Here is a 72089-nt window from a genome sequence, read left to right as displayed (position 1 = left end):
GTTTAGGCTTAGGTATGCTCCAGTTTCTTGGCTGAATGCAATTGATCTAGCGATTTTAAATCAGTGCACCCCAGGGCCCATCAGTTGCCGGTCCACGCTAGAAGACTGCACCCCAGGCGTTTCCCCTGGTTTCCACTCATGTGGTGGAGCCAATTCTTAGTCTGCTACATCCCCTGCAGACTCCATGTTTCCTGGTCTTGGGTTTAGTCTCCAAACTCAATCTCTCCTCCCCGCACCCTTTGGAATTCCCAGCCAGGTGCATCTCTCCCAGTCCTTTCTGCAAACAGCCAAGTTGGAGGAGTGGGGGGAGAGTCAGGTAGGTTTTCATGACCATTAGTCCCCCGTGTAAACCTCTCTCTAAGCTTGATTTTTCACCTGCTCACTGAGGCACACTGTATGTCCTACAGTGTGGGTTTGCCAGGCCTCTACGTTGGGCCAAACTCGGGTTTGTCAGGAGTAAGCACTCCCAGTTGCCAGCCCCCATGCCACGGCTGCACAATGGTTGCTTACTCTGTCCTACACACACAGCTGGGAGAGATGTGGCTTCTTTCTGCACAAGGATATTGTGCAGCACACCTTTCAGTTTAATCAGGCAGTGTCTTTGATTTCTCAACAGTCCATATTCAGATGAGGGTTGGGCCTCCTAAAAATGTGGGCTTCTTTAGTTCCCTTCTCCCCTCACTTTGCTTGTGTAGGAGCAATCTGGCTGGTGCCTCTGGCCATAGCAGCGGGCTGTGGCACTGGGGATTTCTCCTTATTTTAGTATATCCAACCTCCTGAGTGCCTGATCTGCTTGGAAACCAGTATTAAATTCAGGTAAAGTCCCTCCTTTTTTATTGTTCACACACCTGACTGAGAAGCTGCCTCTCTTTCTTGGTTTCATGCCACAGAGCAGCCAGGAAAGGAATCTTCTCCATTCTTCCATCTTGAGAAACCATCTGGACAATTCCTTAAATTAGGTACATCTCTCTCTTCCCCTCTCTCTGTCACCACCTACACACACACACACACACACACACACACACACCCCACCAACACCAATAACACTATTTTTCTGTTTCTCTTGAGAACAATGATTAACACAGATGTTCATATCCAGAATGGTTCTAGAGGAACAGAATATTAGGGATAAGTTTTCTGATTGGATCTCGGGTGTTTGGAGTTAGTCCTCTATCCCATTAGATCTAAAGGCACTAACGACTCTATTTGCCATAGTTAAGAGACCGCCATTCCATGGCATGTTGTGACAATAGAGATACACGATACGTCACCAATGAATATTCCTAATTGTATACCTACAAAAGGCAACATCCTAGGGCACCATGATATTTTGAACGTGTCAGATTAACAATTATGATGAGATTGGTGGTTTACTTCTAATTGTGCTTGCGTAGAAATCAAGGAACAAAAGGATGAGCTCAAGGATTTAATTCCCAGATCAAGTAGCACCTAAAAGACCTCAACGTTTCTATGCATGGCTTGATAGACACCCTTTTCTCCTGTAGTCAGGAGCTGAAATTGCTGGAAACCACGTCCACAACTTCATCCTGCATGTGGTTGAATTAGAATGCAAATTGCATTCCCCAACATGCAGACTGTTAAAGCGAAGGCATTGACTGGGGGGGGGAATGGGCTCCTGAAAGTTGAAGTGGGGCAAATGTGAAGATCTTCATAAGGATGCTGGGTACCTTGAGCTTTTAAACTCTGATGAATGTTCTTCCTTAGTAGAAGCAGCTGCTCTACCTCTGCCCTCAGAGATGAACATTGCTGTGCCTGAGGTAAATGAAACGGCAGCCCCTGAGGTAGGTGCCTTGAAAGAGACTGGTGATTATCCTCAGGTCATACTCCACTACCCCTCTTTCCTTCTCCACCTGTAAGTAGACTAATATCACAATAGGCTTCTAAAGGCGAGGTGTACAGTGTGGCCTTTGACGTGCTTCGATGCACTGCAGAAGAGCATGTGACTTCTCCAGTACACACAGACAAAAATCTGAGGAGTGCGTGTGTGCGAACGGATTGGAAGGATGTGGGGCAATGGTGGAAGGAACATAAAGTTGGATCTGGCTGAATTTATCAAAATTGGACACCGAAGCAGAGATTCTGCATTTAGTGTTGTAGCTTGAGGAGTTAGAAAGGGCTCTACCTGTTTGTGTAGAGGGCTAAAACATGGACCAAAAGGTAGCCTACACTAAATAACGTTCCAGTATCAGCCCTTCCTTGGTATACCATTGAGCAAAGGATCCAAAGTCTTAGGGAGATTGGAATGTTAGAGAGGACTTATCATTTAAGACCTACTCGCTCGCCCTAGGAGGGTCTGGAGGATATCCCTTCACCATGACTATGAGAAATAAATTAGTGAGGAGCCAGGGCATCCATGAATATCTCTGTGGGTCAGAAATGACAGTGGTGACTGTTGCCTCTGAATTGGAGAACTTAAATGCATGGGGTGTGATTGGATCCAAAGGTGGCAGGGGCCAAGTGGTAGCACTCACACACCGAACACAAGGCAGGCATTGTTCCCATCGTTGAACAGAGTCAAATCAGCCATCAGAATGATGTGACTTGTAGGGACTTCCAGGATTGACCAGGTAATCATGGTATTCCTAGAAGTGATATCCATGGGAAGCCCACTGAACTCTTAGTTGAACCATGTAATTGGAATGGTTCTTGGTCAAGTGAACAAGCTAATTTGAATAATAAAACAGTCTCGGAAATCATTTCCCAGGTTTGAGCCAACTCACAGACCCAGAACCCCATAATTGAAGGGGAGACTGACTGTGGAAAGATTCAGATATATTGGCACCAAATTCATACAGTTAACCTCCCTCCCAGCCTTCCCCAAAGGGACCTAGAGCCTTTCCCCAGTGTGGCTGTGTGCTGGAAAAGGAAATGGAAGAACTTTCAGGGATTACTGGATATGCTTCTCAACTGACATTAATTCTAGGAGACCCCAAATGTCACTGTGTTCCGCCAATCCGAGTGGAAGATTATGGAGGTCAGGAACTTAATGGGGTTTTGCTCAGGTTTGACTCAAAGTGGGTCCAGTGGCTCTCCAACCCCCCTGCCTTTATGGTTATTTTGCCAGTTCCAGAATGCAAATTTGGAATAGATATACTCAATCCCTGGTAGAATCCCCTCATTGGTTCCCTGTAGGAAGGAAGAAAGGGTTATTCTGTTGGCAAAGGACAAATGGAAGGCACTAGAACTGCTTCTACCTAGGAAAATAGTCAACCAAATGCAATACTGCGTTCCTAGAGTGAGTGCAGAGATGAGTGCCACCACAGTGACTGTAAGGATGCAGAGTTGGTGATTCCTAGCATATCACCAATTGATTTGCCTATTTGTTCAGTACAGCAAAGAGACCTTGGAGATTGACAGTGGATTAACACAAGGTTAACCAGGTGATGACTCCAATCGTGTGTGGTGTGTGCCCGTGTATTCGTTACTCGGGCAGATTACCGTCCACTGGTGTGCAGTGACTGATGAGGAAAATGCTTTTTTGTCCATACCCATTAGTAAAGACCACCAGGAGTTGCTCGTTCTCCGCTGGCAAAGCTGGTCTATCAACTCTCCAGCACTCTACCCTGATTTAAATCTAAGGGACCTTGGTCAACTTTCTTTCCACAAGACATTACGCTGATCTTTTACGTTGGTGACCTTATCAGATTGGACATAGTGCACAAGGAGTAGCAACTGCTATAGACTCGCTGGTACAACAGCTGCACGTCACAGGCTATGTTTTGATTTAGGTCTGGAGTGTCCCTCAGAGGCTCATGTGTTTAAGGCTTTATTCCTCGATGCACCAATGTCCAGAGGTGGGGTATTTCGGAAATGACTGGATCACAAGGACTAAACTGATCATTAGATTAACCCATTGAGGGATCCACAGCTGGATGCCATTACTGGAGGTGGGGTAAACTGTAGGCGGTGTGACCAATTGGAGGAGGAAGGTCCCTGAGGGCATGTCCTCCAAGGATATTTCTCGTCTCTGGCCTCTTCTTCTCTACCTCTATTTCCTGGTCGCCAACAGTTGCACAGCATTCCTCTGCCACAATCTTCTGCCATACTCTTCTGCCTCGTCTCAGGCCCAAAGCAACAGAGCCAGCCCACCATGGATTAAAACCCCTGAGGCCGTGAGCCAACGTGTCTTTCCTCCTTTTGTCTGTGACAAATATATTGTCCATGTGATGAAGAGCTACCTAACAGCCCGGGAAGTCAATCTGATGAAAATTCAGTGGCTCCTACTTGAGTGAAATGTCTAGAGGTCCTGGGGTGTGGGGCATATCAAGAAAGTGCCGCTAAGGTGAAGAAATTGCCGCATGTTCCCCTCATACAACCCAAAATGAAACGTGACTCCTAGAGGGCCACTTTCAATTTGGGGGAATGACATCTCCTGCATTGTAAGGAGGTACACTGGCCTCTTTATTGAGCATCCTTCAAAGCTGCTGATTTTAAATGGCTCTGCTAATTTTAAGAGGAGTCTCTGTAACGGGTCCAGGCTGCCAAGCTACCTGCTCTCCCACTTAGGCCATATCATCTGGCAGACCAAATGGCACTGGAACTGCCAGGGTCAGAGAGATTCTCTGTTTGGAGACTTCAGCAAGATTCTGCAGGTGAGCTAGAGCACAAGCCCTTAGGATTTTGGAGCAAAGCCCTCCAATCCCCATGGATAACTGATCCCCTTTTGAGAGTCAGCTTTTGGCTTGCTACTGGGCCTTACAAAGGACTGAATATTTAAACATGGTTCCCCAAGGTACTGTGCATATGGCACCTACGAGGAACTGGTATTGTCTGAACCACCAAGCCATAATACTGGGTATGCACCACAGTATGCCATCATCAAATGGAAGTGGTATGTACGTGACTGGGTTCAACTAAGCCGAGAAAACACAAGTAAGTTACGTGAAGTGGCCCAAGTGTCTGTGGTCTCCACTCCTGCTGTACAACTCTCTCTCTCTCCCAGCCTGTGCTTAAGGGCTCATGGGGAGTTTTCTATGATCAATATGACAGAGGCAGACTCAGGTCTGGTTTATAGATGGTGCTGTGTGTTATGCAGATGGCACCTGAGGCTGGACAGCTGCAGCACCACAGACCTCTTATGGGACAGCCCTACAAGACAGTGGTGAGGGGAAATCCTCCCAGAGGTCAGAACTCTGGGAAGAACACCTTATTGTTCACTTTGCTTGGAAATTACCAGGGGCAAACATAGGCTGTGTCCAATGGTTTGGCAGAACGGTCAGAAATTTGGAAGGAATGTGATTGGAACAGTGTGATAAGGAAATCTGGGGAATGAATGTGTGGATAGATCTTTCTGAACAGGCAAAAGATATGAAGAATCGGTGGGGGCATGTCCCTGTGGCAAAGCATGTGTCTAGCATGCCCTTCACAGGCATATGCCCTTCACATGCCCTTCTATTCCCAGCACCAAAAATCTGAAGCACAAAAAGCACGAAGAGGTGTGTGTCTCACATCAGTGCCCACCAAATGGAGACCTCAGCAGAGGAGGATTTTAATACGGACTGGAACGGATGACCCCTTCCGGGCTTACCGGGTGTTCTCTTTCTCCAGGTGTTCTCTTTCTCCGGGTGTTCTCCTCATCCAACAGGCTCATGAAAAACATGGTCATGCTGGTGGGGATTGAGGTGACCCTTGAAATCCACTCCCAAAGGCTGACCTGGCCATAACCACTGCTGAGTGCTCGATTTTCCAGCAGCGGATGCTGACACTGTGCCCCAATATGCCATAATACATCAGGGCCATCGTGTAGTTACCTGGAGGCATGTGGATTATCTTGGCCCACTTCCATCTTGCAAGGGACAGTGTTTTGTTTGTACTGAATTAGACGTATACTCTGGTTTTGGATCTGCCTTCCCTGAACACAGTGCTTCTAAACAAACTGTCATCTATGGAATTATACAATGTCTTATCAACCATCACGGAGTTGCTTCTGATCCAGGAAGTCCATTCACAGCAAATGAAATGCCTGTCGGGCCCATGCCCAGGGAAGTCACTGGTCCTTCCAGACTCCCCAGTTTCCTAGAGTGGCTGACAGGGGGCAGACAGTGGTGGGAATGTGATGTTAAGTGAACACTTGTATAAAATGGCCCCACTTGCGGACCCCTGCAAGCTTTCTTTTCCAAGAATCATGTAACCTGTGGTCTTGCCTGGCTTAAGAGGACAGCATATGTCACCTTCTTCAGCAAACTGTCATCTGCCAGAGAAACGCAGGCCCACAATAATGTTGATTAGAGGAACCCGAGATACCCTGATGGGGGAGCTCTTTGTGACCCTATCCACAGACAGGATCCCAGAACTCAGGGAGATAAGAATAATTCCTCCTACCATAAAATGTGTAAGAATGTTTGGTTGAGAATCCAAGTAGAACTGATGAGCACGGGCCAAAGTGACCTAGGGTTGCCACGGCAGTGGGGACTTGAAAGTCCGATGTCATCCTGCTGTCAGTCAAAAGCCGAGCGTGGATCTGGGCAGGACTCTCTGGAAACCTTTCTGGGAGCCTCCCTAAAACTGGAGAGCAAGAGAGGCACATTGTCTCTCTCCTCTCTGAGAGGACCCAATCTCTCCCTTGAGAGTGTCCCCTTTCCTTTTCTCTATCCCAACAAACTAATGCCTGTTACTCTGAGAGACCTGTCTGAATACTTTCTGACATGACACCAAGAATTGGGATTTGAAGGGAGGGCATCGTCATGCTGCCTCAGTTTCCCAGGGGGCCTCACCCCTGTAAAACTATCAGGTCCCCTCACATCATGGGAGTTCTCTCCCTTCTCACTTACATAAGTTCTACCCCATTCACTCTTCCACTTATTTCATTATTGCCCGTGGATTTTAATCTCTGAATTTGCGAGACAAGAACCCAGAAGTGAATTGGTGAGGCCTGGGGCCTGCACAAACCCCATCTGCCAGCAGAAGCAGGGAATCTCGTCTCATTTCAAAACTCCAGTTTCACAGATGGCCTGAGAGGGTGTTAGAACGCCTTTTGAAGATGAACCTGCAGAGCCAGCCGGGTCACAGTCCTTTGAAGGGCTGGCAAATAGCCTCCAGGAGCCGTGTCTACTCTGATGTAGCGTCCAATATATATTGCTTTTTCTACCACTCCCAGGATTCCCAGGTCCTGAAATCGAGGGATGGAAATGGGAGTGGCAACACTCACTATTGACCTTAGTGATCCACTAGCAAATTTTTGCTTCTTATCCCCATGACCTCATGCTCTCTGCTGTCCCAGAGGTCTTATTTGCAAAGGGAGCAATGTGCCCTCTAGGAGACTCAGCAATGTCTCCATTGAACTGCAAGGTAAGCCTACCACCAGCTACTTTGGACTCTTCAGGCCTCTGAATTGAAGGAACAGAAGGGAGTTACTACCACATTGTGAGGAATGGTTGGTCCTGATAACCAAGGGGAAAATTGGACTGCTACTCTGCAGTGGAGTTAAGGAAGGATACATCTGGCGTAATGGGAGATCCTTTAGGTCATGCCCATGAATAAGTCAGATAAAAACCACATAGGGGGCTGGGCTTGTGGCTCGGTGGAAGAGTGCTTGCCTAGCACGTGTGAGGCACTGGGTTTGATCCTCAGCACTGCATAAAAATAAATAAATCAAACAAAGTTATTGTGTCCATCTACAACTAAAAATAGTTAAACAAACAAACAAACAAACACACAGGAACCACTGTTGAGTAATGAGCGTTTTGGTCACACAAGTAAAATGTCACCTGGGATCACTGCCACAGATGAAGTGCTTACCAAGTGTAAAGGGAACATCAATGGGTGGTAGAAGGTAGTTATAAATACCAGTTATGTTCATGTGACCAGTTACAGAATTGAGGATTATAATCATTGTGACTATACTTCCTTCTTTGTTATGGATGTTTGTATGTATATAAATATAAAATATATAATTGTAAGTAGAGTGTGATGGTTAATTTCTCCTGTCACCTTGACTGGGCCCGATGTGCCCAGATACTTAGTCAAATATTATCGTGGGTGGTTCTGTGAGGGCATTTGGGGATGAGGCTGACATTTAAATTGGTAGACTGAGTAAAGCAGATTGCTCTCCTAAAAGGTGAGTGGGCTTCATCCAGTCAGTGAAGGCCTGAATTGAACAACATGCCTGACCCTCCCCTGAATAGGAGAGGATTCTTCTTGTCTGACTGCCTCTGAATTGCAATATGGGAGATTTTCCTGCCTTTGGGCTTCAACTGAAATATCAGCTCTAATTGGGTCTTGAGTCTTTCGAACTTGGGATGAGGACTATACCATTGGCTCTCCTTGGACCTCAGGCCTTCCATCTCGGATTGGGATTAAACCTTCATCTCTGCAGGTTTCCAGCTTGCCACAACCCTCTACACATTTTGGGGCTTGCCTGCCTTTGTAATTGCATGAGCCCATCCCATAAAACAAATAAATAAATGGAAACACACATCCTATTGGTCCCATTTCTTGGAGAGCCCTCACTAATACATACGCGTGCACATAGCTCCCGCGTATGAGAGAAAACATTGGACCCTTGACTTTCTGAGTCTGACTTATTTCACTTAGCAGAATTTTGTCCAGGCCCATCCATTTATCAGCAAATGACACAAGTTTACATCCCGTATGGCAGAGTAGAGCTCCTTTGTTTACCCACACCACAATTTCTTTATGTGTTTGTCTCCGGACATCACCCAGACTGGTCCATACTTTGGCTATCGTGCATTGTACTGATACACACTAGGCTCTGTTAATACTTTTCAACAACGGTCTCGTGACTGCATAAACCAAGTTGCAAAACAGGCATGGATTTGGATACACATTTGTAAATTTGAAAGCCCGAAACAGTCCTCGGATTCCTGTGAGAACACATAAAGTTATAAGTAAAAGAAGGTGCCCAGGGGCCAGAAAGTACACACAAGAAAGCCCTACCAGTCGTGGAGGGGGGCCAATGTTCCGTCATATGTTCCTTGAGACTACGGTTCCCAGCTTCTCCATACTGTGCAGTCTTTAACCTGGGAGCAGTCCCTTCCTTTGTTCCTGTGAGATTTTGGTTGCTAGAATTTCCCTTGCTTCCTGCACAACTCCTACTGCAGCAGCCCTCAATTAATTTCACAACTGCCAGCCCCAGATTCCCTCTCATACTCACACATCTTTCCTTGCCTCTCCCTCATATCTCTCACAATGACTGCCCTCCAATAGAGGCCTGGGATCTCCACTTGGCCAGCGGAAGACAAAAAGCCTGATGTTTCTGGATCTGCACCTGTGAGGCCTGCCCTGCTGGTGAAGATTACACAGCAGGGTAGATCATGTCCAATACACATCCGCAGTCACCCGTATCCAGCCACATCCACACAATCACCGCTGCGTCTTTAACGCCGCCAGTCCTGCTCCTCAATATGACTTTAGAAGACATGCTGGACTATTTCAGGCATGCCAACAGGGATAACAAAGTCTCTCAAAAAATGTTCTTGCTCCAATGCCCATCTTAGAAACATCACCGTCCATCCAGGAGATGCCTGCCATGTCCCTCTCCTAATTTCCACTGACTTCCTCCTTCCCTGTCCCATACAGATTCCTAAAACGTTCACAACCTTCTCCACTCTCTGTATCGCTGTGACTCTCCTACATCCTCTTCCACTTCTTCCTTACTTCCTTACTGGTGGCACAAATCCTTGGTGAACCCAGCCCCACCCCCTCCAGGAACATATGTTGGATTGGACTTAATTTCTTAAGCTGGGGTGGAGGCCAGTTTCATTCTTTCCACAAACCTTCCCAAGCAGGACAGCATTTACTGTACAGACCACTGGCCCAAGGTGGAACTTTTGGCTGTGATTGTCAAGTGTTATCACTCACAACCATCTGCTCGGGGACAGGAGGTAGGACCAGGGTTGATCCAGGCACCCAGTCACCTAATTGTGATCCTGACAGCATCTCCAGGGCCTTACAAGCCCCACTCCAAAAGGGGCCCCCATAGTGCCACTAGGGTTGAGGTCACCTCAGACTCTGGTTCCATCATCCTTAAAATGTCTGGCTGTCTCCTTCCCCCCAGGATACGGTTACCAGAGGAAATGGCATTCAGTGTCATTAGGGCGAGACTTAGGCATGGGAAGAGTAGACTGTTACCACCTCATATCTGGGCCCTGCCTCCCTCAGTGTCATCGAATTCTTCGATCTGTGGGGCTGGTCTGAGAGCCTCCCTACGCCCGCTTTCGTGCCAGGTCCCATCGTGGCGCGGGTGGAGGTAATGAGCCTAGGCCTTCCCCTTCACTCTCCTTCCCTTCCCCTTCACTCTCCTTCCCCCATCCAGGGAGCAGGCAGAGGAGAGCAGCCACTCGACCTGGGGCCCCCTCACCAAAACACTCCCGATGGCCCCTGGCGAATGGTGTGTGCTCTGAGCCCTGCCGTGGAGCAGAGCCCCGCGGGTCAGCTGACTGCCCTCACATCTTCTATTTGCTGTGGCATGGGTGCATCCCTCAGCGCTTTTATTCCCTCCTCTGCCAAGGCGAATGCTTCCCTTTTGCTGCCTGAGGGCCACCACTTTCTCAAGGATTCTCAGGGTCACCCTGGCAGTGAATCTCCTCTAATCTCCTGGGGTCCCCACTAGGGTCTTCAATCCCATGATGTGAGGATGCGCCCCCACTCAGGAAACTTTGCTTGTCCATTCTCGTCTTTCTGCTCCCTTGATCCAGCTCAGTCAATATCCAGCCCCACGGCTATTCCCTGTCTTCTGCTGGTTCAGGCTCAATCTTTCTTGCAACTTGCTGTGTGTAAAACTCTTTCGTTACTCATCAGCCAGTGCAAAGGGAACACTAGGAATTGAGATGGGTGCAGCTCCTGAGGGAGTTGCCTGGGACTTTGTGGGGAGAGGATGTGACCATCTACCAGAACGGGGCTGGTGCTAGCTCTTGCCAGACAAGGAAGGTCCAGTCTGCAAGCACTGAGGCTTCGGGATGTGCAGGTTCTGCATCTCTTGCTGAGAAGTCATCGTGGCTAGAGGCTCCTCAGTGGGGTACACTCATCTTCTGTAGGATCGAAGGGCCTCCTTGTGAGCCACCCATGCTTATTTCTGGATCTTCCTCTCAACCCTCAACTGGTTGGGCAATGTCCCTTTGTTCCTCATCATGTCTCCACAGGGCTACAAGACAACACTGGCACTGCAATCCCTGGGAGTTTGTCCCTGCATACGATGCAGTTCTTCACCGCCTCACCCACGAGGGTGACAACCTCCACTGGGATGCTTGCCAGGTTACCAAGGGTTAAAAACGTGGAGCAATCGAACGTGACCTCACGCTAGAGATAATGCATGGCCCAAGTAGCCTTGTGGATGGCATGCCCTTTGTCATTCCCGAGGTGAGTGAGGCCACCTACACACCCAAGATTATTGCCTTTCCTTGGACCACTCCTGGAGCACTGGTTGCTAGTTCAGATGTTCCAGAAGTATAGAGGTCAATGCGTGACTGGACGTGAAAGGTGGCTGTGGAGCAAGAGGGATGGCGGGGAAGGAGCCGGGGAGGCAGCGAGAGTCTTTGGGGCTGCATGCAGGCCCCGGTGCCAGTAAGAGACAAGGAGGGAGAGAGCAGGGTGGGATAGGAATTCAGATGTAGTTTAACCCCAACAGAGAATCAGTCAGGCTGCTGTGAAGTCCCCAGCCCGGAGCTGTCAATTTGAGGTGGCCCCGTCCCTCAGCAATGGACCCTAGCCATGCTCTGTCACTGGCTGGGAGGTGGTCAGAGAAGCCTCAGCTTGGTGTAAAAAGACTGAGAAAAGGACACTTGCGTACACCTTAGGAAGGAAGAGTTCCCACCTCTTGACCTCAGCTGGGCACACACTTGGCCTTTGAGTGACTCTGATTTTCCCCATCTTCCACATGCCTGTTAATCATCCTGAAGTACCTCCCATACTGATGGTGGGCTACAAATAAAGCTTAGCAAATAATCTAATTAGCAACATGGAATCCAAAGTTGCATATAATAGGGACTGACAGCATCTCCATCTGTATATCCATTCTCCTGCTGATGGGCCTGCGACATAATGCCGTCACCAGCATTCTCTGCCTTGTTTCCTGGTATACGTTTGAAAACGCTCTCCGTGGCAGAGCTCTTCACTTTTCACAGGTGCAGCCATGCACTGTCCCCTGGATTTGTTGAACCTGGCACTGAGCAGCCTTGCTGTCTGACTCCCGTGAGCCCTAGAGGCCCGATTCACTGTGCGTGCCATATTACAAAATGCCTGGGAAGCTGTGCCCACACCTACATGTGGAATCATTTACTTACACATGAGGCCCAGGTCCACCATTATTTGATCATGCTGGCTCTATTTCCAAGTGGTTGTCCCTATTCACCCTCCTAACAGGGGTTTTCACTGTTGCAGTTCATCTACATCCTCATCAACATTTGTTAATATCAAGCTACAAATGGTTGCCCACCTGGTGCACATGAAATATACCCTGTTGCTTTCAACGTGCAATCCCTTGGTGGTTAAGGAGACTGTGTATCTTGTACATGCGCTGGCCTTGGGAGTTTTCTCTCCTGTGAGGTACCTCCTCCAAAGTCTCTTCCCCCAATTTCTCCTTGAGTCGTTCGTCTGTTTATCTGTGGTCATTCTCTATGCCTTTTATATCCAAATTTTTTGACGATTCATGTGATGCAAATATCTTCTCATCTTTGCTTGCCCTGTTTCTCTAGCTGTGATGTTTACCAGTAAATAGGAACGCTTGTCTTTATTTTATCAGGTTTTGTTATGACAAGTTAACAGAAGAAGATATCTGAGGACACGGGGCACTTCCTCACGAAGGACCGCCTTCCTTCTCATCTGACGGCCTCGTTACCCGTTGCCCCGAGAACATTCAGGTGATCACAAGAGGACTTCCACCCCTGGTTGTAAATGATTTTCCTGGTTTTGAGTTTTCCTGTAACCAGAGGATCATGATATCGTTTGTCTAATTTTGAATAATCTTCTTGTGATCCCACTTTCCCATCAAGCTACCCCAGTTTACCTCCCCTTTACAAAACAGAATAGAAACCTCCTTAACTGGGTCCTGCACACCCTGTGTCTCAAATTCCTCTCTCCCACTTTTCCCTTTCATTGCATCAGTCTTTTCAGGAGCCTTCTATGTGCCAGGTACTGTGCTACGACTTGGAAATACATCACTGAGAAAGAGAGATGAGTACCCTCTCCCCGCCTCACTTCCCAAGAGCTTACATCTCTTTCATGGTTCCATCAACAGTCTTGTCCAAACCCTCAACTACTACATTTTTCTGTCCCTGGACATCAACCTTCTAGACCCTCATTCGACCTTGATTGATGTCTAAAGGTCTTGCCTTAGACTTAGAATATTCCTTTGTGAAACCCCTGGAGTTATCCCCTCTTTCCTGGAGTCCACCTGTTCTTGGTTTACTCCATTGTTTTGATGGGACCTCTCCTCCAGGAACTTGCTGAGACAAGATACTTGGGATATGATATCTCCTGAGATATTGCACAAATAGAGAGTAGCTTTAATTTTATGAACAGAAAGTACCTTTAATCTCATAGTTAACTGTAGCTTTGCATATAATTTCAGCTAGAGAATAACTTTCGCCAAGCACTGTGAAGTTTTTGTAGCTTCACTGTTTTCTACATTCGAATGACTTTTGAGAAGGCCGCTACTCTTTTGCCTATCTCGGTTGTCAGTGCGGAGACTTTTAACATATGGGTAGTGACCCATGTCGTGACCACCTTGTTGAAGAATCACAGCAGTACCACCATCACAAAAATCTCCCTCATTCTGACCCTTGGTCATCAAACCATCTCACTATTCTGATCCTCTGGCAACCAGTGATCTGTTTTCTGTCCCTGTAGCTTTGCCTTATACAGTATGTAACCATTTCACACTGGCTTCCCTCAATTAGCAAATATGCATTTGCAATTCATCCTGTTATGGCATGTATCAACAGTTCCTTACTTTGTTGTGTTTAACAGTGTCCCGTTGTATGGATAAAAGGACTAGCTTTTATTTATTCATCTTTTGATTGCTTTTAGTTTTTGTTGATTATGAATAAGATTGCTACCGACATTTATGCACGTGTCTTGGGGTGAACGTGTGTCTTGGTCGAGCCTTCAGGAATGTGACTGCAGAGTTATATGACAAATGGCATTTAGCTTTACAAGAAGTGGCAGTTATAATTTCTTGTTATTTCTAAGGATTCTTCACCTAACCTCAGGTCACGTAAAAGGTCATTCTTTTACATTTGCTTGTCAAAATGTCTATGGTTTTATGTTTTACATTTCGACCCATGATTAAGATTTCTATAAGGTGTAATACTCAGATTAAGGTTTTATTTGTTATTCCCCTTTCTTGTGTTACTCTTGCTGCCTTTGCTTTACTTGTGTGTACGTGTGTGTGTGTGCTTTGATGCCAAATGTTGCAATGCCATCTGTGAAAGAGTTTGCTTTCTGTGTTGAATTTATTTCTCAACTTTTAAAGAACTCGGCTGGCATGAGCAAGTCAGCAAACATGGTGAATTTAGCAGGTAGCTCTGAGGGCCTCCTGAAAAACACTAAAAAGAAAAAAAAAAACAATGAATAATGATCAAAATCCCGTTTCTCAGAATTCTGGGAAGTAGTCTGAGTTTACCACAACCAAGCAAATGCTGAACCAGGGAAAAGGCACATTTAAGAGAGTAGGAAATAATGTGTCCTTCTTACTCATCCTTGCCCTGTGCCCATATCTAGCTCGGTGGCAGTCCTGCATACTGGCGTCCACCTTCTGGTCTCTGGTTACCAAGAGAGCTGACTAGACCTCCTGAGGAATTGTATTTGTCCATTCTGGTCTGTCTGAGGACTAGCTGAAGGACCGATCCAAGTTACTCAGAACTCAGCCAGGACAGAATAGCAGGCAAATAATCCTTTAAAAACATTGTAAGGCAAATAATCTGTAGCCACTTCTGGGAAAAGATTATGTTTGACGCATACAAAGAGTGCTGAGAATTTAGCAGGAAAAACTGGAGACTGAGGGCAATTAGGGCATTCATTACCTCCCACATTATGGGGAAATAAATATGGCATAGTTGAGGAAGGGTGTGTTTTCCAACTGCCCCATGACTTGGGACCCTAGCACTGGGAGTAGTGATTCCTAGCAATGTGGGTGATGGGAAGTTCACCAAGTTTCAGTACCAGAATGGCAGAGAGAGAAATTCGGTCATACCGGTGATGTTGGTTCACCACAGAGGGGAGGGTGACACAGGCTAAAAGAGAAAATCTACAAAATATTTGGCACGGGGAAACCTAAGGAACAGAGAGGCAGTCTGATCTTAAGTGATCCAGAGGCAGCACAGTGAGCTGGTGTGTGAAAAGTGCTTCACTGGCAAGTGAAGCATACAGGTAGGGAGCCATCTCGAAATGGCCACCCAGTGACTCTCTGCTGTGGGAGCCCCCGAGGTTCATTTTAAGCATCATCGGACTGTTCCTGCACGTACCTGTGGTGAGATCTAGACTGCTTCCGGAGGCATGGGGCATGACTGAAACAGGCATGGAAATATTGCACCCAGGTAGACTCAGGCCTGGGATAAGAGCAGAGTGTGGCTTGCTTTTTCTTTGGGTCTTGCGGTTGGTGGGACTAGCCTGAGAGAACCCAGAAACTGGACCAGTGGGCACATTCGCACTCAACCTCTGATCCTCGTTTGAGAGATAAGAAGTTCAGTGGACCATTTTCAAAATATACTATTTAGCCTTAATTGGAACATAAGATCCATTCCTAGCCAACTGTACCCATTTTAACTGTAGCCCTTCCTGCTGCCCACCCCAATTTAAAATTAGCCACTCGCAGAGTGTAACCCCAAGCTCCACCTATCAGAGCAAGGGTCAGTACTGTATTAGGTGTAAACACAGGTGATTGGTACCACCCAACTATGCCTGCTTGCCAGCCGTTCCTTGTTTTCGTGAACTTCTGCAGAAGTAAAGTTTGAGCACATTTGAGTCCTTGTGACACCAGGGTATTTCTAATTCTGGGAAGCCCACATTTGTGGGTCATGGAGCGGGCAAGGCCTGTTGGAGAGCGATTCCTGGGAGGCCCGGGAGATCTAGACGCACAGCAGATATCGGCATCTACCAGGCAATAGGGTAGGTGGAGTTATTCTCTCTTGAGCAGACACCACCTGACAAAATGCTAGAGGCCCATGAGAGCTAAACACCAACCAGAAGAATTTCACATTTAGAGCTCTGTATCAGCCCTGCCCTGGGCGCACATCTACCTAGTATGCCCGGACAAATCTCCAATGATCACTACTTCCCATTCTGTCCTGCCTTACACCAGTTAGAAGGAAAGCTGAGAACTACTATTACAACAAGCTTCCATCCCAAGCAACTGCCGTGTTCATGGGCATGCAGAATTAATATTGTCAAAATGGCCATGTGACCAAAAGCAATCTACAGATTCAATGCAATCCCCTCAAAATACCAATGACATTCTTCACAGAACTAAGAAAAACAGTCCTGAAATATATATGGAGGAGTAAAAGATTCAGAATACCAAAGTAATCCCGAGCAGCGAGAGTGAGCCTGGGGGTATAGCAAAACCTGATCTTAAATTATACTACAGAGCTATAGGAAAAACAGTATAGTCTTGGCATAAAAACAGAAAGGAAGACTGGTGGATATGGAGCAGACGAGACAGAGACAATGCCAGGTGAATACAGCCATCTGATCCTTGACAAAGGTGCCGAAAACATATGTTGGGAAATAGAGAGCCTTTTGAACAAATGGTGCTGGGAAAACTGGATGTCTATATGTTTTAGTCAGCGCTTTTTAAAATTTTTTAAAATTTTAAAAATTTTTTTTTATTTATTTATTTATTTATTTATTTTTTTTTTGCTGCTGTGACGAAAAGACCTGACAAGAACAATTTTAAGGAGGAAAACTTTATTTTCGGGCTCACAGTTTCAGAGGACTCAGTCCAATGACACCTGGCTCCATTCCTCAGAGCTCAAGATGAGGCAGAACATCATGGCAGAAGAGGGTAGTGGAGAAAAGCAGCTCAGGACGTGATCGGCAAGCAGAGAGCGCTCTACTAAGCTCAGCTCACAAAATATACACCGAAGGTATGGCAACCCCAGTGACCCATCTCCAGCCACACCCTGCCTGCCTATGGTCACCACTCAGTTAATCCCTATCAGGGGGGATTAAACACTGATTGGGTTAAGGCTCTCCTAACCCAAACATTTCACCTCTAATGCTTCTTGCATTGTTTCACACGTGAGCTTTTGGGGGATGCCTTATATCTAAACTGCAACCCCACAGGTAGAAGAATGAAACTAGATCCCTACTTACCACCCTACGCAAAGTGGATCAAAGTCCTAGGAGTTGGACCAGAAACAGCAAACCTGCCAGAAGAAAACAAAGGGGCAGCTCTCCAACATACTGGTTGCAGGCACCGACTTCCTTAGTAAGACTGCTAATATTCAAGAAATAAAAACAAGACTCAGTAGGTGAGATGACATTAAATCATAAAAGCTTCTGCACAGCAGAACTGAAAGAGTCTGGAGATTGGGAGAAAGTCTTTGCCAACTACTCTTCTGACAGGCCGTTGATTAAAAGAATATATGAAGAACAAACGAAAAATACCAACAGCAAAATAGCTAATAACACGATAAATGGGCAAAACATCTAAGTAGACATTTCTCAAAAGAAGAATACAATTGGCCAATCAACTTATGAAACAATGCTCAATATCCTTAGCAATCAGGGAGATGCAAATCAAGGTGACAGATTCATCTCACCCCGATTAGAATGGCAATCATTGCGAATACAAATAATGATGATCGATGGTGAGGATGTAGGGGAAAGGGTATGTCCGTACACTGTTGGTGAGCATGGATTCCCTCAAAAGACTAGGAATAGAGCCACCATATGACCCAGCTATCCCACTCATGGGTAAGGATTTCCAAAAGAACTAAAATCAGCATACTATAGTCATACTTCCTCATTTTCATCTACTGGATGCACAGGTCACAATGCATTCCTGCATCCTCTGACCAACGGGAATTCAGAGCATTCCCAGATTGTTCCCTTCACCAACTTCCTTGTGCACCACACATAACCAGCTTTTCTCCAGATGATGTGCCCAGCCCCTGCTGAACTTCCCTGTTTCCTTTCCTTAGTAAGGTGGCAGTTGTGGTTACCTAAACGTAGGACTGTCCAGTGAGGATGAGTTAATATTTATCTACGGTGCTAAGAAGAGTGCCGGCACGGACTGGAAGTTCTAGAATATAAACCCTGCTCGTTCTGCCCGATTAGCCTCCCCAGTGGGCATCCCCTCCCTACCCCTCCCCACCTGCTCCACAGAGCCTACACCCCAGTGGATGTCAAAACACCAGTTTGTTCATAACCTCTTCCACCCATGCTTTACAAGTTCTTCATTGTTGTAAACCTGGTATATGAAAATTGATTCGTGATTTTAGTTTTGTATCTTCAGGATCAGTGATGGTGAACATCCCTTGGAGTGTCCTTTGGCCATAGGGATTCCTGCTACTTACGCATTAACTCGTGGTGGGTGTAGGATAGGGTCTGATAGAGGTGGGCAAACAATATGCCGCTAATAAAGTACCCTGGGCACACATCCGTGTGCCACTTTGATTGCCCGTGGAAATCCAGCAATAGGGGGAGAATCCCACACTCTGCCAATCACAAAATACCTTCTCTCTGCCCTTTATGAAAAAAGTACCAGGACCACTGACCACTGACTGTGGACCTCCTTGCCCACTTCCCTATTGAACCGGAGTTCTTGCTGGGGAACAGGAACTTGCAGTCTTCCTGTGCTGGTGCGCCGCATCCATCATTACATCGACTCCTCAGAGGCCCCTGATCCAGGTGATGTTATTTTCCCCCGCTGTACAGATGGGAAACTGAGGCTATGAGGTGAGGCCCTCATCGGAAAGGAGGCCTGCCGGCCAGAGCGGGCAGGTCAGGAAGGTGGGAAAGAACGCTCCCACAGGCCGACTCCACAGCTGGAACTGGCTTGGAAACAGCCAGTAGAACCGGGGGCTTCCCAGAATTCCAGGCGCCCTGGGATGACCCAACAAGGGGCGGGCTGGTTGGCGGGGACGGACCAATGAGAAGGCCGAGATGCCGGTATCGAAGACCGCGTGAAACCACAAACCACGCGGTGTTTGAGGTATCTCGTGTGGCTTCTGTGGTGACTGCGTTCGCGAAGGCCTAACGGTTTCTCGCTCGGACACGGGCGATCCTCTGTCTTCAAACTTGGCCGCAGGGCCTGGCGAAATGAGCTCGACCGATGAGGCTTCCGGTCAGGAAGACGGTTTTGGCCTGGATGGTGCGAAGCACACCATCGTCCCCAGTGCAGGCCCCAGAGCCCCACGGGTACCGGGCGTGGGCCTTGAGCTGGGGCCGCCGCGGAGTGGGGAGGGTGAGGGCGGCCTCCCAGACCCTGAGGGCTATGAGTTCGAGTTGGAGGCCCAGGGGGAAGAGATAGAGGCAGGAGGGGGCGGTTCTGCGGGGCGGCGAAGGCAGGCCTAGCTCCACCGCTGATAAGAAGGAGGACGCCCTGGACTTCGTGCCCCACCTCCCTGTGGAGTCTGTGGCCACCGTACAGCAGCAGACGGGCCAGGAGACCCCCAGTGCCCGCAGATACCGGTCCCCGGAAAGCTGGGTCGCCGAACTGTCCCGCCATTTGGGCTAACGCAGAGGCTGGCCCCAGCTGGAGAGGCCCGCTGGCCCCAGGTTCCTTGGAAACGCCACAGGCCCCATCTGCTGCCCCTCTACGTCACCCCAGTGGGCCTGAGGTGGGACGGCCTGGGGGAACCCCGAGAGAGGCACCAAAACTAGGATGATGGGCAGCGGGGAAGGCCAGCCACCCCCTTCCCACCCCGAGTTTTCGGATGAGCTCAGTGAGATTCAGCTGGTGAGGGTGAGCCTCTGCCCCAAAGAAGGCCAGGGCCAGTTCCAGCAGCCCCAGGGAACCAGGAGACACAGCCAGCCGCTCCAGTGTTGGTACCAGGGGGAATTCCTTCAAATACCAGCCTCTCTGCCGACCTCTGCTCCTGGCAGACTCACCTCTGCCATGGAAAGGCAGGCCTTGGCAGAGCTGGAAGCCTGTTCCTCCCAAGAAAAGGCAAAGCATGATCTGGGGCAAGGGAGAGAGCAGGCCCAGCTACCCAGGAGCAGCAGCAGCTGTTGCTGCTGCTGCTGCTGCTGCTGCTGCTGCTGCTGTTGCTGCTGCTGCTGCTGCTCCTCCTCCTCCTCCTCCTCTTCCTCCTCCTGCTCCTGTTCCTGCTTCTGCTCCTCCTTCTGCTGCAGGGGCCTGCCCAGGGCCACTCCTAGGAAGAAGGCCATCCAGGAGAAAAAATTCCTGGGGGTGGCTCAAAATTTAGCCTGGGCAGGGCCTTCCCTCCTTGGGGGCAGATTCTCAAAGCGGCTCCTCTGGAACCGGCCATTCTTCCCCCGATCCCGGGTGTTCCCCTGTTTGGGAGGTCCAAGAGGTATTCCTTGCTGCCCTTGGAACCCATGCAACCCAAGCACAGTGGTGCTGGAAAGAGATCTATGGTGAAGAAAACTCAGGAGTCCCAGCCTGTGGCCAGTGATGATCATGGCCCAAATAGAGATACAGTCCCAACAACCCAAGTGAGTAGGCCTTGGCTGTCCTCCCCCCTCCTCCACTCACTCTGCCCTTCTCCTCCCCCATCCCACACTTCTTTGCCCTTACTCCCTCTGCGTCTTGTTCAGGGGTTTGGTCTGGGTGCCAGCTGTCATTGGGATTCCAAATTGGGGGTCTCTGTAGTCAGGGCAGGCATCAACAAAGTACCTAGTATGTGCTGGTCCCTGTTGGCCACACTTTGTGCATTTCCTGCCTCCTCCCCAGACAGGGGCTGGGGTGAGAAGCAGGTCTGACGGTTAACATGAACAGGAGTGCCCTTACATTTTGGGCCAGGGTGTTTATTCCCATCGGCTCCAGATTCCTCCCTCCCTGTACTTCTCCCAGGAGGCCTGAGCTTTCCTCCGTGACCCCTGTGCTTCTCCCTGACCCAGGTCTACCTCCTGGCCTGGGGCTGAGTGAGGGAGACAGTGCTGTCAAGATGAGCCTTGGAGTTCTCCCTTCATTACCCACCTCACCCCAGCCCCTGTACACACCTAATAATACTCAACAGGCACAACCCATAACCTGACTCAGTGAGAATTTGTGTTAGTATTCAGCACACAGGCCGGGGACACCTTACCTGTGCATGCATCCTGGAGAATTCAGCAGTGGTGACCCCAACACCAGAGTCCCCCAGCCTCTGGGAAGCTCCCAGCCCTTGGACCTGAACCAGGAGGCCTCACTTCCAGAGGCCCTGCCCACTCTGGTGAGTGTTGTGAGTTGGATAGGAGGGGAGAAGGGCAGGACCCTCTGACTCTGTCACTTCTGGGGGCCCTGGCCTTGGTCCCAGGCTTCCCTGCCTACCCAGGAAGTGCTCCGCGCAGGAAACTAGGTGTGGGCAAGTCTGGCTTCAGGCCACTTGGTCCGCTGTGCGGAGTTTTATGGGAAGGGGTGCTTTGTAGCAGTGCCCCAAACGCCAGTCAACTCCAGAAGGAGACTTCAGCAGAACACGGCCTTTTCTGTTGGGGCCTGTTCAGCCCCACATGACTCCTCCCAGGGGCTGGCTGTGTCTGCAGCTCTGCTAGTGTCCAGCCCAGAGCCACAGGATTAGGGGGCCACAGTGGCAGCTGGGAAGGCAGGCCCAGAGAGAGGGGTGGAGCCTTGGGGCGGGGCAGAGCAGGTGCAACTCACTGCCTGCAGAGGGGGATGCTACCTCACTTGAGACCCAGCCAGGCCCTCTCCATTTCCCAGGCAGGTTGGGGAGCTGGATTTGTGTTCTCTTTCAGGTGAGCAAGAGTCAGCTGTGCATCACCCAGTTCCCGAAAGGCAGCAGCAGCCACCTGGAGCACAGGGCTGTCCCCAGGTACCACTTCCTCTGGCTCCTAGGGGTGCCGGCCCCAACTTAGATGGTGGGCTGTGTGTGCAGGTTAAGTTGACTTAAGTGCCCTCTTGCTTCCCGCACCCCAGGGACAGAGGGCTCCTCCTTTCCCGTGAGGATTCCCTCTGCCTGGGTTGCCACCAGATTTTGGCATATGGGGGACCTGAGGAGCGGGGGCGAGTGGGAGGATGAGGAGAGTGGAGGGCAGAATATCATTCTCATTTCTCTTTCTCTGATGTCCATGGAACTAGTGTGTGGCTCTACAGAAAGAAATACAGGACCTCAAAGAGCAGCTAGGTATGAGGAGCTGGAGTGGTGGGGGCTGTGGCAGGGGTGGGGCAGAGGCAGACCTTGGTGTCTCCCTGTGCAGGTGCCCGGGGCAGGGTGGGGCTACAGGGACAGGCAGCGTCACAAGGCTGGACATTGCTGTGCCTGGCCCGGGAGCCTTCTGTGACTTGACTACTGGGGCTGCGCACAAAGAGCAGTGAATCGTCCTGAACTCCATGTACTCTGCCTTTGAGTCCCACAGGTCCTCCTTCTCTGAGGACCTTTGCGGATGCCTCCTTTATTTTCCCTTTAAGTGCTGGTTGGTGTGGCTTGTTTGATGTTTGTTGTCCGGTGTTTGTATGCTTGCTGGCTTTTGTGTGTAACACGTTTTTGGATGCTTCTGCCATAATCCCAGTGTTTGAGCCCTGCCGGTACATGTTCTCTCATAGAAGACATTTCCACACTGAGTTCCAGTGGCAGGTGTCGGAGGGTGGGTCATTCCCAGTGCTGATCGGACAGGGCCTGGAGGGGAGTCAGATTTCAGGGGCAGCTGGGAAGGAGAGGCAGGGGGACAGTCTCCTGTGGTCTTTGTCTGGAGTGCTCGGTTATGCCTCTCTCTTTCAGCAGTCATGCAGTCCCTGGATGACAAGGTCCAGGTCTTCTGAAGTGAGTGTAAAACTTTCCCCAATCCTGGCTCTCTGGGGATTGGGGTGGGGGTGGGGGTGGCTGTGAGCCTGCAGCGGTCTGGGTTGGCCCTGACTCTGCTCTGCTTGTCAGGCCAAACAAAGCTTCTTCCAGTGAGACGAGCTGCTGGTACTGTGGAGCCCAGGAGCAGCTGCCAAGCTCGTTCCCTCTGGTTCTTCTACAGCCAGGGTCCCCTGCCCACTGCAGTTCACAGCAGTTTGCAATTAAAGTCCCCCTCATGTTCTGTGGTCTGCCCTCTCTCTGAGTGATGGGGGCCTGCAGGGGACAAGAGAAGGGTGGGGAGCTGCCCCATCTCAGAGCAGGTTAAGAGCAGTACCCATGGCATTCCAGGTTGCACCTCTCCCTGAGGGGGGTCTAGACCAGCCTCTGGGGAGGGGCCCCACGCTCAGGGCTTTCCATGGTGCCCCGGGTCTGGATTCCACGTGGGCTGGGTCTGGCCACGCTAGCATGTCCTCCCTTTGCCCACCGGCCCCTCTTGGTGCTCTCTGCCAATGTCCTTCTTCTTGCCTTCTCTCTCTGCTTTCAGCAGGAATTCTTCAGGTCCGTGCAGAGCCCCAGTGCCCCTGCCTTTCTGGCTTTGTTCACTGCCCTGCTTCTCCCTCTCACCCTTCTTTTCCATCCTGAGCATCCTTGGTCTCTCCCATGTCTCCCCCAGTGGCCTGTCCTGAGTGAGTTATTTCAACAGGCATTAGAGGGAGAGTTGAGCTCGTCTCCCCCCTCTCAGACCCAGACCACTTTCTGCACTCACTGTCTCCCTCAGAGGGACAGCTCAGCTAGAAATCGCCCATCACCCTTAGTTCCTTAGTTCTGAGGCTCAGCTGGCAAATTTTGTCAGGTCCCCCTTCTTTCAGTAGTGGGCTGGGGGCAGAGGTCACATCCCAGTGGGTGACAGAACAATGTGAGGGGTACAGGGAACTCGGAGAAAAGTGCTCTGTCTCTGGTTTATCGGAGGGGGCTGTTGGTCTGTGGGCCAACCTGGAGGAAACTGCCCACGGGCACCTGGAGGTGAATGGTCAAGCATGAGAGTGTCCACATCCTCCCAAGTCCTAGCCAGTCAACCTGCCCTTCCCCATCCAGTCAGACCCATGGCTCTCATTTGAAAAGGGCCAGTTCATTTCTAGGGCAAATGTGGATGAGAGATCTGCATGTGCATGGATGGTCCGCATCCAGAGGCCGTTTGACCATCCCATGGCACAGATCCTCCTGGATATGATGATATTGTATCTCAGCACAGTCTCACAGATTGCTTCCTGAGGACACATGAGATTTTGTCTGAGCACCATGTCTGATGTCACCATCCCCCATGGATAGTTGGGCCTGCTGTGCCTGAGACTCAGGGATAGATTCATTCATTTCTGAGTGAGGTGAGGCAAGTGCAGGTTCTCCAGCTCCCACCCAAACACGCTGGTTGCATATGGGCAACTCCAACCTATGAAGATCCTGCTTTAAGGTGTGTGTGTGTGTGTGTCCATGTGTGCGCGTGCACACACGCACGTTTGCACGTGTGTCTCTGTGTGCTTTTGGCATCAGTTGAATTGGGGATGGTGTCTTTGACAGAAAAAAGTGAATGACTTGGGGAATGGAGGCTGTGGAGGCAGGGCCTAAAAGCATAGGGATCAAATGCAAAAGGCTACCTCAGAATATCTGGTTCTCCCTTGTCCTTGAAGCAGGAGAACCATGGGAGATGGTTGTACCCTGAGCTGAGACCCAAGTGGGATGTCATGTGGAGGATGGAGAGTGGGACTGCCCACTGGGGACTGGATCAGGCTTGGGGGATACCTTTCCCCCAATTCCCACTCTGTGTCTCTTCTGGGCCCCATGGGATGGGCTTAAGGAGACCAACCTTCACACACAGGGTAGACCTCAAAGCCAGAAAGGATCAGCAGCAGCAGGACTTATACCATCCACTTCAAACCTCCACCTGAGCAGGGGTGCTGGGTTCCTTAGGCTGTGGCTGAGACCCTGGCACCAGTAGCTGTTTCTTGGAGGGGTAAAGCAGAAGCAAGGCGACATCTACCTGAGGAAGTTGGGCAGAGACTCTGTGGCTGGGGTTTCTGCCACCTGAGACATCCCGGCCGGCTCCAACTGGGGCAAACTCTGGCACCGTGCATGGTCTGGGAGGCAAGGGCCATCTTCACGAGGGGAGCAGCAGTTTGACCAAGCCTTGCCAGGGCATGAGCTCGACCCTTGGTGACCGGCTTCCACCAGCCCTGCTGCTTCCCTCTGAGCACAGGTTCATACCTGTGCAGCACATATTATTGCTGTAACAAGTTCGCCACGCCCCTGGCCATCATCGGGTACAAATGATCCCGCCCTAGGGGCATAACTGGCAGATTCTGAGGTTCAAATGAGAGAATGCCATCAGGTTTCAAATGGAACCAACTTCTCACCCCTTCCCTCAGTCAGTGTGCACCCGCATCCCCTTTTCCACCAAGCCTCCTCATGCCAGGGAGAACTTAGTGCTGCCCTGGAGAGCCCCAGGTGGGGTCCAGCCTGTTGGTGCTACTCTGCTCAGGGTGAACTTTGGAGGTGGCTGGACCACAGGCCTGTGCTTGCTGCGGCTGCACCTTGGAGCCCAAGCAAATTCCACCTGGACTGGGTGTCGGGGCTCCCACTTGTCTGTTTCCAAACATGAGCTTTCACCCTGAGGGCAGAAAAGATGGTCTCCCCACCAGACTCCAGCTAGGGCAGAAGTGGTGCCAGCCAGTCAGCTGGCGAGAGGCATCCAGTGCAGCCATCTCCAGCTGCGAGGAGGCCCAGCTGGCTGCATTCTGGGTGTGAGGTGACATCCACTGCGTCAGAGTCATCACAGTGGTGGGTCACAACCGTGGATTCTAGTCCTTGCTGTCACAGTCTTCCGGGTGAACTTGGGCAACTTTGTGCCCATCTCTCCTCAGTCTCCAAGAACTCTGATCCCCATCCACAGTTCCTTGTCATCCATCTCCTTTTTAGGGTGAAGGCAGCCCCAGGTGTCTGCTGGGTTCAGCTGTGCACATTGTGGCCACCGGGGTGGCATGCGAGCCACACCCGTGGGAATCCAGGGTGCACTGTTGGCGTGATGACCGCATGAACTGGGCCCCGGCAGTTGGGCAGGACAGAAGTCCCCGGTAACCACCACCCAAAGCAAGAATCACAGCATTGGCAGCCCTGGGACCCTCCTGTGTACGCCCTCTCTAGACCTCCAGGATCACCTGACTTTTATAGTTCTCTTGGTTCTTCCAAGCATCATTTACTTCTGCTTAAAGGATGAACGATTGCCCTCAGAGAACATCCTCACCAAGATACAAACCTCAGGTCAAGCAATGTAAAGTTACAAGCGCAGGAAAACATAACCCCACAATTTGCAAGTAATTATGAAGAGTGAAGCCAGGGAGCATTCATTGTACCATCAGAAGACTCACTTGAGTCCATTCCTGTGAAGGAAGTCAAATGCAAAGGGCTCCGTACTGCATGATTCCATATGAGTCAGGAAAAGGGGGCAAAATCCAGGGACAGAAGTAATGGGTCGGGGAGTCTAGGGCATGGGTGTTGAGGGAGAGGGTTAACTACCATGTGGCTAGAAGGAATTTTGGGGTGGGGGGTGGGAGCCGTGTACATGCCGCATAGGTTGTGTTTGTGGTTCATAACAGTGTGCATGTAAACAAACCATACACCTGTGTGTCAGTTATATCTCAGCACTTCAGATTTTGGGGGAAAATATCATAAACTTTGTACCTCTAATGGATTGCAAATATATAACGACTGCCATTAATATGAGGTTTGTGTTTTCTCCTCTAATCTCTTGGTGTGCAGAGTTTCATCACTGCGTTTTCTTCAGTGAAATCTGTACTGGGATGTGTCCAATTTGGTCACGCCATAGCGTGCATTTATCTTTTCACATCCCAGAGGATTCAGTTTGATAACATTCTGTTTCTGCCTTTTGCTGCTGTGTTTGATTGACCTGGGAATGTACTCTCCCAAACTGAACTGGTCAGCATCTGGTGATGGAGGCAGCTTCAACCTCAATAACATGAGTTTGGGAGAGTCCTTCCTTTTTTGATTTTTCTGTCTAAGACAAATGCTCAGGATCTCATCAGTATTTGAAATGAAAAAAATGGTGAGAACCTAGAAGCAGAGTGGAATGGTGGGGAAAGGTGTTGGTGTTGGAAAAGGATACACTATTTCACTTAGACAGGAGGACCAAGTTAGGAAGGTCTGTCATTCATCCTGGTCACTGCAGTTAATAACAATGTATGGTTAACTTAAAATTGCCTCCTGGAAGTTGATAGTCGAATAGCTTGGAATTTATGCATCTGTCACCCCCCATGCCTACCACGTGACAGACCTTGAATAACTTGAACATTTACATATGTTAGTCAAATGAATTTAAATCATATTAAGAAGAGAAATGAATGAATAGGTCTTTGTTGTGACTAGTGTCTTTTGCTGCCTATATACATCACAGTAAGTAGTTTGGCATATGTCATTAATTTGATTTTTGTAGGTGTAAAATGGTTCGCATGAAAATAAAACTGACCGCACTGTTCAAATAGTTCTTCCTTTTTTGAATACCATGATAAAGGCTAATGTTTGATGCCTATCCTAGTTTCTATTCTTCAACCAGGGACATGTTTGATCATTTTTCTGCTTCTGATATACCAGAGAACATATCTTGGCTATTTTTTCAGTGTTCTCTCAATTTGTATGGTATATCCCTTTTATTCCACCAAATTATTGATATGGAGTTTCTTCTCCCTGGAACATTCTAATATTTAAAATTGTGAGGTCTACCCCACTGATATGGGACTCCATTTCAAAGAAAGCAAAATCCACCAACAGGAAGTGAGTTTTTTACAAAATTTAAAGAGTTCTGGTGTGCCTATGATTCTTTTTTTCAATGAGAAATTAAATTCCTTATACTTAATTTCCTTTCTAATAACTTTTTCTGCATTTTCAGAAAGTCTTCTTTTAGTTTTTTGAGGAACTCCATACTGTTTTCCATAGAGCTTATACTAATTAAATTCACACCAGTAGTGATAAAATTTCCTTTCTTCCCACAATTTTGCCAACACTATATTTATTGTCTTAACATCAGGTATTCAGATCCTTCCCACTTTATTCTCTTTGCTCAGGATTTTTTTGGTTATTTGGTGCCTTTTGGTCTTTCATTTGCATTTTAGTATTGTTTTTTCAGTTCCTCTGTGAAGAATATCAGTGGTTACATAGAGATTACATTGAATCTGTAGATTGCTTTGGTGAGTATGAACATTTTAACAATATTAATTCTTCCAGTCTATGACCATGGCAGGTCCTTCCTTTTAGTGTCTCTGATTTCTTTCCACAGTGTTTTCTAATCCCCATTGTAGAGGTCTTTCACTTTTTTAGCTAAGTTTATTCCTAAGTATTTAAAATTTTTATGACTTTTGATGGAAATTGTTTTCATGTTTTTTTTCCTCAGCAAGTTCATTATTTTTGTATAGAAAACTACTGATATTTGTACATTGATTTGTAATCCTGGTACTTAAGTTGTTCATTAGTTCTAGTAGTGTTTGTTGGCATTTCCAGGTTTTTCTACACATACAATCATATCATCTTCAAACAGAAGCCAAAACTTTGATCCTTCCAATCAATCATTTCTCAGTTTATTTTGTAATAAACCCTGGAAAGGCAATAGCTATCATTCTGAAGATAGCAGTCCCTGACAAGAGGGATCCTTTCCCACATAAATTCTCTCTCAGTGACAGTGAAACTACACATCAGTCTTGTCCCTGTGTCAATACAATGACCCCTGGAGGTTAGATGAACACTGGACCCTGAATTCTGAACCCTCCATCCCTGCCCCATAAAAACACTGCCTAATAAAACCACACCCAGTAAAAACAAGTTCCAAATGTTTGTGACCTTTTACCCACATGTTCTTAAAGTTTGCAAGGATTAAGTCACATCCCAGTGTAACCTATAAACCCATAACTCTCATGTAATCAGGGCCATTTCTAACAGAAAGTGAGCCCATCCAATGCCTGACCACTGTTGAATAAAGACAGTGCTCATCTGTGAAGTCTGCTCCCTTCCTGGTTATTTGTACTTTCATTATGGTACTGAACCATTTTGGTTATTTTTGCATACAGCTTTAGCTGAAATTTCTAGTACTATATTGAATAACAGCAGTGAGAGTGGACACACTTATTCTCTTCCTGAACTGAAATGGATTCAGTTTTTCTCCATTCAGGATGAGGCTGTCCATGAGTTTACCATAGATTTCCTTTATTATGTTGAGTTGTGATCCTTCTAAACATTGGGCTTTTATCATGAACTGATGTTGAGTTGTATCAAATGCTTTTACTACATATATTGAGATTGTAACAGTAGTCCACCTCATGCTTTGAGTAGCTCTTGCTGCTCTGCCACTGAGGCTTATTTTAAAATAGACATGTTTTCTTTTCTTCTTCTACCTCTCCCCCTCCCTATCCTTGGGGTAAACAGGATTACCTTTTCCCAGTCTTAGACCAAGTTATCTGTCTTTGAACACACACCATCACAGGAACCAAGTCATTCAGACTTCAGGGATGGCATCAGAAGATCTAAAAAATGGCTATCTTCCCAATTAACAAGTGAATCACAACCTCCACTCCCCACCCAGGGAATACCTGGAATGAATCACTTATTTAAAAAAACCTTTGTTCTCCCTAATGGGTGGAATCACAGCCTTTGGAACAGGAGTCCTCTATGTTTCTCTTTTGCTAGTAAGCAATAAAACCACTTTTTCCTTATTTCTCAAAACAATGTCCTCATTATTGTTGTGGAATCATATACAAGGACGAACTTTGGTAACAAGATGACCATGTGATTTTATCCTTCATTTTATTTGTTATATATACACTTATTGATTGTGTATGTTATACTGCCCTTGCATTTCATTCCAGGGATGGTTTATGATCTTTCTGATTGCTGCTCAATTCTATTTGCAAGTATTTGTTGAGAATTTTAAAATCTATGTTCTCAGAGATGTTATTGTGGTATTTGTATTTGTATTTGTATTTTTGTGTGTGTGTGTGTATGTGTGTCTCACAGGAAAGCAGGAGCTGAAACTCCAAACTTCAGTTTTTGTGTTCCAACAAAAGAAAATTGGCACTGGGGCCAATAGGTGGTCAGAAGTTTCTTAGTGCACCTGTGCCACTAAAGTTAGTAGTTCTAAGTTAGTAGGAGACACTTGGCACCATAATTTTTAGTTTTATCTTGTCCTTTATGGTTCCTGTGAAGAGTTTAGTCCCATAAGTCCTTCTTTCTTTAGATACCTTCCCCCCACATTATCTCTTTACTTTTGATTGTTTATTCTCAAGGTTTGTGTACTGATGTTTTCTACAGGTTATCTGCTACAAATTATTTATTCATCTGCCTTTGCAGTAACTTAAAGGAAACTTTAAAGAATAACTTAAAGTAAATCTGTGATCTACCATGCATTTCAGTGCTCATTGTTAACTATTACCTAATTCATGTAGTGTACTTGTCATATTTTTGTGTCAGTGTAAGACTGGCCTTATAGGATGCATTTGCAAGGGTACCTCCCCTTCAATTCTGTGCAATAATTTGAGAAGAAATGGTGTTAGTTCTTTAAAAGCCTGATAACATCATCAGTGAAGTCATCTGTTCCTGAGCTTTTCTTTTTTGCGAGACATTTTACTACTGATTCAACCTCATTGCTATTTATTTATGAATTCAGGGTTTATAAAATATCCTTTTTGGAGTGCTGCCACCCTGGCCCAGGCAGCCCGCCCAGTGCCCACGTGCATTTCCAGCACCACAACCTGACCCAGTGCCCAGGGTCTCTAGTGCCACCCCGGTCCCAGTGCCCCACATGGTATAGCACCCACGTGCCCCTGCTGCAGCTGATCATCTACCAACAGGTGGGCCCATGGTCTGCCACTATCATGGATTATTCCTGACCTAGAAGCCACCATCCCTAGTCAGGCAGCTCCCTTCTAGAGACACCACATTATCAAGTACCTTGCAGGCTTCAGGCTACTGAGGACTAACAGGTTTGAAACAGTACAGTATAGTTTTACTGTAGACTTTTTTTATTAGTGCTATTATTATGATTATTCCTATTATATGTACTATTATTCCTACTTTAATTTTTTTTTTCTTTTTTACTTTATTATTTTTCTCACTCTAGTTTCTTCTTATCTCTTTCCTCGGAGGCTCTTTCTTCCTTTTCTCATACTAACAACCAATTTCTTTTAATTCCACTTTCACTATTCCTATGATGTAGTACCTCTATAGATTCACTTCTTATCTCATTAACATTACATCCTACAACCCCTCCCCATCCACTTTGTCTACCATTAGAAATTGTGGTCATAAGTGCAAACCTGTTGTTTATGCTGTAGATAATAATCAAACTCATCTTTGTTTATTAAGACAATACTGTTAATAGCTTAATAGGGACTATTTGGGTTAAGGATGTATAATGTTTGTATGTGTGCTGCTAATATTGATCTCCCACTTAAGGTGAGGTACTGGAAACCTCTAGGGACACTATAAGTCTATAGGGGGGAAACTACAATACCTCAGATTCCACAAAGCTAGAGGGGAAGATACACGAACAACATGAAAAAAACAAGGGAAGAAAGTGTCCCCAAACAAACCTAGATGTTATATCAATAGAATCCAGTGATAGCATGGTAGAAGAAGTGTCAGAAAGGGAATTCAGAATGTACATAATAAAAGTGATTCAAGAAGCAAAGGATGAGATAAGGGAGCAAATGCAGGGAATGAAATGATAGCACCAATAAACACTTAAAGAACAAATGTAGGAAGCAAAGATCATTTCAACAAAGAGATTCTGAAAAAAAAAATCCTTGAAATGAAGGAAACAATAAACCAAATTAACAAACTCAATAGAAAAGCATCACCAACAGACTAGATCACTTGGAAGACAATGTCAGACAATGAAGACAAAATATTTAATCTTGAAAACAAAGTTGACCAAACAAAAAAAATGGCAAGATATCATGATCTGAACCTTCAAGAATCATGGGATAACATGAAAAGATCAAATTATTATTGGGATTGAGGAAAGCACAGATACAAATCAAAGGAAATGAATAATATATTCAATAAAATAATATCAGAAAATTTCCCAAATCTGAAGAATGAAATGGAAAATCAAGTACAAGAGGCTTACAAGAGACCAAATGTATAAAATTACATAGATTCACACCATGGCACATTATAATGAAAATACCTAACATACAAAATATAGAATTTTAAAGAATGCGAGAGAAGAAAAATCAGATTACACATAGGGGGAAAACAATACAGATATCAGCAGATTTCTCAGTCCAGACCCTAAAAGCTAGAAAGGGCCTAGAACAACATCTTTCAAGCTCTGAAAGAAAATGGATGCCAGTCAAGAATCTTATACCCAGCAAAAACTTACCTTCAGATTTGACAATGAAATAAAATCCTTCCATAATAAAGAAAAGCTAAAAGAATCCATAAAGAGAAAGCCTGCACTAAAGAACATTCTCAGCAAAATATTCCATAAGGAATAAATGAAAAACAATGTAAATCAGCAAAGGAAGGAACTACCCTAAAGGAAAAGCCAATCAAAGGAGAAACCAAGTCAAATTAAAAAAATAAGCCAAAATGACCAGGAATACAAGACATATCTCAATAATAACCCTGAATGTTAATGGCCTAAACTCATCAATCAAAAGACATAGCTTGGGCAGATTGGATTAAAAAGAAAGACCCAACATACACTGCCTTCAAGAGATTCATCTCATAGAAAAAGATAACCAAAGACTAAGGTGGAAGGATGGGAAGAAATATACCATGCACACAGACTCAGTAAAAAAGCAGTGGTTTCCATCCTCATATCAGATAAAGCAGACTTCAAGCCAGAGTTATTCAGAAGGAATAAAGGACATTTCATACTGCTTAAGGGAAGCATAAAATCAGGAAGACATAACGATAGTAAATATTTATGCCCCAAACAATGGTGCATCCATGTACGTCAAACAAATCCTTCTCAATTCCAGGAACACATAATACCAGGTGACATTAACACACCTCTATCACCATTGGACAGATCTTCCAAACAAAAGTTGAACAAAGAAATCATAGAACTCAATAACACAATAATTTAGACTTAACAGACATATATAGAATATTCCATCCATCAACAAGTGAATACACTTTCTTCTCAGCAGTACATGGATCCTTCTCTAAAATAGACCATGTATTATGCCATAGAACTACTCTTAGCAAATACAAAAAATAGAGATACTACATTGTATTCTATCAGATCATAATGGAATGAAATTAGAAATCAATGATAAAATAAAAACCAGAAACTACTCCAACACCTGGAGATGAAATAATACACTATTGAATGATGCATGAATAATAGAAGACATTGGGGGGGAGATAAAAAAATTTGTAGAGTAAATGAGAACAATAATACAACATATCAGAATATCTGGGATGCTATGAAAGCAGTACTAAGAGGAAAATTCATTGCAAGGAGTGCATTCAATAAAAGAAGAAAAAGTCAACAATAAACGACCTAATAATACAGCTCAAAACCCTAGAAAAAGAAGTACAGATCAAACACCAAAAGTAGAAAGACAGGAAATATTTAAAATCAGAGCTGAAATCAATAAATTGAAACAAAAACAATTCAAAAAAATTGACAAAAAGTTTGTTCTTTGAAAAATAAACAAAATTGTTAAACCCTTAGGTACACTAATGAAGAGAGAGAGAGGGAAACTCAAATTACTAGAATTCGTGATGAAAAAGGAAATAACGCAACAGACACCATTGAATACATAAATAATTAGAAGCTACTTTGAAAATTTATATTCTGACAAAATAGAAAATATCAAAGACATTGACAGATATTTAGAGACATATGATCCTCCAAAACTGAATCAGGAGGACATACACAATTTAAATAGATCAGTTTCAACAATGAAATAGAAGAGGTCATCAAAAGCCTACCAAACAAGTAAAGTCTGGGACCAGATGATACCAAAACTAGAGAAAGACACATTGAGGAAAGAAAACTTCAGACCAATATTCCTGCTGAACATAGATGCAAAAATTCTTAACAAAATTTTAGCAAATCACATAAAAAATATATTAAAAAGATAGTGCATCAACCAATCAAGTGGGTTTCATCCCAGGGATGCAAGGTTGGTTTCAACATCTGGAAATCATATTAATTCACCACATCAACAGACATAAAGTTAAGAATCATATGATTATTTCAATAATGCAGAAAAAGCAATTGATAAAATACAGCACCCTTTCATGCTCAAAACACTAGAAAAAATAGGGATAGTAGGAACATACCTCAACATTGTGAAGGCTACCTATGCTAAGCCCACTGCCAACATCATTCTAAATGGAGAGAAACTGAAAGCATTCCCATAAAAACTGGAACAAGACAGGGATGCCCTCTTTCACCACTTTTATTCAACATTGTCCTTGAAACTCTAGCCACAGCAATTAGTTCAAAGAAATTAAAGGGATATGAATAGGAAAAGAACTCAAAACTATCCGTATTTGCTGATGACATGATTCTATATTTAGAGAAGGGAAAAAATTCCACCAGAAAACTTCTAGTACTCATAAATGAATTCAGCAAATTAGCAGGATATAAAATCAACACTCATAAATCTAATGCATTTCTATTCATAATTGATGAATCCTCTGAAAGAGAAACTAGAAAACAACCCCATTCACAATAGCCCCCAAAAATATTTGGGAATCGATCTAACAAAAGAAGTAAAAGACCTCTACAATGAGAACTACAGAACACTAAAGAAAGAAATTAAAGAAAAACTTAGAAGATGGAAAGATCTCCCATGTTCTTCGATGGGCAGCATTAATATTGTCAAAATGGTCACACTACCAAAAGTGTTATACAGATTCAATGCAATTCCAGTTAAAATCTCAGTGACATATCTCATAGAAATAGAGAAAGCAATCATGAATTCATTTGGAAGAATAAGAGACCCAGAAAAGCCAAAGCAATCCTTAGCAGGAAGAGCAAAGCAGGTGGTATCACAATACCAGAACTTCAACTATACTACAAAGCAATATTAACAAAAATGCATGATATTGGCACCAAATAGACAGGTAGACCAATGGTACAAAATAGAGGACACAGAGACAAACCCACATAAATACAGTTATCTTATACTAGACAAAGGCACCAAAAGCTTACAATGGAGTAAAGATAGACTCTTCAACAAATGTTGCTTGGAAAACAGGAAATTCAGATTCATTTTGTGCTGGCTTTTTGTACAGGATGAGAGACAGATCAAGATTCATCATCTGCATGTGGATATCCAGTTTTCTTGGTACCATATATTGATGAAGATGTCCTTTCTCTAATGTATGTCTTTAGTGACTTTTTTGAAAGTCAATTGGTTGTAAATGCTTGGATTTATTTCTGGGAACTCTATTTGGTTTGATTGGGTTTATGTTGATATTTTGTGTATGGTGCTGGGATTTAACACAGGGACTCAAGTATGCCAGGTAAGTGTTCTGTTACCAGGCCGTGTGTGGTTGATATTGATGTCAGTAAAATACTCCATTGGTGACTACAGTCCTGTAGTAGATCCTGAGGTCAAATAGTGTGATGACTCCAGCTTTGTTCTTTTTTGTCAGTATTTCTTTGGCTATTCAGGGTCTTTTCTTCTTCCATGTGAATTTCAGTATTTTTCTGTGTCTGGAAGAGAGTCCATTGGCATTTTGATGGGGATTGCATTTAATCTCTGATTACTTGGAGAAATGGACTTTTTTGAGGCATGGTCTCACTATGATGCCCAGGGTGGCCTCAAATACACAATACTTAGGCTCATCCTTACAAGTATCAGGTACTAAAGGTACAACTCACCCTGCCAGACTTATAACAAATATTTTGGATTAATTCTTCTAAACCAGGATCATGGGAGTTCTTGAATTTTTTTTTGTCTTCTTCAATATATTTCATCAGTGTTTTAATATTTTCCTTTGCCAAGACCATTCATTTTTTGGACTAAATCCTTTCCTAGGTATTTCTTGGTAGCTATGGTGAATGTAATGACTACCACAATTTCTTTATGAAGAAGGTGGTAATTAGCATATAAAAATGCTACTGAGGCAGGCAAGAAGAACCAAGGCAACAGGTGTACAGGTGCATGTTGAGGTAAGTGACCATAGGAGGACACTGGAATTCAACAGTAATTAAAACCTCGTAAAATGCAGAGAACTGGGACAGCAATATAGCAAGAGAAACCAAATATTCCATCAGCTGCCTGCTGGCTCCAGGACTGTGGGTGGGGGATTGTCCCATTGCAAGGGTACAAGTGAAAGAGAGAGGTGCAGCAAACTCTATCATTACAAGTACTGAGGATCCCAGCTATTGGCAAGTTTCATGGCCCTGGCCCTTGCAGGCCTGCAGCCTGAAGGGATAAGAGGTCTGCACAGTAGTCTGGCTTTGGAAAAGGAATAGCATCATCTCTCAGTGAACCCCCAGGCTACTGTAGCCAGGAGCCATGTTGAAAGGGGAACTATTTTCTGGAGTTAGACTGCTTTAAGGGTCAGAGTCCCATGCATATTCCATCTCTGGGACCCATCTTCCGGTAGAAGAAGGAACTCTGAGTTTCCACTGCTCCCCTACCCACAGAGGATGCTGGAGCAGATTTGAGCAAGTGAGCTGTGGTGGACCTGGCCACAGCCCCACACCTGAGTTGCACAGCCTAAGAAAGTCCAGAGAGAAACTTTGCCCACTGGCACCATCTGCGTTCCAAACTCCCCTCCCTCCTGCAAGCCTCTGAGCAGAGGGGGAGTTTTATCCAGATCCAGCCATAACCCACACCCACTAGGTCCTCGGTGGTGCTACAGATGAAAGAAACAGAGGGGGAGAAAAAAGCCCCCAGCCATTACCTTGTCATCAGAGTACTCAACCTAAGGGAGTATGGAGGGAAACTGCCCAGCTGTGCCAGCTGCATTCTACTCTCCCTCTCTAACGCAAGCCCCTCAGCTGAGAGGAAATTTCCCCAGCTTCAGCTGTGACCCTCTCCAGATCAAAGCCTGATGGGCACTACTACTGAAAGATAAGGGACAGAAAAGCCCTTGGCTGTCATTCCATAATATCTGATGTGTGCGGGGGCGGGGGGCGAGGTCCTGTGCCTGGACAGGCATGCCCAGAAGCTACAGAGAGGAAAAACACATTTCCTGCTTTGCCAGCATCCAGCCTTAACAGGGGTTGGGGGTCCTCGGTGGATGGGAGGTATCGTCACGGTGGAGAAACAGCACACAGAGACATCAAGTGGTTCTGAGGCTGAATCTGTCTTTATTTTTTCTGCCAGCCTTTTTATAGATATTTTTCTTTAGTAATTATTATATCATTTTTGGTTAGTTTTAAAACAAGAAAAACCTTCAAAAAGTACAATCTATGCTTCTTTCCAAAGCACACATTCTCTCTGTCAGTCCAGACCAAAACAATCTTATTTCCCACTAGATTAAACAAACCTTGTCTCCCAGCTAAACTGAAACAAACTTGTCTCCCAGTTAAACTGAGGGCACCATGATCTGCCAGCCTTTAACCTTCAGAACAAACACGTTACTAGATTTTCTGAGAAACCACCCCCACCATGAACTCCAGTGTTTAAACAGTGAAAAGTTTTTACTATTATTAAAGAGCAAAGAAATCAACTTATAATTAATATTTAGTCTATTTTAGTTTCACATAATGGCAGACTACAATCTTATTCTGATTCTCAAAGAATTAGACTAAACAGGAAAAGCACAAATTATATTATGACTAACCTAAATGCTTTTACTATGCAAAGTATCTCTAGAATCAACTGTTGAAACTAAGAAGCAGCAAAGGCTAAACACCACATTCCGAGCTCAGAAGGAATACCTCTTTACCCATCTATTATTATACTAAAGCAATCACAGGCTCCTTTAAACTCAAGCACAGCCACAATTGTTTATTTTCATGTATTTTATCTATGTACTACTGCCAAATTCTTATTGTGCATTATTTGTGTCCCAATACAGTAAAACCTTCCCAATGTTTTCCCATAAGGTTTCTAAATGATATATTGAGTGCTAATATTAAAAAGGCAACTACACATGAGACATGCCATGCCTATGGCAAGAGGGAGGACAATCAACAGAACTATGTCCAGTGTTGAGTCCTTTATTCCAACAGACCATGTCAAGTGTCAGATCCTGTACTCCAACAGACCATGTCAAGTGTCGGAGTGGCAGGAAATAGACATAGCACTGCTTCTACACCTATGCAGGTCCCCTGCATCAGTCACCCCCTTCACCTTATCTGATCACACACGGCTGACAAATCTTGGTTGAATGTCATATTCCTGGACTCCGCCTCTCCCCATGAAGTACCTGGACTGGCAACAGTGTCTAACCAGAGGACTCCTCACCACAACTGGAGCAACCAGTACCAGAGTCCCATTCAAGTAACACAGTCATTATCAAGAGTGTCTGAGGAAACTCCCATCACCCAAAAGGAGCCACACTCCCACTCTAGGAGTAACCACACAGGGTACACCCTCTGCCATCTGCACCATACCTTCCTACACTGATAGATTGTCCCCACTCTTCCACAACCTGCAGAGACACTGGGTTTCTCCAACTCCAATATGGAATGAACTGTGCCCGGACTCACTCACTCACTAATCACAGCCAAAGAAGCTACAGGGGGAGTATACTACCTCAGTCAGCTGGAAATAAACTCAGTGTTGCAGAACCAATTCACACCCCAAAACCGCATCTTTAGGAGAAAGCAGCTTATTCTGAAGGTCTTCCCATAATAGTAGTAGAAATATCCATTTCACCAGCTGTGCAAATCTCAACATAGGAACAGAAGAAATATGAGGGGGTAAAAAGCCAAGGTAATATAACTCCTGAAGTTCATAACTCTCTAGTAAATGACTCCAAAGATATCAAAGTGAATGAATCCCTGACCAAGAATTATAAAGAGGCCGAGACCACATTCAGCTTCCAAGTACAATCCAGATGCCATTATACCGTTGCTGGTTCACACCTGCCACTCGGCTTGCCATGGATGATGATATCGCTGCACTTGTCATTGACAATGACTCAGCATGTGCAAGGCTGGCTTCATGGCTGATGATGCACCCAGGGCCATATTCCCCTCCATCGTGGGGTGCCCGTGTCACCAGAGCATGATGGTAGGCATAGGCCAGAAGGATTCCTATGTGGGTGATGAGGCCCAGAGCAAGAGAGGCATCCTGACCCTGAATTACCCCACTGAGCACATCATCAGCACCAACTTGGACAATGTGGAGAAGATTGGCACCACATCTTCTATGTGTGTCCCCTGAAGAACACCCTGTGCTGCTGACCAAAGCCCCCCTGAACCCCAAGGCCAATGGTGAAAAGACCCAGATGATGTTTGAGACCTTTTACACCCAAGCCACGTGTGTGGCCATCTAGGCTGTGCTGACCCTGTATCCCTCTGGCTGTACACTGGCATTGTGATGGACCTCCAGTGATGGGTCACCTGCACATTGCCCATCTATGAGGGGTATACCCTTCCCCCACCATCCTGTGTCTGATCCCGGTTGATTGGGACCTGACAGACTACCTTATGAAGATCCTGACAGTGTGGCTACAGCTTCACCACCAGAGCCAAGCGGGAAATTGTGGTGACATCAAGGAGAAGCTGTGTTATGGTGCCCTGGACCTCGAGCAGGAGAAGGCCACTGCAGCCTCTAGCTCCTCCCTGGAGAAGAGCTACGAACTGCCTGACAGTCAGGTGATCACCATTAGCAATGAGCGGTTCAGCTGCCCTGAGGTGCTCTTCCAGCCTTCTTTCCTGGGCATGGAATCCTGTGGCATCCATGAAATGACCCTGGCACCCAGCACAATGAAAATCAAGATCATTGCTCCCCCTGAGCGCAAGTACTCTTTGTGGATTGGCAGCTCCATCCTGGCCTCACTGTCCACCTTCCAGCAGATGTGAATCAGCAAGCAGGAGTACAACGTGTCTGGCCCCTCCATTGTCCACTGTAAGTGCTTCTAGGAGGATTCTTACTTAGCTGTATTACACCCTTTCTTAAACAAAACCAAACACGCAGAAAACGAGATTGGCATGACTTTATTTGTCCCTCCCCCACCTTTTTTTTTATTTTGGTGCTTTTGATTGAGGATTTAAAAGCTGGAACGGTGAAGGTGACAATAGTCAGTTGGAGTGAGCATCTCCAAAGTTTTACAATATGGCTGAGGACTTTGTACATTGTTCTTCTTTTTAATAGTCATTCCAAATATAGTGAGATGCATTGTTGGAGGAAGTCCTTCACCCTCCCAAAATCTGCCCAGTCCTCCTTATGGAAGATAAGCCCAATTCTCACCCAAGTCCATACAGGGGAGGTGATAGCATTGCTTTTGTGTAAATTATGTAATGTAAATGTTTTTTTTTTTTTTAGTCTTCATCTTAATACTTTATTTATTTATGAATGATCAGTCATTGTGGTCCCACTTTTTGTCCCCCAACTTGAGATGTATGAAGACTTTTGGTCTCCCTGAAAGTGGGTTGAGGTATGGAGGCAATTAGGGCTCACCAGTACACTGGCTTGAGACCAGTTCATTAAAAAAATTATGAAGAATGATCTTTCGAAGAAATACCAATTGCACTGAGATTCAAGAGAATACAGATAAACTGTTAAATGAAATTAGAGAGACAATCCAGGATATGAATGAAAAATTCAACAAAGAAAATTGAGAAAAGGAATAAAGCCTCAAAACCAAGCAGAAGAAAGTAAATCAGAACTTGAAGACAGGTCTTCTGAAACATCACTGGCAGAATTAAAAAAAAAAAGAATAGAGAATTCAGTTGAAAGATTCAAGTTGGGTGCATAATCACAACTCCTTGGGATGCTGAGGCAGGAGGATCACAAGTCTTAATCTCTGTTTTAAATCTCTAATACCATGAAAAAAGCAAAAATAGGCATGAAAATCAAGCAGAAGAAAGAATATCAGAGTTTGAAAAGAGCTCATTGGGATATCACACTCAGATGACATTAAAAATCATAACAAAGAATGAAGAGAACATGCAAATCTTTTGGGCGCCACTTAAGGAACAAACTTTGCCTCATTGGTGTACCTTAAGTGGAAGAAATAAAGGTTAAGGGCATACAAAACTCATTAACTGAAATACCAGAAACTTCCTTAATCTTGGGAAAGACATGAACATCTATGTACAGAGTATAGAATCCCAAATAGTTAAGACCAGAATAATCCTGACCACATGTATAATGGTCAAACTGTCCAAAGTACGGGACAAGGGAAGAATTTTTAGATCTGTATAAGAAAAGCTCCAGGACACCTTTAAGGTAAACCCCATTAGACTAAATGCTGATTTCTCAGCAGAAACCCTATAACTCGGGAAGGCATGGAATGATATATTTCAAGTCCTAAAAAAGAAATAACTCTCAACCAAAATTACTATACACAGCAAGACTATCCTTCAGAATTAAAAGATAAATGAAGACCTTCCAAGATAAGCAAAAAGTAAGGGAATTCATGACCAGCAAATAAACCTTACCAAGATGTTTAAAGTAGTCCTACACCCAAAAGTGGAAGAATGGTAAATACCATCATGACAGCATGTAAAATATAAATCTCACTAGAAGAGTTGATAACAAATGAGAGGTAGAAAATAATCAGACATCATCAAGACAGTAAAACATCAAACCATGAAGATGAATAAGAGAGGAATAATTGAAAAAAGCAAGAATGAATATGGTGGATTAGTGGGAGGTAGTGGATGGTGGAAGGGAATTTTTCAGTTGCTCCACATCTGGAGATTCAGGCAGCAGTATTGCTTCTCAGTGAGGGGGGTGATTGAGATAATTCACTGACATCGAACACTGGACACTAAAATAATCATGGTGAACAGAAATTTTAAAACTTTGATCATAGAACAAGAAATAATGTTAGCGATGTGCCAACTAAGTGCACTGCCAGCACAACCACTTAAATGCAGAGGGGAGAGATAAGAGGCAGAGAGAAAGCAGTGAACAATTTGCCACTGGAGAACCTGTGGAAGAGTGGGAGGCTGATCTTTCTGATCTAAAGATGGTAGGGCAAGCTGATGATTAAAAAGTGCTCACAATATCTCTGCTGGCAAGCAGAGATTTGAGGCGGGAAATATTTGTAAGTGGCTCCTTGGCAGCTTTCAGTGATCAAAGCTCAGAAATTCCTAAAAAGGATTGCCAGCTTATCCCAGCAAATACCTACAATAGAGTCTACATTGTGCCTAGCCCAACTTGACTGAAACAGGCACAGAGAGGATTGTGCCACGGGGGGATCCAAGCTGGCAATACTGAGGGGAGAAAGGCTTGCATTCCCTTTTTTTCTGGCAGTCCAGAAACCAAATGGGGAGAGGCTAGAGACTGTTCAGATAGGTATGTCTGTACTCCAGGTCTGATCCTGGGAAATCCACATCCATGGCAGTGGAATCCACATGTGATACCTGCAGAGGTTGATTCCCCCATTATTTGAAATTTGGGGAGATCCCTGAGACCCAGACACCTAGCAGATATTGGCATCTGCACAGCAAGAGGTGCTGTGGATCTAATTTCTCTGTAGTAAATACCTTCCTACAAAGCCAAAGGACAATCAGAACTAAACCCCAGCCACTGGAACTTCCTTCCCATTTAGAACATTTCGGCCCCACTGTGGGAGTTCATCAACTTGGTCTGTTCAGACAAATCTCCAATTGTCAGTATTCCTCAGTCTATCCTACCTTATGTGTGAGGCAGGAAGCTGAAAGCTACTACAGACAGCTTCAGTTCCAGGCCAAACTAGTTGGTAGTTTGGTGAGAAACACAAAAAGGTGCGATTTAATAGTCTCCAGCCCTTTATCCAAGCGGTACATAACCCAAAAGGAATTGCAAAGAAGGGCGCAACAGCATAGGCAGTAAACATCCATCCTTGTCAACAGTTTTGACCACCTCAGTGGAGGCAAGTTCTTCATTTTTCATTAAGAATGTTTTTCCCTATCCTCATTCCCTTTATTATTTTACTTTTTGTGTGTGTATGTTCTCACTGTGGTGACTGGTTTGAGAATATAAATATATAAACACATATATATCAGAAAATATATATTCATACAAATTTTCTTTCATTTTAATCATGATTTCTTTATCTGTTATTTAGCCTTGTTTTGACTTTGGAGGGATAGAATTGTTTCGTGGGGTTCTTTTGGTTTGTTTTTCAGTTTGTTTGTTCTTAATTTGTTTTTCTTCCACTTATTACTCCTTCACTTCCTTCCCTAATAGTCACATTCTATTGTTTCCTTTCCCTCTATTTTTTTTATTGTAAACAAATGGGGTACAACTTATTTCTCTGGTTGCACATGAAGTAAAGGCATACCATTTGTGTAATCATACATTTACATAGGGTAATGGTGTTTGATTCATTCTGTTATTTTTCCTTCCCCCCACCTCTCCCACCCCTCTTTTCCCCCTATATAGTTCGACCTTCCTCTATTCTTGCCTTCCTCCCACCCCCCATTATGTATCATCATCCACTTATCAGGGAGATCATTCGCCTTTGGTTTTTCGACTTTGGCTTATCTCACTTAGCATGATATTCTCCAATTTCATCCATTTGCCTGCAAATGCCATAAGTTTATTATTCTTTATGGCTAAGTAATATTCCATTGTATAGATATACCACAGTTTCTTTATCCATTCATCAATTGAAGGGCATCTAGTTTGGTTTCACAATCTGGCTATTGTGAATTGAGCAGCTATGAACATTGATGTGGCTGCATCGCTGTAGTATGCTGATTTTAAGTCCTTTGGGTATAGGCCTAGGAGTGGAATAGCTGGGTCAAATGGTGGTTCCATTCCAAGTTTTCTAAGGAATCTCCACACTGCTTTCCAGAGTGGCTGCACTAATTTGCAACCTCACCAGCAATGTATGAGTGCATCTTTTTCCCCACATCCTCGACAACACATACTGTTGCTTGTATTCTTGATAACTGCCATTCTAATTGGGGTGAGATGGAATCCTAGGGTAGTTTTGATTTGCATCTCTCTTATTACTAGAGATGTTGAATATTTTTTAATATATTTGTTGATTGCTTGTAGATCTTCTTCTGTGAAGTGTCTGTTCATTTCCTTAGCCCATTTGTTGATTGGGTTATTTGTATTCTTGGTGCAGACTTTTCTTAGTTCTTTATGTATTCTGGAAATTAGTGCTCTATCTAAAGTATGAGTGGCAAAGATTTTCTCCCACTCTGTAGGCTCCCTCTTTACATTGCTGACAGTTGCCTTTGCTGAGAGAAAGCTTTTTAGTTTGAATCTATCCCAGTTGTTGATTCTTGCTTTTATTTCTTGTGCTATGGGAGTCATGTTAAGGAAGTCTGATCCTAAGCTGACATATTGGAGATTTGGACCTACTTTTTCTTCTATAAGATGCAGGGTCTCTGGTCTGAATCCAAGGTCCTTGATCCATTTTGAATTGAGTTTTGTGCAGGGTGAGAGATAGGGGTTTAGTTTCATTCTGCTGCATATGGTTTTCCAGTTTTTCCAGCACCATTTGTTGAACAAGCTGTCTTTTCTCCATTGCATGTTTTTGGCACCTTTGTCTAGTATGAGAAAATTGTATTTATTTGGGTTTGTGTCTGTGTCCTCTATTCCGTACCATTGATCTACCTGTCTATTTTGATGCCAATACCATGCCATTTTTGTTAATATTGCTTTGTAGTATAGTTGAAGTTCTGGTATTGCGATACCCCCAGCTTCACTCTTCCTGCTAAGGATTGCTTTCTGGGTTTCTTCTTCTTCTAGATGAATTTCATGATTGCTCGCTCTATTTCTGTGAGGTACATCATTGGGATTTTAATTGGAATTGCATTGAGTCTGTATAGCACTTTTGGTAGTATGGCCATTTTGACAATATTAATTCTGCCTATCCAAGAACATGGGAGATCTTTCCATCTTCTAAGGTTTTCTTTAATTTCTTTCTTTAGTGCTCTGTAGTTCTCATTGTAGAAGTCTTTCACCTCTTTTGTTAGATTGATTTTGAGGCTATTGTGAATGGGGTAGTTTTCCTAACTTCTTTTTCTGAGGATTCATCACTTATGTATAAAAATCCATTAGATTTATAAGCATTGATCTTATATCCTGCTACTTTACTGAATTCACTTATGAGTTCTAAAAGTATTCTGGTGGAATTTTCTGGTTCCTCTAAATATATAATCATGTTATCAGCAAATACGGATAGTTTGAGTTCTTCTTTTCCTATTCGTATCCCTTTAATTTCTTTGGTCTGCGTAAATGCTGTGGCTAGAGTTTCAAGGACAATGTTGAATAGAAGTGGTGAAAGAGGGCATCCCTGCCTTTTTCCAGTTTTTAGGGGGAATACTTTCAGTTTTTCACCATTTAGAATGATATTGGCCATGGGCTTAGAATAGATAGCCTTTACAATGTTAAGGAATGTTCCTACTATTCCTATTTTTTCTAGTGTTTTGAGCATGAAGGGTTGCTGTATTTTATCAAATGCTTTTTCTGCATCTATCAAAATAATCATGTGATTCTTGACTTTAAGTCTGTTCATATGGTGAATTACATTTATTGATTTCTGAATGTTGAACCAACCTTGCATCCCTGGGATAAAACTCACTTGATCATGGTGCACTATCTTTTTAATATATTTTTGTATGCAATTTGCTAAAATTTTGTTGAGAATTTTTGCATCAAAGTTCATTGAGGATATTGGTCTGAAATTTTCTTTCCTTGATGTGTTTCTGTCTGGTTTAGGTATCAGGGTGATATTGGCTTCATAGAATGAGTTTGGATGGGATCCTGCATCTTCTATTTCATGTAATACTTTAAGGAGTATTGGAATGAGCTCTTCTTTAAAGGTTTTGTATACCTCGGCTGAGAACCCATCTGGTCCCAGACTTTTCTTTGTTGGTAGGCTTTTGATGACTTATTCTATTTCATTACTTGAAATTGATCTATTTAAATTGTGTATGTCCTCCTGGTTCAGTTTAGGTAATTCATATGTCTCTAGAAATTTGTTGATGTCTTCGAGATTTTCTATTTTGTTGGAGTATAGATTTTCAAAATAGTTTCTAATTATGTTTTGTATTTCAATCGTGTCTGTTGTGATATTTCCTTGTTCATTCCAAATTTTAGTAATTTTTTTCTCCCTCTTTCTCTTTGTTAGTGTGGCTAAGGGTTTATCAATTTTGTTTATTATTTTCAAAGAATCAACTTTTTATTTTGTCAATTTTTTATTGTTTCTTTTGTTTCAATTTCATTTATTTCAGCTCTGATTTTAACTATTTCCTGTCTTCTTCTACTTTTGGTGTTGATCTATTCTTTTTCTAGGGCTTTGAGCTGTAGTGTTAGGTTGTTTATTTGTTGATTTTTTTCTTCTTTTATTGAATGCACTCCATGAAATAAATTTTCCTCTAAGTACTGCTTTCATAGTGTTCCAGAGATTTTGATATGATATATCTTTGTTCTCATTTACCTCTAAGAATATTTTTATTTCCCCTCTGATGTCTTCTGTTATCCATTCCTCATTCAATAGCATATTATTTAATCTCCAGGTGTTGTAGTAGTTGCTGTTTTTTTTTTTTTTTTTTTTTGCAATGCTGGGGATCGAACCCAGGGCCTTGTGCTTGCAAGGCAAGCACTCTACCAACTGAGCTATCTCCCCAGCCCTGTAGTTTGTTTTTTATTTTCATTTTTTTCTAGTTTCAATCCATTATGATCTGATAGAATACAAGGTAGTATCTCTATCTTCTTGTATTTGCTAACAGTAGCTTTGTGGCATAAAATATCCACAAGAGAAGGATCCTTGTGCTGCTGAGAAGAAAGTGTATTCACTCTTTGTTGGATGGTATATTCTATATATGTCCATTAAGTCTAAGTTATTGATTGTGTTATTGAGAGCTGTGGTTTCTTTGTTCAATTTTTGTTTGGAAGATCTGTCCAGTGAGGAGAGAGGTGTATTAAAATCACCTAGTATTATTGTGTTGTGGTCTATTTGATTCCTGTAATTGAGAAGGATTTGTTTGATGTTCATGGATGAGCCACTGTTTGGGGCATTGATATTTATGATTGTTATGTCTTGCTGATTTATGCTTCCCTTAAGCAGTGTGAAATGTCCTTCTTTATCCCTTCTGACTAACTTTGGCTTGAAGTCCACATTATCTGATATGAGGATGGATACTGTGACTTTTTTGCTGTGTCCATGTGAATGGAATGTTTTTCCCCATCCTTTCACCTTAAGTCTTTGGTTATCTCTTTCTATGAGATGAGTCTCTTGCAGGCAGCATATTGTTGGATCTTTCTTTTTAATCCTATCTTCCAGTATATGTCTTTTGATTGATGAGTTTAGACCATTAACTTTCAGGGTTATTACTGAAATATGATTTGTATTTCCGGTCATTTGGCTCATTTTTGTTTTTTAACATGACTTGGTTTCTCCTTTATTTGACTATTCCTTTAGGGTAGTTCCTCCCTTTGCTGGTTTACATCATTGTTTTTCATCTCTTCCTCATGGAATATTTTGCTGAGAATGTTCTGTAGCACTGATTTTCTTTTGTAAATTCTTTTAATTTTTGTTTATCATGGAAGGATTTTATTTTGTTGTCAAATCTGAAGGTAAGTTTTGCTGGGTATAAGATTCTTGGTTGACATCCATTTTCTTTCAGAGCTTGAAAATGTTGTTCCAGGCCCTTCTAGCTTTTAGGGTCTGTGTTGAAAAATCTGCTGATATCTATCTTGGTTTCCCCCTGAATGTAATTTGATTCTTTTCTCTCGCAGCCTTTAAAATTCTGTCTTTATTTTGTATGTTAGGTATTTTCATTATAATGTGCCTTGGTGTGGGTCTGTTGTAATTTTGTATATTTGGAGTCTATAAGCCTCTTGTACTTGATTTTCCATTTCATTCTTCAGATTTGGGAAACTTTCTGATATTATTTCATTGAATAGATTGTTCATTCCTTTGGTTTGTTTCTCTGTGTCTTCCTCAATCCCAATAATTCTTAAATTTGACCTTTTCATGATATCCCATAATTCTTGTAGATTCCATTCATGATTTCTTACCATCTTCTCCTTTTGGTCAACTTTGTTTTCAAGATTAAATATTTTTTCTTCAATGTCTGAGGTTCTGTCTTCCAGGTGTTCTATCCTATTGGTTATGCTTTTTGTGGAGTTTTTAATTTGATTTATTGTTTCCTTCATTTCAAGAATTTGTTTGTTTTGTTTTCAGTATCTCTAATTCTTTATTGAAATGATCTTTTGCTTCCTGTATTTGCTCTTTTAACTGTTGATTGGTACAATCATTCAAAGCCTGCATTTGCTCTTTCATCTCATCATTTGCTTCTCTGATCATTTTAATTATGTACATTCTGAACTCCCTTTCTGACATTTCTTCTGCCATGCTGTCATTGGATTTTATTGATGTAGCATCTAGGTTTGTTTAGGACATTTTCTTCCCTTGTTTTCTCATATTGCTCAGGTATCTTCTCCTCTAGTAGTGATTTTGAGATATTGCAGATTTCCTCTATTGACTTAGTGTCCCTGTAGATTTCCAATAATTCACATCCTAGCCTTCAGTAGCCTGAAGTCTTGGAGGAACTTGATAATGCAGTGATCCACAAGGAAGCTGCCCCTCTAGGGGTGGTGGCCTTCAAGTGGGTATATTCCTTGTTAGTGGGCAGAGGCGCCTCCACTTGTTTACCGATTGTGAGCCAAAGGGGGACTAGATTGCAGGCTGGGGCAGAGCTGGTCTGGGTCTGGGTTTCTGGTTCTACCACCCACTTGTTGACCATTGGTCAGCCAAAGGGGGACTAGTCTGCGGGCTGGGGCACGGCTGGTCTGGGCCTGGGTCTCTGGTTCTACCACCCTGGTGGGAAAGCCTCACCCAGTGGGGAAGACTCACCTGATGGGGAAGTCTCACTGGGCAGCTCTCCTCCGAGAAGTTCCCTTCTGTCCAGAACTACTGCCTGGGCCAGGGAGCCTTGCCCTGCAAGGAAGTCTCTCGCTGGGCGGCCTTCTTCCAAGAGGCTGCCTATAGTCTTTAATCCCAGCAGCTTGGGGGGCTGAGACAGGATAATTGTAAGTTTAAAGCCAGCCTCAGAAACTTAGTGAGTTCCTAAGCAGTTTAGTGAGAACCTATGTCCAACATAAGGTGTACAAATTTCTTTTGTACACTGTGGTCCCTGGAGTGAAACTTTCTACATTCCAAGTCTATGACAGGCAAGTCACTCAGGGTCTCCAAACATCACTTCCTGCTTATTAAGTTCAACTAAAGAAAACTCTACTAGTTCTCTCCAAGGACCAAATGAGAAATGAAGGGCATTGAAACACAAAGTTTCCTCAGAAACAGCCAGGTTTACTGGAATTCTGCAAAGCCAGGCCAGCAAGCATCAGGTAGACTTCTCAATTGGCATTGGGTACATCTATCGCCTCTGCCAGACAGGCCTAGTGAACTTGTCTTCTGATCACTTCAAATCTAGCAGCTAACCACTAGAGAAGAGGAACCGCCATCTGGTAACCATCTGGAAGCCGTCTGAGCGTTCTGGACCATATGCTCATCTCCCTCTATATTTTATTACTTTTAGTTATTTTTATTCCTCCTTCTTTACAGCCATCACCTGTTACCTATCTCTTGCTTCCCTTCTGCTCACTTTTTAAATATTTATCTTTCTTGTGCTTTCCTACCTCATTTTCCCTTCACTTATGGAACTATAATTTACTGTTAAAACTATGTAGTTTATATAATTCCTACCCCCCACCATCCAAGTTGTTACATTTATTAATATCATGGATGATATTTTTGACACCAGCTATTTAATGCTTTGTCTAGTTTGTGCCTGTTTTTTTCTGTTGCTGCTGTTAAATGCTAATCTACCATTTTTTTCTGTGTGGCAATTAGTGTTACAGATGTCCTAGTGGCACCATGCTTTTATTTTAAGGCTGAATGTTTGTTGCTACTATCATTGCTATTGCTTCCTCCCCCTTTATCTAAGAGGGGCTGAAAAGTGAGACACTACAATTTCACAGTAGAGATCCTGCTACTGAGCTACACTCACAACACAGCCAAGTGGTGGTAAACCTCACTCCAAGCATTAATTAGCCCTACTCAAGCTCCAACAATACTTCAACACATAGATTAGGGAGAGAAAACCCCCAAGCCAGCAACCAATCCTCAATAGAAACAGAGGGGGTTCTCAGATCCCATTCCTAGACATATATTTATACAGCCAAAACAGAAGTTCTAAGATGTTAGCTCAGAAGAACCCATAATATCACAGCATCTCTCCAAGAGTGAATTAAATCAGCAGTTCTACAGCAACAAACTGAGCAGAATTGGAGGTTGAAATTAACACTTGGATTATGTTGAGCCTAGAAGATGAAATTAAAAGAAACCAAAACCACAGGGCATATTCCCAAAAAGATAATTCCACACCAAAGGACACACACATACTAGAAAAAAAGGAATCCATCTCAATGGATAGGCAAGTCCAAAACCTAAGAAAACATGAATAGCCAAACGAGTCTTCCCAAATCACCCAACAAAGTACCCACAGATATGGAAATGGATGGAATTCCAGTAAATTCAAGTACATTTTGTTGTTGAAAAGAATCACAGAAATGCTAGAACACTTTGGCTTTTGTTAAAGTCTCAGGAGGCTGAGGCATGAGGATCTTTTTTTTTTAATGGCAAATTGTTTTAATTAAGAACTTAAAGTCAAAATTTTAAAAAACTTTATGTAGCATTTATTTTAAATAATACTGAATTCTCAACCAATTTTAGACTTTTCTAACCTGAAAGGCAGTTTTAAACTATCTCCCTTTCTTGCAATATACCCCAAGAATTAGGAACATGATTACAACCACATCAGTTCCCAATAATAAGAAGTAGAAACATCACATTGTCAGAACTTCTAAAAATTCTTGGCTAGAAAGGTAACTGCCACCCTTGAGAAAAGGGAAAAAGATGACCCTGATCATAGAGGGCTCAGACAGAGAAGGGACCATGGCTACCACACTCAACTTTTCATTGTTCATGCACATCAAAAATTCCCTAACAACCTTGTTCACTTGTCTTCTACTTAAAAAGGCGGCAGGAATTTGCTGATCTGCTTTCCAGGTTCACTTCTGCCTGGAGTTCAGGGGTAAGGGCACAAATCCAAGTGTATTTTCTAGGCATCTGGTGGACTACAGGCTGGAGGAGTGGGGTGCTAGGTGATGTATCCCCATTGTCTGAGATGATCAGATGCAACCTGATGCTTGGCCAGGGTGGTGAAATCACCAGAGCCACACAGTTGCCATGCCATGATTCTGTGACCCACAGGTTCCCACAGCATTTGAAGCAAAGTTCACTAAAATTCCTAGCCAGGGTGTTGGATAACATGTAGAATTTCCTCTTGGTATAAATACATATCTCAATGAGGAGGCACACTCTCCATATGGAAGAATTCAACTCAAGACTACACAAGTGCTCAGGATTCTCCAGCTTGACAAAGTGACAAGATGACATTGTAACAATTTGATGTGGAGTGAAACCAGTTTGTGTGCTAAGAGCCATTGGACTTCAGACCACAAGTGAGAACCAAGGCATGCCTAGCCTTGGGTCCAACACCAGTTTGCAGGTGCTAAGCTGGAGTCCAAGCAAGTGCTTGTCCCCTAGAGCATCTTCCCTCATTCTTCTGGGACAGGTCTCACCTCGTGGACAGGCCCACCACCTAGGAAAGGAGCATCCATGAAGACCATTTTCCACTGTAAAGGTAAATGCACAAAAAGGACTCAGCACTGTTGAGATGCCAGCTCATGCCCCTCACACTCCCAGTAAGGTGCAATTAAGATTGTCTGGCCAGGAACCAAATACGGATGGTTCAACTCAAAGCATGAATATCACATACTAAGTTCTGTGGAAGAAAGAACAGAGCAGACAGGCAGGCAGCATCTCTATTGGTGTCTTCCCCTGCCCTCTCCCCACAGGCCAAATCTCAATTCATTACATGTGATTTCAGGTTCTAAGTTCTACATGTTCTGCCAGTTATTGCAGAAGAGGCTAGAGTCCACAGCCTGTAACCAGTGGCTGACTGTACCTTATGTGTACTAAAGAGAAATACAGTAATTAAAAAGAATTGACACCAACTCAAAGAAACTTCATTACCACCTAAGCACACAGTGACTGGCACTGTGTCTACTGGAATGTGTGTAACTATTAAACTATTAAGTGAGTGCCTAGAAAGGCCATCCAGAGAAGCAGGCCCTAGCCAGCCCAATCCTTAAACAACTCAACTCATGTGAAGGTGATGTAAGCTGAAACACAAACACCTGTTTAGCTTTCAGTAGCCACCACAGCCCTGCTTCACCACAAATGAACTCAAGGTTGTAGTGAGTCATGGACGCAAGATCATGGTGAGTGCTGTTCTCTTGGTATTCTTTTACAAAGGAAGCTAGCCCAGTAAACACAAGTCTCAAGCAGGATGGGGATCTCACAAGTGTGGATGGGCGACACATCCCACCTGTGCCACCCAGAGGAGGACAGAAGCTTCATATCCATTTAAAGGCATCTGGTGTCAGTACATCAAAGATGAGACACTCAAACACAACTTTTACAAGAATACCAGGGGTCTGGGGGCTCATCTTCATGGGTAACCAAGTGTCTGTAACTTCAACATTCTTCCGTACTGCTTAGGTAGGTGACAAGATTCATTGACACAACCTCCTTCTGGCCATTCTCCAAGAGGCCTTGCATGATTGAGGTCTCGACACTGGTCTGAGTTCAAGGGAAGTCTGGCCCCTTGTTGAATTTTTCAGGACTAACCCACTAGCAGCGCATATACTCCATTACCTACCGGGCTTTCTGTGGAGGGAGCCTTTTTCACCTTCTTGTTCTTTTCAGCCTCCAAGGACTGCAAACACTGCCTCTGCATGGTCAGCTTCCTTTTCTCCACCCGACTCTTGTTCTTGGCTTGTAAATCTGATTCCTGAATCTCATGCACTGAAACAGACACGCAGAAGTTGTGAGTCTTCTGGCTTCCAGTGTCCATGCGTCTTTCTCCCTAGCCATAAAGAGCAAATGGGTGCTTGCTTTCTTTTATTTTACTGGATGATCTTTGGGGCTTCTGACCGCTTCCCTAGTTCCTCTAGCAAATAAGGCATTCAGTTGCTGTTGGGGATTCATGCTGCTAGGTAACTTGTTCATATCTTTCCCTCTAGTATGTTGTTTTGAGTTTTTCTTCTACATCTTTCATTGGCAGTGCTGGCTACACTGTCTTGCTCATTCCCAGCCTCTGTGCCCCACTGCCCTGCAGGCTGTTAGGGCTCCTCCCATGCCAAGGCCTTTGCAAGCTGAAAGGCATGCACTGGGCATGGTGTCCAACACCACAAATGAGGCCGAGCAGTTGTAGGCGCAGTCCAGGGCCCAGGTGTCCAAGAGCCAGGTGTTTAAGCCTGCTGCAGCAGCCAGCAGAGAAGGCGGTAGCTCAGCAGCTCATAGAAACACAGGGCTTACTCAACCCAGAGCAGCTACCTGTAGGGTTTCACATATGCTCTTTTCACCAAGCTGCCCAGCAACAATATGCTGCGATTGGCACCACTACCTGAGGGACCCACACAAAAGAAAGGCAGACCCAGATGAGCCCCAAGGATCTAAATTTGAGGCCAGATTGGGCAAATTAGTGAGACTATATCTGAAATTTTGAAAATATATATTTATTAATAAAGGCCTGGGGATGTAGCTCAGCGGTAGAATACCCCCCCCGAGTTCAATCCCCAATACCAGGGAAAAAAGTCTGTTGCTTCTGTGGAGTCACTGTAGTCAAAAAATCTGTAATTGTGGAGAGTCAACTTTTCCATCACCTATTCCTTAAAGTTATCATAATGAATTATCAGTCAACACGGCTTTATGGAGAAACAATTTTGTTTTCACGTTATCTGTCAAAGAACACATTCACAAACCTGTCAGAGGTTAAAACTGTTTTGATATAAGAATGAGTGTTTATTATAATGTATGAAAATCATTTAACAAGAGTGGAGCCAAATTCATTTATTCAATTTAGTGTTGTGTGTGTGTGTGCTTTATGTCATCTTACCTTGTTTCAAAGAATCTGTCAAAAATTAGAAATAACAGAAATTTCAACTTGATAGATGTAGTTGTGAGATTTATCCTTTTCATTTATTTTTAAATAGGAAAAGGAATTGTAGCCAGATTATTGTATTCCAAGATGAAATTTTGAGGTGGTAGCTCACAAGAATATTATAGATTATGTAAAATAAGAAGAAAAAGTGAAGCAAGAATGTAAAAAGTTCATTTACATGTAAAGATTTGAGGGAACCAACCTAGACGCCCTTCAATTGATGAATGGATAAAGAAACTGTGATGTATATATATACACCATGGAATATTACTCGGCCATAAAGAAGAATAAAATTATGGCATTTGCAGGCAAATGAATGAAGTTGGAGAATATCATGCTAAGTGAGATAAGCCAATCCCCAAAAACCAAAGGACAAATGATCTCGCTGATAAGTGGATGATGATACATAATGGTGGGTGGGAGGGAGGCAAGAATGTAGGAAGGAGGGACTGTATAGAGGAAAAAGAGGGGTGGGAGGGGTGGGGGGAAGGAAATATAAGAGAATGAGACAAACATCATTACCCTATGTACATGTATGATTACACAAATGGTATGACTCCATGTTCAACCAGAGAAACAAGTTGTTACCCCATTTGTTTACAATGAATCAAAATAATTATTAAAAAAAAGATTCGAGGTCATGATTAAAAAATTCTACAACTGTAGATGCCAAATTGTATTCCATTACAGTCTGAATCCTCCAACTATGAAGTTCTTATAGTTAGCAATGCCAAGGTCATATCAATATTATTAATAATACAATGCTATTTTAAATGTTTGTGTATTTTCTATATTTTATAGTCTACTGATAATAATAGTTACAGTAATAACTTTAATGATATAGTTAACAGAAAATGAAATAAAATAAAAATAGAGCTACCGAATGATGCAGCTATCCCACACCTGTTTATTACTAAAAAGAAATGAAGTCAGCATAAAGAGAGATGTCTGCATATGCATGTTCATTGCAGTGTTAAGTTCACAATGGCTAAGATATGGAATCAGTCCAGGTGCCTGTCATCAGATGAATGGATAAGAAAAATGTGATGTTTGTCCACAATGGAGTATTTTTCAGCCACAGAGAAGAACGAAAGCATGACACTGGAGGTCATGGTGTTAAGTAAGTCAGACACAGAAAGACAAGTGTCAAACATTTTCTGCCTTACCTGGAAAGAAGAAAGAAAAGAAATATGAAAATGGAAGAGCTACTAGGACTTATTACTAGGAAGTGGCAAGGCTTTGGGGGTTGGGGGGGAAGGGCAGCAGGGGTAGGAGAAGGATGGGTGGACAAGATCAATGCACAACATAGGTACACATGAAAATATAGTGAATCCCATTGATTAGAACAATTAATACATGTTAATAATTATAAAAAAGAAGCAATCCAGACCATTATCCAATTGTTTTCCTGTTTAAATCACCAAACTCTGATAGGCATTTTCTCTTGCATTTTGGATATTTGTCATTACATGAGCACCTCACCATAAGGAAAGTATTCTTAAGCTGTGATCGATCCATGGCCTAAATTTTAGAGGCACTGTTGGGGCAGGCCCAAAACAGCTATAGTTAGGCTTCCTTGCCGAGGCTTCTGGTGAGCTATGTTATGTTTTTAGTATATAGCCAAAGCCATGAATAGGCTATGTTATGGTTAGTGTGTAGTCAAGGTCAGAAACATTCTGATACAGCATATGTCCTTGAGGTTGTAAACATTTGCTTGTGAGCATGCACCTACTGATGTAGCCTGTAGGCAGTGTGCCTTCTTTGTTTGGACTGTCTATAAAACGGGTGCAAAATGGAACCAGGTGGGGGCTAAAGATGAGGCTGGAGGCCAGAGGCTGTTGCCACCTTTGAATAAAGCATGACTACTATCCTGTGTCTTGCATCATCTTCCACCTGCCAGGACCTCAGAACTGTTTCCTGCCTCTGAGCCCCCACACGACAGGGACTCTAAACAGTCTGATATGAAATGCCACTGCTTGTATGTGTGCACTTTTCATTTCTTTTTTATTTCTTGCTGTGCAGGGGATTGAACCCAGGGGCACTCTACCACTGAGCTGGATCCCCAGGCTTTAGTTTTCAGTTTGAGGCAGGGTCTCGCTATGCTGCTCAATCCTCCTGCATTAGCCTGCCAAGCCCCTGGGATTACAGGTGTGTGCAACTGCACCCAGCCTATTTTTAGGCATGTTTTACTGTCAAATGTCATATATAATTATGGTGTGTGTCAAGATGTTTTTGAAATATGTACACTTTGTGGAATGGCTAAATTGAGCTAATTAGCATGTGTTATTTCACATACTTACCATTTTTGGTGAGGATATTTAAAATCTCTCATAGCAATATGCTGTTCTATGAAGTGTTAGACCGATACATAAAAAACATGAAAGCTGTGCATATGACTTGAGTACCATGTGATGTTTCCATACATGTATACATTGTGTAATGTATAAATTAGGTTAAAACATTGATCTCCTCATTTATCATTTCCTTATAGAGAAAATATTAAAAATGCTTTCTTCCAGATTTGTTTGCACCAAACAACAGTGTTCGTATTATGGACATTTTTTAGAAATCATTTCCTCCATTTCTCACTACACAGGCGAAAATGTAGTGCTTAACATGTTGGAACTTGCAAACTTGATCACTGCCCAGAGAAGGGAAAATCATCCCCAAATGACGCTCAGCCAGGCACTCAATGCTTTGCCACCCTCCAAGGACATGCACATGAACATGGTGGATATCCACCCCCTGAAACTTCATTCACCAACATTCGATAAACCTTGTTCTGTCCCAGATCAAAAGCACATGTCCTGCCAACAATCTCGAAATGTCCAAGGATACTTCTGTCAGCACCTGCTGCTGCTGCAGAAATCTGAAATACCTGTTTCTGGGGTACCTCCAGAAAACATGTTAGTGCTTCAGGGAAAGGTCACAAGAAGCAAGACCCTGCTCATCCTCAAAAATGATTTTGACTGGGATTTACTTGCAGGTGATCTTCCCAAACATTGTGCCCCAAAACCAGTCCACGTCACCTGAGACTTGGCAATGTCACCTGCCATCTCACCTCCCTCCCGTGGGGTGGCCACAGGGGAAGTCCTCTTCTGGCATTTTGAAATGTGCAGTACGTAATTGTTGTGTGTAGCCACCCTACTGTGCAATCATTCACCGGGACTCCTTACCCCTACCTAGCTATAACTCAGTGCCCACTGACCAATATTCCGCACTGCTTCCTCCATTCTCCTGGGCCTGTGGTTGCCACCATTCGACTCTCAACTTCCAGGAGGCAATTTTTAAGTTAACCATACATTGTTATTAACTGCAGTGACCAGGATGAATGACAGACCTTCCTAACTTGGTCCTCCTGTCTAAGTGAAATAGTGTATCCTTTTCCAACACCAACACCTTTCCCCACCATTCCACTCTGCTTCTAGGTTCTCACCATTTTTTTCATTTCAAATACTGATGAGATCCTGAGCATTTGTCTTAGACAGAAAAATCAAAAAGGAAGGACTCTCCCAAACTCATGTTATGAGGTTGAAGCTGCCTCCATCACCAGATGCTGACCAGTTCAGTTTGGGAGAGTACATTCCCAGGTCAATCAAACACAGCAGCAAAAGGCAGAAACAGAATGTTATCAAACTGAATCCTCTGGGATGTGAAAAGATAAATGCACGCTATGGCGTGACCAAATTGGACACATCCCAGTACAGATTTCACTGAAGAAAACGCAGTGATGAAACTCTGCACACCAAGAGATTAGAGGAGAAAACACAAACCTCATATTAATGGCAGTCGTTATTATATTTGCATATCCATTAGAGGTACAAAGTTTATGATATTTTCCCCAAAATCTGAAGTGCTGAGATATAACTGACACACAGGTGTATGGTTTGTTTACATGCACACTGTTATGAAACCACAAACACAACCTATGCGGCATGTACACGGCTCCCACCCCCCACCCCAAAATTCCTTCTAGCCACATGGTAGTTAACCCTCTCCCTCAACACCCATGCCCTAGACTCCACCGACCCATTACTTCTGTCCCTGGATTTTTGCCCCTTTTCCTGACTCATATGGAATCATGCAGTACGGAGCCCTTTGCATTTGACTTCCTTCACAGGAATGGACTCAAGTGAGTCTTCTGATGGTACAATGAATGCTCCCTGGCTTCACTCTTCATAATTACTTGCCAAATTGTGGGGTTATGTTTCCTGCGCTTGTAACTTTACATTTGCTTGACCTGAGGTTTGTATCTTGGTGAGGGATGTTCTCTGAGGGCAATCGTTCATCCTTTAAGCAGAAGTAAATGATGCTTGGAAGAACCAAGAGAACTATAAAGTCAGGTGATCCTGGAGGTCTAGAGAGGGCGTACACAGGAGGGTCCCAGGGCTGCCAATGCTGTGATTCTTGCTTTGGGTGGTGGTTACCGGGGACTTCTGTCCTGCCCAACTGCCGGGGCCCAGTTCATGCGGTCATCACGCCAACAGTGCACCCTGGATTCCCACGGGTGTGGCTCGCATGGCCACCCCGGTGGCCACAATGTGCACAGCTGAACCCAGCAGACACCTGGGGCTGCCTTCACCCTAAAAAGGAGATGGATGACAAGGAACTGTGGATGGGGATCAGAGTTCTTGGAGACTGAGGAGAGATGGGCACAAAGTTGCCCAAGTTCACCCGGAAGACTGTGACAGCAAGGACTAGAATCCACGGTTGTGACCCACCACTGTGATGACTCTGACGCAGTGGATGTCACCTCACACCCCAGAATGCAGCCAGCTGGGCCTCCTCGCAGCTGGAGATGGCTGCACTGGATGCCTCTCGCCAGCTGACTGGCTGGCACCACTTCTGCCCTAGCTGGAGTCTGGTGGGGAGACCATCTTTTCTGCCCTCAGGGTGAAAGCTCATGTTTGGAAACAGACAAGTGGGAGCCCCGACACCCAGTCCAGGTGGAATTTTGCTTGGGCTCCAAGGTGCAGCCGCAGCAAGCACAGGCCTGTGGTCCAGCCAACCTCCAAAGTTCACCCTGAGCAGAGTAGCACCAACAGGCTGGACCCCACCTGGGGCTCTCCAGGGCAGCACTAAGTTCTCCCTGGCAGAGGAGGCTTGGTGGAAAAGGGGATGCGGGTGCACACTGACTGAGGGAAGGGGTGAGAAGTTGGTTCCATTTGAACCTGATGGCATTCTCTCATTTGAACCTCAGAATCTGCCAGTTATGCCCCTAGGGCTGGATCATTTGTACCCGATGATGGCCAGGGGCGTGGCGAACTTGTTACAGCAATAATATTGTGCTGCACAGGTATGAACCTGTGCTCAGAGGGAAGCAGCAGGGCTGGTGGAAGCCGGTCACCAAGGGTCGAGCTCATGCCCTGGCAAGGCTTGGTCAAAATGCTGCTCCCCTCGTGAAGATGGCCCCTTGCCTCCCAGGACCATGCACGGTGCCAGAGTTTGCCCCAGTTGGAGCCGGCCGGGATGTCTCAGGTGGCAGAAACCCCAGCCACAGAGTCTCTGCCCAACTTCCTCAGGTAGATGTCGCCTTGCTCTGCTTTACCCCTCCAAGAAACAGCTACTGGTGCCAGGGTCTCAGCCACAGCCTAAGGAACCCAGCACCCCTGCTCAGGTGGAGGTTTGAAGTGGATGGTATAAGTCCTGCTGCTGCTGATCCTTTCTGGCTTTGAGGTCTACCCTGTGTGTGAAGGTTGGTCTCCTTAAGCCCATCCCATGGGGCCCAGAAGAGACACAGAGTGGGAATTGGGGGAAAGGTATCCCCAAGCCTGATCCAGTCCCCAGTGGGCAGTCCCACTCTCCATCCTCCACATGAACATCCCACTTGGGTCTCAGCTCAGGGTACAACCATCTCCCATGGTTCTCCCTGCTTCAAGGACAAGGGGAGAACCAGATATTCTGAGGTAGCCTTTTGCATTTGATCCCCTATGCTTTTTAGGCCCTGCCTCCACAGCCTCCATTCCCCAAGTCATTAACTTTTTTCTGTCAAAGACCACCATCCCCAATTCAACTGATGCAAAAAGCACACAGAGACACACGTGCAAACGTGCGTGTGTGCACGCGCACACATGGACACACACACACACACACCTTAAAAGCAGGATCTTCATAGGTTGGAGTTGCCCATATGCAACCAGCGTGTTTGGGGTGGGAGCTGGAGAACCTGCACTTGCCTCACCTCACTCAGAAATGAATGAATCTATCCCTGAGTCTCAGGCACAGCAGGCCCAACTATCCATGGGGGATGGTGACATCAGAACATGGTGCTCAGACAAAATCTCATGTGTCCTCAGGAAGCAATCTGTGAGACTGTGCTGAGATACAATATCATCATATCCAGGAGGATCTGTGCCATGGGGATGGTCAAACGGCCTCTGGATGCGGACCATCCATGCACATGCAGATCTCTCATCCACATTTGCCCTAGAAATGAACTGGCCCTTTTCAAATGAGAGCCATGGGTCTGACTGGATGGGGAAGGGCAGGTTGACTGGCTAGGACTTGGGAGGATGTGGACACTCTCATGCTTGACCATTCACTCCAGGTGCCCGTGGGCAGTTTCCTCCAGGTTGGCCCACAGACCAACAGCCCCCTCCGATAAACCAGAGACAGAGCACTTTTCTCCGAGTTCCCTGTACCCTCACATTGTTCTGTCACCCACTGGGATGTGACCTCTGCCCCCAGCCCACTACTGAAAGAAGGGGGACCTGACAAAATTTGCCAGCTGAGCCTCAGAACTAAGGAACTAAGGGTGATGGGCGATTTCTAGCTGAGCTGTCCCTCTGAGGGAGACAGTGAGTGCAGAAAGTGGTCTGGGTCTGAGAGGGGGGAGACGAGCTCAACTCTCCCCTCTAATGCCTGTTGAAATAACTCACTCAGGACAGGCCACTGGGGGAGACATGGGAGAGACCAAGGATGCTCAGGATGGAAAAGAAGGGTGAGAGGGGAGAAGCAGGGCAGTGAAACAAAGCCAGAAAGGCAGGGGCACTGGGGCTCTGCACGGACCTGAAGAATTCCTGCTGAAAGCAGAGAGAGAAGGCAAGAAGAAGGACATTGGCAGAGAGCACCAAGAGGGCCGGTGGGCAAAGGGAGGACATGCTAGCGTGGCCAGACCCAGCCCACGTGGAATCCAGACCCGGGGCACCATGGAAAGCCTGAGCGTGGGGCCCCTCCCCAGAGGCTGGTCTAGACCCCCCTCAGGGAGAGGTGCAACCTGGAATGCCATGGGTACTGCTCTTAACCTGCTCTGAGATGGGGCAGCTCCCCACCCTTCTCTTGTCCCCTGCAGGCCCCCATCACTCAGAGAGAGGGCAGACCACAGAACATGAGGGGGACTTTAATTGCAAACTGCTGTGAACTGCAGTGGGCAGGGGACCCTGGCTGTAGAAGAACCAGAGGGAACGAGCTTGGCAGCTGCTCCTGGGCTCCACAGGTACCAGCAGCTCGTCTCACTGGAAGAAGCTTTGTTTGGCCTGACAAGCAGAGCAGAGTCAGGGCCAACCCATGACCGCTGCAGGCTCACAGCCACCCCACCCCCACCCCAATCCCCAGAGAGCCAGGATTGTGGGAAAGTTTTACACTCACTTCAGAAGACCTGGACCTTGTCATCCAGGGACTGCATGACTGCTGAAAGAGAGAGGCATAACCGAGCACTCCAGACAAAGGACCACAGGAGACTGTCCCCCTGCCTCTCCTTCCCAGCTGCCCCTGAAATCTGACTCCCCTCCAGGCCCTGTCCGATCAGCACTGGGAATGACCCACCCTCCGACACCTGCCACTGGAACTCAGTGTGGAAATGTCTTCTATGAGAGAACATGTACCGGCAGGGCTCAAACACTGGGATATGGCAGAAGCATCCAAAAACGTGTTAAACACAAAAGCCAGCAAGCATACAAACACCGGACAACAAACATCAAACAAGCCACACCAACCAGCACTTAAAGGGAAAATAAAGGAGGCATCCGCAAAGGTCCTCAGAGAAGGAGACCTGTGGGACTCAAAGGCAGAGTACATGGAGTTCAGACGATTCACTGCTCTTTGTGCGCAGCCCCAGTAGTCAAGTCACAGAAGGCTCCCGGGCCAGGCACAGCAATGTCCAGCCTTGTGACGCTGCCTGTCCCTGTAGCCCCACCCTGCCCCGGGCACCTGCACAGGGAGACACCAAGGTCTGCCTCTGCCCCACCCCTGCCACAGCCCCCACCACTCCAGCTCCTCATACCTAGCTGCTCTTTGAGGTCCTGTATTTCTTTCTGTAGAGCCACACACTAGTTCCATGGACATCAGAGAAAGAGAAATGAGAATGATATTCTGCCCTCCACTCTCCTCATCCTCCCACTCGCCCCCGCTCCTCAGGTCCCCCATATGCCAAAATCTGGTGGCAACCCAGGCAGAGGGAATCCTCACGGGAAAGGAGGAGCCCTCTGTCCCTGGGGTGCGGGAAGCAAGAGGGCACTTAAGTCAACTTAACCTGCACACACAGCCCACCATCTAAGTTGGGGCCGGCACCCCTAGGAGCCAGAGGAAGTGGTACCTGGGGACAGCCCTGTGCTCCAGGTGGCTGCTGCTGCCTTTCGGGAACTGGGTGATGCACAGCTGACTCTTGCTCACCTGAAAGAGAACACAAAATCCAGCTCCCCAACCTGCCTGGGAAATGGAGAGGGCCTGGCTGGGTCTCAAGTGAGGTAGCATCCCCCTCTGCAGGCAGTGAGTTGCACCTGCTCTGCCCCGCCCCAAGGCTCCACCCCTCTCTCTGGGCCTGCCTTCCCAGCTGCCACTGTGGCCCCCTAATCCTGTGGCTCTGGGCTGGACACTAGCAGAGCTGCAGACACAGCCAGCCCCTGGGAGGAGTCATGTGGGGCTGAACAGGCCCCAACAGAAAAGGCCGTGTTCTGCTGAAGTCTCCTTCTGGAGTTGACTGGCGTTTGGGGCACTGCTACAAAGCACCCCTTCCCATAAAACTCCGCACAGCGGACCAAGTGGCCTGAAGCCAGACTTGCCCACACCTAGTTTCCTGCGCGAGCACTTCCTGGGTAGGCAGGGAAGCCTGGGACCAAGGCCAGGGCCCCCAGAAGTGACAGAGTCAGAGGGTCCTGCCCTTCTCCCCTCCTATCCAACTCACAACACTCACCAGAGTGGGCAGGGCCTCTGGAAGTGAGGCCTCCCTGGTTCAGGTCCAAGGGCTGGGAGCTTCCCAGAGGCTGGGGGACTCTGGTGTTGGGGTCACCACTGCTGAATTCTCCAGGATGCATGCACAGGTAAGGTGTCCCCGGCCTGTGTGCTGAATACTAACACAAATTTCTCACTGAGTCAGGTTATGGGTTGTGCCTGTTGAGTATTATTAGGTGTGTACAGGGGCTGGGGTGAGGTGGGTAATGAAGGGAGAACTCCAAGGCTCATCTTGACAGCACTGTCTCCCTCACTCAGCCCCAGGCCAGGAGGTAGACCTGGGTCAGGGAGAAGCACAGGGGTCACGGAGAAAGCTCAGGCCTCCTGGGAGAAGTACAGGGAGGGAGGAATCTGGAGCCAGATGGGAATAAACACCCTGGCCCAAAATGTAAGGGCACTCCTGTTCATGTTAACCGTCAGACCTGCTTCTCACCCCAGCCCCTGTCTGGGGAGGAGGCAGGAAATGCACAAAGTGTGGCCAACAGGGACCAGCACATACTAGGTACTTTGTTGATGCCTGCCCTGACTACAGAGACCCCCAATTTGGAATCCCAATGACAGCTGGCACCCAGACACAACCCCTGAACAAGACGCAGAGGGAGTAAGGGCAAAGAAGTGTGGGATGGGGGAGGAGAAGGGCAGAGTGAGTGGAGGAGGGGGAGGACAGCCAAGGCCTACTCACTTGGGTTGTTGGGACTGTATCTCTATTTGGGCCATGATCATCACTGGCCACAGGCTGGGACTCCTGAGTTTTCTTCACCATAGATCTCTTTCCAGCACCACTGTGCTTGGGTTGCATGGGTTCCAAGGGCAGCAAGGAATACCTCTTGGACCTCCCAAACAGGGGAACACCCGGGATCGGGGGAAGAATGGCCGGTTCCAGAGGAGCCGCTTTGAGAATCTGCCCCCAAGGAGGGAAGGCCCTGCCCAGGCTAAATTTTGAGCCACCCCCCAGGAATTTTTTCTCCTGGATGGCCTTCTTCCTAGGAGTGGCCCTGGGCAGGGCCCCTGCAGCAGAAGGAGGAGCAGAAGCAGGAACAGGAGCAGGAGGAGGAAGAGGAGGAGGAGGAGGAGGAGCAGCAGCAGCAGCAGCAACAGCAGCAGCAGCAGCAGCAGCAGCAGCAGCAGCAACAGCTGCTGCTGCTCCTGGGTAGCTGGGCCTGCTCTCTCCCTTGCCCCAGATCATGCTTTGCCTTTTCTTGGAGGAACAGGCTTCCAGCTCTGCCAAGGCCTGCCTTTCCATGGCAGAGGTGAGTCTGCCAGGAGCAGAGGTCGGCAGAGAGGCTGGTATTTGAAGGAAATTCCCCCTGGTACCAACACTGGAGCGGCTGGCTGTGTCTCCTGGTTCCCTGGGGCTGCTGGAACTGGCCTGGCCTTCTTTGGGGCAGAGGCTCACCCTCACCAGCTGAATCTCACTGAGCTCATCCGAAAACTCGGGGTGGGAAGGGGGTGGCTGGCCTTCCCCGCTGCCCATCATCCTAGTTTTGGTGCCTCTCTCGGGGTTCCCCCAGGCCCGTCCCACCTCAGGCCCACTGGGGTGACGTAGAGGGGCAGCAGATGGGGCCTGTGGCGTTTCCAAGGAACCTGGGGCCAGCGGGCCTCTCCAGCTGGGGCCAGCCTCTGCGTTAGCCCAAATGGCGGACAGTTCGGCGACCCAGCTTTCCGGGGACCGGTATCTGCGGGCACTGGGGGTCTCCTGGCCCGTCTGCTGCTGTACGGTGGCCACAGACTCCACAGGGAGGTGGGGCACGAAGTCCAGGGCGTCCTCCTTCTTATCAGCGGTGGAGCTAGGCCTGCCTTCGCCGCCCCGCAGAACCGCCCCTCCTGCCTCTATCTCTTCCCCCTGGGCCTCCAACTCGAACTCATAGCCCTCAGGGTCTGGGAGGCCGCCCTCACCCTCCCCACTCCGCGGCGGCCCCAGCTCAAGGCCCACGCCCGGTACCCGTGGGGCTCTGGGGCCTGCACTGGGGACGATGGTGTGCTTCGCACCATCCAGGCCAAAACCGTCTTCCTGACCGGAAGCCTCATCGGTCGAGCTCATTTCGCCAGGCCCTGCGGCCAAGTTTGAAGACAGAGGATCGCCCGTGTCCGAGCGAGAACCGTTAGGCCTTCGCGAACGCAGTCACCACAGAAGCCACACGAGATACCTCAAACACCGCGTGGTTTGTGGTTTCACGCGTCTTCGATACCGGCATCTCGGCCTTCTCATTGGTCCGTCCCCGCCAACCAGCCCGCCCCTTGTTGGGTCATCCCAGGGCGCCTGGAATTCTGGGAAGCCCCCGGTTCTACTGGCTGTTTCCAAGCCAGTTCCAGCTGTGGAGTCGGCCTGTGGGAGCGTTCTTTCCCACCTTCCTGACCTGCCCGCTCTGGCCGGCAGCCTCCTTTCCGATGAGGGCCTCACCTCATAGCCTCAGTTTCCCATCTGTACAGCGGGGGAAAATAACATCACCTGGATCAGGGGCCTCTGAGGAGTCGATGTAATGATGGATGCGGCGCACCCAGCACAGGAAGACTGCAAGTTCCTGTTCCCCAGCAAGAACTCCGGTTCAATAGGGAAGTGGGCAAGGAGGTCCACAGTCAGTGGTCAGTGGTCCTGGTACTTTTTTTCATAAAGGGCAGAGAGAAGGTATTTTGTGATTGGCAGAGTGTGGGATCTCCCCCTATTGCTGGATTTCCACGGGCAATCAAAGTGGCACACGGATGTGTGCCCAGGGTACTTTATTAGCGGCATATTGTTTGCCCACCTCTATCAGACCCTATCCTACACCCACCACGAGTTAATGCGAAGTAGCAGGAATCCCTATGGCCAAAGACACTCCAAGGGATGTTCACCATCACTGATCCTGAAGATACAAACTAAAATCACGAATCAATTTTCATATACCAGGTTTACAACAATGAAAGAACTTGTAAAGCATGGGTGGAAGAGGTTATGAACAAACTGGTGTTTTTGACATCCACTGGGGTGTAGGCTCTGTGGAGCAGGTGGGGAGGGGTAGGGAGGGGATGCCCACTGGGGAGGCTAATCGGGCAGAACGAGCAGGGTTTATATTCTAGAACTTCCAGTCCGTGCCGGCACTCTTCTTAGCACCGTAGATAAATATTAACTCATCCTCACTGGACAGTCCTACGTTTAGGTAACCACAACTGCCACCTTACTAAGGAAAGGAAACAGGGAAGTTCAGCAGGGGCTGGGCACATCATCTGGAGAAAAGCTGGTTATGTGTGGTGCACAAGGAAGTTGGTGAAGGGAACAATCTGGGAATGCTCTGAATTCCCGTTGGTCAGAGGATGCAGGAATGCATTGTGACCTGTGCATCCAGTAGATGAAAATGAGGAAGTATGACTATAGTATGCTGATTTTAGTTCTTTTGGAAATCCTTACCCATGAGTGGGATAGCTGGGTCATATGGTGGCTCTATTCCTAGTCTTTTGAGGGAATCCATGCTCACCAACAGTGTACGGACATACCCTTTCCCCTACATCCTCACCATCGATCATCATTATTTGTATTCGCAATGATTGCCATTCTAATCGGGGTGAGATGAAATCTGTCACCTTGATTTGCATCTCCCTGATTGCTAAGGATATTGAGCATTGTTTCATAAGTTGATTGGCCAATTGTATTTCTTCTTTTGAGAAATGTCTACTTAGATGTTTTGCCCATTTATCGTGTTATTAGCTATTTTGCTGTTGGTATTTTTCGTTTGTTCTTCATATATTCTTTTTAATCAACGGCCTGTCAGAAGAGTAGTTGGCAAAGACTTTCTCCCAATCTCCAGACTCTTTCAGTTCTGCTGTGCAGAAGCTTTTATGATTTAATGTCATCTCACCTACTGAGTCTTGTTTTTATTTCTTGAATATTAGCAGTCTTACTAAGGAAGTCGGTGCCTGCACCAGTATGTTGGAGAGCTGCCCCTTTGTTTTCTTCTGGCAGGTTTGCTGTTTCTGGTCCAACTCCTAGGACTTTGATCCACTTTGCGTAGGGTGGTAAGTAGGGATCTAGTTTCATTCTTCTACCTGTGGGGTTGCAGTTTAGATATAAGGCATCCCCCAAAAGCTCACGTGTGAAACAATGCAAGAAGCATTAGAGGTGAAATGTTTGGGTTAGGAGAGCCTTAACCCAATCAGTGTTTAATCCCCCCTGATAGGGATTAACTGAGTGGTGACCATAGGCAGGCAGGGTGTGGCTGGAGATGGGTCACTGGGGTTGCCATACCTTCGGTGTATATTTTGTGAGCTGAGCTTAGTAGAGCGCTCTCTGCTTGCCGATCACGTCCTGAGCTGCTTTTCTCCACTACCCTCTTCTGCCATGATGTTCTGCCTCATCTTGAGCTCTGAGGAATGGAGCCAGGTGTCATTGGACTGAGTCCTCTGAAACTGTGAGCCCGAAAATAAAGTTTTCCTCCTTAAAATTGTTCTTGTCAGGTCTTTTCGTCACAGCAGCAAAAAATAAATAAATAAATAAATAAATAAATAAAAAAAAATTTTAAAATTTTAAAAAATTTTAAAAAGCGCTGACTAAAACATATAGACATCCAGTTTTCCCAGCACCATTTGTTCAAAAGGCTCTCTATTTCCCAACATATGTTTTCGGCACCTTTGTCAAGGATCAGATGGCTGTATTCACCTGGCATTGTCTCTGTCTCGTCTGCTCCATATCCACCAGTCTTCCTTTCTGTTTTTATGCCAAGACTATACTGTTTTTCCTATAGCTCTGTAGTATAATTTAAGATCAGGTTTTGCTATACCCCCAGGCTCACTCTCGCTGCTCGGGATTACTTTGGTATTCTGAATCTTTTACTCCTCCATATATATTTCAGGACTGTTTTTCTTAGTTCTGTGAAGAATGTCATTGGTATTTTGAGGGGATTGCATTGAATCTGTAGATTGCTTTTGGTCACATGGCCATTTTGACAATATTAATTCTGCATGCCCATGAACACGGCAGTTGCTTGGGATGGAAGCTTGTTGTAATAGTAGTTCTCAGCTTTCCTTCTAACTGGTGTAAGGCAGGACAGAATGGGAAGTAGTGATCATTGGAGATTTGTCCGGGCATACTAGGTAGATGTGCGCCCAGGGCAGGGCTGATACAGAGCTCTAAATGTGAAATTCTTCTGGTTGGTGTTTAGCTCTCATGGGCCTCTAGCATTTTGTCAGGTGGTGTCTGCTCAAGAGAGAATAACTCCACCTACCCTATTGCCTGGTAGATGCCGATATCTGCTGTGCGTCTAGATCTCCCGGGCCTCCCAGGAATCGCTCTCCAACAGGCCTTGCCCGCTCCATGACCCACAAATGTGGGCTTCCCAGAATTAGAAATACCCTGGTGTCACAAGGACTCAAATGTGCTCAAACTTTACTTCTGCAGAAGTTCACGAAAACAAGGAACGGCTGGCAAGCAGGCATAGTTGGGTGGTACCAATCCACCTGTGTTTACACCTAATACAGTACTGACCCTTGCTCTGATAGGTGGAGCTTGGGGTTACACTCTGCGAGTGGCTAATTTTAAATTGGGGTGGGCAGCAGGAAGGGCTACAGTTAAAATGGGTACAGTTGGCTAGGAATGGATCTTATGTTCCAATTAAGGCTAAATAGTATATTTTGAAAATGGTCCACTGAACTTCTTATCTCTCAAACGAGGATCAGAGGTTGAGTGCGAATGTGCCCACTGGTCCAGTTTCTGGGTTCTCTCAGGCTAGTCCCACCAACCGCAAGACCCAAAGAAAAAGCAAGCCACACTCTGCTCTTTATCCCAGGCCTGAGTCTACCTGGGTGCAATATTTCCATGCCTGTTTCAGTCATGCCCCATGCCTCCGGAAGCAGTCTAGATCTCACCACAGGTACGTGCAGGAACAGTCCGATGATGCTTAAAATGAACCTCGGGGGCTCCCACAGCAGAGAGTCACTGGGTGGCCATTTCGAGATGGCTCCCTACCTGTATGCTTCACTTGCCAGTGAAGCACTTTTCACACACCAGCTCACTGTGCTGCCTCTGGATCACTTAAGATCAGACTGCCTCTCTGTTCCTTAGGTTTCCCCGTGCCAAATATTTTGTAGATTTTCTCTTTTAGCCTGTGTCACCCTCCCCTCTGTGGTGAACCAACATCACCGGTATGACCGAATTTCTCTCTCTGCCATTCTGGTACTGAAACTTGGTGAACTTCCCATCACCCACATTGCTAGGAATCACTACTCCCAGTGCTAGGGTCCCAAGTCATGGGGCAGTTGGAAAACACACCCTTCCTCAACTATGCCATATTTATTTCCCCATAATGTGGGAGGTAATGAATGCCCTAATTGCCCTCAGTCTCCAGTTTTTCCTGCTAAATTCTCAGCACTCTTTTGTATGCGTCAAACATAATCTTTTCCCAGAAGTGGCTACAGATTATTTGCCTTACAATGTTTTTAAAGGATTATTTGCCTGCTATTCTGTCCTGGCTGAGTTCTGAGTAACTTGGATCGGTCCTTCAGCTAGTCCTCAGACAGACCAGAATGGACAAATACAATTCCTCAGGAGGTCTAGTCAGCTCTCTTGGTAACCAGAGACCAGAAGGTGGACGCCAGTATGCAGGACTGCCACCGAGCTAGATATGGGCACAGGGCAAGGATGAGTAAGAAGGACACAATTATTTCCTACTCTCTTAAATGTGCCTTTTCCCTGGTTCAGCATTTGCTTGGTTGTGGTAAACTCAGACTACTTCCCAGAATTCTGAGAAACGGGATTTTGATCATTATTCATTGTTTTTTTTTTCTTTTTAGTGTTTTTCAGGAGGCCCTCAGAGCTACCTGCTAAATTCACCATGTTTGCTGACTTGCTCATGCCAGCCGAGTTCTTTAAAAGTTGAGAAATAAATTCAACACAGAAAGCAAACTCTTTCACAGATGGCATTGCAACATTTGGCATCAAAGCACACACACACACGTACACACAAGTAAAGCAAAGGCAGCAAGAGTAACACAAGAAAGGGGAATAACAAATAAAACCTTAATCTGAGTATTACACCTTATAGAAATCTTAATCATGGGTCGAAATGTAAAACATAAAACCATAGACATTTTGACAAGCAAATGTAAAAGAATGACCTTTTACGTGACCTGAGGTTAGGTGAAGAATCCTTAGAAATAACAAGAAATTATAACTGCCACTTCTTGTAAAGCTAAAATGCCATTTGTCATATAACTCTGCAGTCACATTCCTGAAGGCTCGACCAAGACACACGTTCACCCCAAGACACGTGCATAAATGTCGGTAGCAATCTTATTCATAATCAACAAAAACTAAAAGCAATCAAAAGATGAATAAATAAAAGCTAGTCCTTTTATCCATACAACGGGACACTGTTAAACACAACAAAGTAAGGAACTGTTGATACATGCCATAACAGGGATGAATTGCAAATGCATATTTGCTAATTGAGGGAAGCCAGTGTGAAATGGTTACATACTGTATAAGGCAAAGCTACAGGGACAGAAAACAGATCACTGGTTGCCAGAGGATCAGAATAGTGAGATGGTTTGATGACCAAGGGTCAGAATGAGGGAGATTTTTGTGATGGTGGTACTGCTGTGATTCTTCAACAAGGTGGTCACGACATGGGTCACTACCCATATGTTAAAAGTCTCCGCACTGACAACCGAGATAGGCAAAAGAGTAGCGGCCTTCTCAAAAGTCATTCGAATGTAGAAAACAGTGAAGCTACAAAAACTTCACAGTGCTTGGCGAAAGTTATTCTCTAGCTGAAATTATATGCAAAGCTACAGTTAACTATGAGATTAAAGGTACTTTCTGTTCATAAAATTAAAGCTACTCTCTATTTGTGCAATATCTCAGGAGATATCATATCCCAAGTATCTTGTCTCAGCAAGTTCCTGGAGGAGAGGTCCCATCAAAACAATGGAGTAAACCAAGAACAGGTGGACTCCAGGAAAGAGGGGATAACTCCAGGGGTTTCACAAAGGAATATTCTAAGTCTAAGGCAAGACCTTTAGACATCAATCAAGGTCGAATGAGGGTCTAGAAGGTTGATGTCCAGGGACAGAAAAATGTAGTAGTTGAGGGTTTGGACAAGACTGTTGATGGAACCATGAAAGAGATGTAAGCTCTTGGGAAGTGAGGCGGGGAGAGGGTACTCATCTCTCTTTCTCAGTGATGTATTTCCAAGTCGTAGCACAGTACCTGGCACATAGAAGGCTCCTGAAAAGACTGATGCAATGAAAGGGAAAAGTGGGAGAGAGGAATTTGAGACACAGGGTGTGCAGGACCCAGTTAAGGAGGTTTCTATTCTGTTTTGTAAAGGGGAGTAAACTGGGGTAGCTTGATGGGAAAGTGGGATCACAAGAAGATTATTCAAAATTAGACAAACGATATCATGATCCTCTGGTTACAGGAAAACTCAAAACCAGGAAAAATCATTTACAACCAGGGGTGGAAGTCCTCTTGTGATCACCTGAATGTTCTCGGGGCAACGGGTAACGAGGCCGTCAGATGAGAAGGAAGGCGGTCCTTCGTGAGGAAGTGCCCCGTGTCCTCAGATATCTTCTTCTGTTAAACTTGTCATAACAAAACCTGATAAAATAAAGACAAGCGTTCCTATTTACTGGTAAACATCACAGCTAGAGAAACAGGGCAAGCAAAGATGAGAAGATATTTGCATCACATGAATCGTCAAAAAATTTGGATATAAAAGGCATAGAGAATGACCACAGATAAACAGACGAACGACTCAAGGAGAAATTGGGGAAGAGACTTTGGAGGAGGTACCTCACAGGAGAGAAAACTCCCAAGGCCAGCGCATGTACAAGATACACAGTCTCCTTAACCACCAAGGGATTGCACGTTGAAAGCAACAGGGTATATT

General features: G+C 45.4%; 1 pseudogene; it reads left to right on the top strand.

The window, feature by feature from the left end:
- The first annotated feature begins 38972 nt into the window (after positions 1–38972).
- LOC124971817 (actin, cytoplasmic 1-like) lies at positions 38973–39957 on the top strand (annotated as a pseudogene).
- The last annotated feature ends 32132 nt before the right edge of the window (positions 39958–72089 follow it).

The sequence above is a fragment of the Sciurus carolinensis genome, chromosome X (assembly GCF_902686445.1).
Source record: "Sciurus carolinensis chromosome X, mSciCar1.2, whole genome shotgun sequence".
In the NCBI taxonomy this organism is placed as follows: domain Eukaryota; kingdom Metazoa; phylum Chordata; class Mammalia; order Rodentia; family Sciuridae; genus Sciurus; species Sciurus carolinensis.
Note: the sequence above shows the minus strand (reverse complement) of the source record. Positions and strands in the feature narration are given on the sequence as shown.